The sequence below is a fragment of the Enhydra lutris genome, unplaced genomic scaffold (assembly GCF_002288905.1).
Source record: "Enhydra lutris kenyoni isolate GAN:26980312 unplaced genomic scaffold, ASM228890v2 scaffoldscaffold54, whole genome shotgun sequence".
In the NCBI taxonomy this organism is placed as follows: Eukaryota; Metazoa; Chordata; class Mammalia; order Carnivora; family Mustelidae; genus Enhydra; species Enhydra lutris.
Window position 1 is genome coordinate 8,131,967 of NW_019154138.1, and position 54,002 is coordinate 8,185,968.

Sequence of the window (54,002 nt, forward strand, 5' to 3'; positions counted from 1 at the left end):
CGCGGGCTTAATGCAATCGGCGCGTTACCTGGGGCGCAGGCTACATTACCAGCCCGGCCCCCGCCCGGCGCGGCCAGAACCAGCCAGCCCGCGCCCCGCCGGCCGCCCCGTGCCTCCCGCGCTACCCGGGCCGCGCCCGAGCGCCACGCGGCGGAGCCCAGCCCCGGCCCGCGCCCCACAGCCCGCGGCGGCCAGGCGGGGCACCCGGGATCGCGGCGCTGCCGGACACGTGAGTGAGCCCTGCGCGCCGCCCGGCCGAGGTGTTCCGGGGAGGCCCCGGCTGCGTGCGCAGAGCGAGAGCGCCCGCGAGTTTGACGTGCAGAAAGGTGAGTGTCCGGGGAGGCTCCTGGGGCTGCTGGAGGCGGCACCCTTCCGAGCTGGGGGACAGGGAGCAGCGAATGGCACTGGTAGGGTCCCCGCCCGTGGGAAACCTCAGCCTCCGCGTGTCCCAGCCCCACCATTTGGGGGCGAGAGGGAGCGGGCGAATGAGGGAAGCGCTGCGGGATCCTGCGCGGGACCCACGGGGCGGACAGGGTCAGTCTCCACCTCTCAGTACCGTCTCAGCTCCTCGCACCACTCCCACTGTTTCGATTTTTTCCCCAACAGACGCGCTCCCGTTTTGGAGAACCCCGCGTCCGCCCAGTGTGCTCTGGCCGCTGTGTCTCCGCGCTCCCGGGAGGTCTCAGGAGGCGCCAGCAGGGCGGGATGGCCTAGTGACCGCATCTTTTCCTTTCATCCGCGCAGAGCCTCGGCGTGCTCCCAGTACCGCTGACGTTCCCCTCGCCAACCGCACCCATGCTTTTGGCGCGGATGAAGCCGCAGGTGCAGCCCGAGAGCAGCGGGGCGGACCCGGGGTCGGAGCAGCCCATGCAAGCGCGCAAAGCCGCGGAGCTGCTGGTGGTGAAAGAGCGCAACGGCGTTCAGTGTCTCCTGGCGTCCCGCGCTGGCGACGAGCAGCCCCGGGAGACCTGGGGCAAGAAGATCGACTTCCTGCTGTCGGTGATAGGCTTCGCGGTGGACCTCGCCAACGTGTGGCGCTTCCCCTACCTCTGCTACAAGAACGGTGGTGGTGAGCCCCTTGATGGGCTGGGGGTGTTTACTTGGGAGGCTCCCTGTCCTCAGCGGTGGCTGGGAGAGGGGCTGGGATGGAGGAGCTGGGACGCGCACGGGAGTAGAGGAAGCACGCGAGCGAGCCTGGAGCGCAGCAAGGGTCTGGACAGGGCTCCTGGAAAAAGGAGTTCAGTTCCCCGTGGAAAAGGGAAGTGGAGGCTTGCTCCTGGACAGTAATAGATGCATGGGTGGAAGGACAGAATCTGGGGCCCTACGTTGGGTGAGAAGCATTGATCTTTTGATGGTTCACAGGAAGAGAGGCAGAGATCTGGAGAGCTCTGGAAGGGGCACCAGAAGTGCACAGAATGTGACAACCAGGCACACAGGGACCCTAACTCCAGCACTCTGAGCCTTGGGGCAGGGACCTCTGGGCCAAAAGGGAAGAGAGGATGTGGGCTCTCTGAAGGTCCCTGGGGGACCCTGCACTCCTGGGGACAAAGACTCTGGAACAGAGACACACATAGAGAAGCTAGTGTCAGAGGGAACTCCTCTCTCAGGATGGGTGTTGTGTTGCTGGAGGCACCAGAGTGCACAGACTAGGTAGTGTGGCCTGATCCTGGAGGCAGGACACCCCGCTGATTGGGATGAAACATTTACCTCCTTGAGTCCTGGCCATGATGCAGGGTGGAGTGGAAGAGGGGCCTGGAGAAAACTCCAGTGGAAGCAGCCAGGATCTCTCCCCATCCTGAGCCCAGTGACAGATAACCTACCTGCCTGGGATGCGAGTCGAGATGGCCCAGTCCAAGGGCAGAGCCCTGGAAAAGGGGGACTGGGGGACAGGACACAAGGTCTTAAGACCCCAGCTCCTTCTTGGTGCCCAAAACACCCCAGTCCTGTGTCCCTTCTAGAATGAGCTCAGGGGTTCCCTGGGAAAATGATAGGGAGGAAGAAGTTGGCAAAGAGGGTCCCGCTCTGGAAACTTCTCTCTATCCACATCATCCTGCCCCGCGGGGGCTCTAGCTCATGACTCTGAATGGTCAGAGGCAGGCAGGGGGAGGGTTTGGAACCAGGTAGAGGGAAAGCTCGCGACCGGTCCCATCGAGTCTGGGAGCCAGCTGTTGGCTTCAGCGTTTGCCTGGACCCTCGCTCTGGTGGAGACGTGGGAAATGGTAACGCTCTTCCATGGTTAGCTGCTGTAGCCTTTCCAGAGTCTCTGGTTGGCTAAGAGAATTCAGGCCCTTTGGACCCAGGGAGGGAGGAAAGGCAGATTCTGTGTGTTTTTAGTGGGTGGGGAGGTGACGAATGAAAGATGGACCCCGAGATGAACCATCCGGCATGTCCTCAGGGGCCGTCCAAGACTGTGTGTCCCTACACAGTAGGAGGCCCTCTCACGCATCAGCAATAATTCTTGGCTTCTTCCCGACGTGAGGCACAGTGCTCAGTTCCGTAGGAACCCCCTACGTGTATTCCTCACCACTTCTGCCTGCCAGGGGCTTTAGTCATCTAAAGTGTCACATCACTACACGCCATTTCCCATTATAAGTGTTGGTTGAAACTAAAAGCCCCCCAAATGGTCAGTTGGACACATTGGCTAGATGAATATTCTCGAACTCCCACTGACACTGCGCTCCCGCAGCCATTGCCACCAGCTATGAACGCCTGCTGCATGCACGGTGATACACGGGGAGGGGGGAGCGCACAAACTCAGCCACTTTGCCACAGGTTCCAATTTTTAGGCAAACTGGGTGGGAATCTCCCTCTCCTTGGTCCGCTAACCCTGCATATCACGCACCTGAGCTGTTCGGTTATTTATAGCTTTGTGTGGTCATCACCCAAACAGATGGGGGCAGGGCACACCGAGAGCATAGACTGGCTTTTTCCTGCTTCTATCCCAAAGGCTTAAAATAAGGTCCAGATCCTAGGAATGTGGTAGAAGGCATCCAACAGACTTCTACTGAATGAGTAAATGAATGGAATGATCAGACAGCGGGAACCCCCGGCAGTAACTGACCAAGACAGGGAGCTCACGCTGGTTGGATGGGGCCGGCAGGCTAGAGGTCCGGGGACCTTGGCTGTGGAGTCCGAGGTTCCAACTTCTGTCAGCCAGACTTGGGGTGACCTCTCCTGCCTCAGCGTCTTCATCTGTCAAGTGGAAAGAATGGTTTTCACCTCAGAGGGTGAGGATGGGATTGTGTGATATAAGGCTCGTGGAGAGCCAGACAGGGAGGATGGCCCCTAGCAAAGGGAGCTGCTTCTGTTCCTTAACCACAGTTTGATGATGTGGGAAACGGATGGGAGAGATGACAAGTGCTCTAAAGGCCTGAGGAGGGGCTGCTTGGGAAAGAAGGGGAGGTGGACAGTCCTCAGAGCTCAGCCCCTTGGGATGGGAAGTGCATGGATAAGCCTTGAGACAGTAGGAGGCATCCTTGTTGTTCAAGAATGCACGTGAGATCATCTCAGAGACCAGGAGTGCGGGCTGGCGGGAGGGCAAGCCAGCAGAGATAAGGGCAGAGAGGCATGCCAGGGCTCAGCCCTGGAGACCTTGAATGCCATATTAAGGGGTGGGAAAGTTGTACCAGTGAATTTCCATTACTGGTCACCATGTCCATGGTTGACCCAAGGAAGCCGTGCAGCCTCTCCCTCCATTTCAGACTCGAAGGCAGCTCCTCTTCTAAACTACCCCCTAGCCCTCTGGGGGAGCTCAGCTTGGCCCCTTTGGAGTTTCATCCCTGCTGAGCTCTCCTGGCTGCTCCTTGGGTATCCGTTCTTAACCATAATTCTAGAATCAGCCACTGAGATGGGCCAGCAGGTTGGCAGGTGGGTCTCCTGTAATTGTGGAAGCAGCCCAAAGACCCAAGTTTGAATCCCGGGTCTGTTTCTCTGGGTGTGGCCCAGCCCCTCTCTCAGCCCAAGTTCCCCATTACAGCAGGAGAGGAGCCTCGATGACCCCCCCCCGCCAAGACCTATCCTTCTGTGATGACCTGGCTCAGCATCACGCCCAAGCCAGGATGCCCCCTGCATCCTGTTATTTACTAGCCCGGGTGATCTTCTGGTGCCAGTCTAAACATGGTAACCTCCACATTTGGCTGTGCACGCTGGCATACACTGGAGCATATTGTGAAATGACAAAGGTCCGAATTGTTTCGGCCCCTGGCTAATACTTTCTGAATAAATTCCTGGGAACGATCAGCCTGTCTGAACATCTTCCCAGAGGCCAGCTGCAGGGATGCACACGTGTGGGAGGCTAGCAACAGGGGAAGCCAGTCTTGGAAATTCTCAAACAGAGAGACAGTGCAAGGACATGGGGGCTATTTTCAGGGGGCTAGAATCTCCCCTGCACCTGTGGTCCTGGGCCTGGCCTGGGCTGGTCCCCAGGGAGATGTGGGCAGACCACCTGGGTCTCCGCGCCAGCCTTCCCTGCCAGGAAAGGGGTCTTGCAAAGGCTGCTTCTGTTTGAGATGAGTCCTGTGCTGTCAGACACATGGTCTCTGGGCTCAGACACACCCAGGTTTGAATCTGAGCCCGACACTTCCTGGAAATGGAGCCCTGGACTCATCCTCTCCAGGCCTCAGTTTCCTTGTGCAGAGAAGGAGAAAGCGTCTACCTTCCGGCAGGATGATGATGTCCATGACATAAACAAAACTCTCAAAATAGTGTCTGGCAAATAGAAGGGGCCAGCAAATGGACTTCTTCCTGTTGTTGTTAGTGTTTGATGATTTTTAACTACAGGCTAGACCCGGGAGTACGGTACGGTCCTGAGTTTTGAGGGAACAGAATCCATTCTAGGAAGAGATTAAGGAAGGGGAGTCAGGCTGGACAGCAGGCACACCTCGGCCTGGGGAATCAAGAATCTGGGTTCTGAGAGTCTAACCTCCTCCCACTGCTCTTTGCTCACCTGGAAGATGGGGATTAACATTCCTGCACCAGACATGTTGTTCTGGTCCCGAATAGGGTTCTTCTCCATTCCTTAGTACGCTGAGGGTCTCAGGTACCCATAGCTTCTATGGGGGTGGGAACCCTCTTGGCCAAAATATCTGGGCTTCTGGAGGCTGAATGTGAAATGGTGGCTGGTGCTGAGGTCAGAGGTTTGTAAACTCGGTGCCCTCACATCCAGCCTGCCTACAGGAGGCCACCTACACCCTGGGCTTGCCAAGCCCGGTACGGATCGTTCAGCTCAAGTGCATGGGGCCCCCCAGAGATAAGTTTGCAGGAACTAGTTGGTGCTCATCAGAGACTAGAGCTGAGTCTGGAACCTGGAGTCATCAGCATGAATGAGGCTCTTCCCTGAGGCTCATTACTCTGATCTAGCCAAAAAGGTCTAAAGAAGCTGTTTCCAGCAAGACGGGATTTCACGGGGATAAATGTTACACCCTTTCCTGTGGTCCCAGACCCAACTGCCCAAGTAAGGATTAGGTCACAGTACAAGTGGAGGAGGGCCCTGGGGCTTTCATTAGCTGCACCCTCCACATGAGTCACCGCTGGGAGCCACTTTCTGCACAAGAAAGCATTTCCAACATGCCCACCTTATGCCAGGAACACAGAGATGGCTGAAAGGCAATTCCCCGTAGTCTAGGGCAGCTATCCTAGAAGTTAACGTCATCTTGGATTCTGTTATTGGAAGTCTTATATCCCAAATGAGGGAGAGGAGGTTCTACTGTTCTTTGTGGGCAGCATTTCCTTCCAGAATGTAGTTCTGAGCATCCAGGACACACTCTTATGTTCATTTTCAAGAGACCAGGACCAAGATTGGGAAACCCCAGCCTTCAAGGAGCTCTAGGGAAAGCCCAGCTTCATTAATAATAACCAGGTCAGATCCTGCAAAGGTGAATTTTCAGAAGGAGAATTTTCACATGGGGAGGAGTAACCCCAACTCCAGGTTTCCCGAATTGCACCCCCCAGGGCCCTCCTGAAAGGGGCTAGCGGTGTCCATCTATCAGGACGTGGGCATGTTTCCTCGCTGGGGGTGTCCCCTGATCTCAGAGCCAAGGTCAGCTCAGAGGTCAGCTGGAATGTGTAGATCACTCTGCGGGGAGTGTCTACAGGTGTGTGCACCCATGGTCCCGCCTGATCTCCGTGAAAGGCAGGAGTCCAGGGCTGCAAGACTCTACTGGGGGATCCAGAGGCCAGTGGGAAGGGGCCTACAGTGGTCCTTGAGGCCCTTAAAGAGAAGATAAGTCTGGGGGAGGAGGAACCACAAGGCGTCACCCCATGGTTCCAATACCCTACCCTGGACGGTGTCTGTGTTGACAAACTTGAAGATCTGGGCTCGGTTTAGTATAAGAACTGGAGTTTTTCCCTAGAGGAGTGGCCACACGAAGCCAGCTGTTTAGCTGGCAAAGGCTCAGAGGGGATGTTCAGGCTAACACCCAGTGCGCAAAGCATCGCTTTGGACAAGATCGATCTGTTTTGTTCTCCGCGGCTCTCAGGCCAGAAGGAAGGCGAAAGGGGAGGCTGTGGGGAAGGGATTGAGGGAAAGGGAAAAAGCAGTGCTGGCCAGATGGAGAGGTTGGCCACCAGGTTCAGCAAAGCCTCAGCTGACCGTGGGAACCTCGGAGACCAGGATGGCTCCCCCAGACTTGTCCTGAGTTGAGGTGAGGAGGCCAGGACTATGCCCCAATGACAGCTTGTTAGTGGATACAGGTGCTTTGGGAAGGGGACGTGGCCTTGGGTACAGTGGCTATCTTCAACTGAGGCAGTTGCCAGGGGCCTGATGCCTGAGGGCTGAGCAGTGCTCGCCATGGGGGAGCAGGTCCCTCATTCCTGAGGGCCTTCTGGGCAGCACTGTGGGAGCCCTTTGTGGTCATGGGCTGGCGGTGGCCTGGGAGAACCCTTGACCCCGTTCCTGCTTGTGGACCACACTCTTGTTTGGGTGCAGTGGAGTAGCCAGCCTCCCTTGGGACGGGGACACGAGGACCCAAGGGACTGCCTCAAAGTCCCTCCGTGCTGGGAAGCCTCCAGCAGGCATTCAAGGTTGTGCTCTGGGAAGGACCCTCAACTCCCACGGGTGATGGTCGACGCGATTTCCGGTTTGCAGAGGTGTGTTGTGCATGCGCGGCCCTGAGTGATGGCAGGACACAATTCGCATGCACAGAGCACCCCCTAAGTGCCAGGTACTTGCTTCTCCTCCATCATTGCCAGTTATCCCAGCAAACCGGTGACACGTAGCCTGTCCCCCGTGCTTTCCCATACGGGCCAGTGCTCCAACTCTCCAGACCCCAGCTGGGGGCCCACCTGGAGTTAGCAGACCCCCCGGGTTCAGGCTCAGTCCCGCAAGACCCCTCCCACTTCAGATGCCCGGCGAGGTGTCCCGCTGTCACCTGGTTCTCTCGTCAGGTGCAGTCATCGGCTACGGCAGCTCCTAGAACTCCGGGAAGCACTGACATACATTCTCCAGCCTGTTACAACGGGTATGCTAAAGGGTGCCAGGGAGAAGCACGATGAGGAGGTCCGAGGGGTGAGGTCTGGAAGATTTTCCAGGAGTTTCTGCCCTCCCAGAGTTGGGATGGGTCATCCTCCTGGCACGTGCGTGTGTTCACCAACCCGCAGGTTTTCCGAGTTCTGTAGCTCAGAGATCTTTATGGAAACTTCATCACATGGGTGTCACTGATACCCAGCTTCATCTCCAGCCCCGCTTTCTGTCCCAGAGGTTGGAAGCTGAGGGAGGCTGGAAGTTCCAAGCTTGTAATCAGGGTCTGGCCTTCCTGGGGACCAGGCCCCACCCAGGGGCTCCCCAAGAATTGTCTCACTAGAACAAAAGGTCCTCCTATCACCCGGAAAAATTCCAAGGGATTTAGGAGCTCTGTGTAAGACACTCTTGTCATCCTCCCACCACCACCACACCCACCCCACCCCCCGCAGAAAACTGAGAGGTTTTTAAAAGCTCTGTGTCAGGAACCTGGAGCAGAGACCAAATATCTTACGTCACAGGGGGTCTGCCCTGGGCCCTGTGCTTCAGAGAGCCCCATTTGGCCCTCCTCTCCTTCTCACTGAGGCCAGGGCTGAGAAATCCTTCCCCCATCCCACCACTCCAGGTACCCAGACCCTGGATTTCCCTGTGCAAACGCCCCAACCCCCTTCTGGGTCTGCGTGGACCTCCTACCTCCCACCTGTCATGTGGTCTTACTGGAGGGGCGCAGGGCCTGGGTTCCAGGGGAGGCTGGGGGACCCGTTGTCTGCAGGGGTGTGGACAGAGCTTAGACATGTGGATGCAGGAGTTCACATGTGTGTGCAAAAGGCCTTGCATGTCGTTGGACAGTGCTGAGGGGGAGAAGAAGCAGGGTGCGGGCAAATGCAGCTCCCCCTATGTTATCACGCGCCATGCAGAGCTATAGGAGGGCAGGGCAGCCTTGTAATAGAACCGTCATGAAAGTCTAGCTGTGGATACAGAGCATGTTTGATTTAAAAGACGTGGCCTGATGTGTCGTGTTGAAAATGTGGGGTATAGCTCCCCACGTGTACCCTTGCCCCCAACCCCACCCATGCACCAGCGGGGAGCAGCACGGTCTCCTACAGAAATCTCACCCTCTCTCACACCTTATGTTTGCTATGCCTTTGGGGCATTCGGGAAAGGGGCACAAATCTAAGTCTCGGCACGGACCAGGGTTTTCATGCAGATCTGGTGAGAGCCATAAGCAGTGACCATCCTTATCTGGGCTACAGGCACCCGGGAAATAGGTTTGTGGGTTTTCACTTCTTGGTATATCAAGGTGTGGCCAGAAGGCAGAGTTGGAGGAAAAAGTGGATTCAGCTAGGTCTCAGGGGGCCCTCCTCTCCTTCCTGCAGCCCCACCCTGATCACACTCTCCCCACCCCACTCCAAATCCCCAGCAAGCCTGAGCCCTCCCACCTCTACTGAGCCCCCTGTAGGCATTCTCTCCCCTTTCCTGAGTTCCTCCTCATTTGCCCTCCTCATCGGCCCCAGTGCTTCCCACTTGGAACTTAGTGACTGCGGGGCTTCCCTACCTGAGGACTTTTCATTGGCACAGAAGATTCCAGAGCCTCTCTGTGACCAGTAGGGTTTCCCATGTAGTGGTGGGGTGTCAGGGAGTGTGCACTGGGCTAGAGGTGATGGGGCAGATGTTTTCCTTATGAAATTCATCCGAAGGCCATTAGTCAGAGACCCTTTTATGGCTGACAGTTCTTTTCCCCATGTGTTTGTGGGTGTCAGTGCGAAGGAAGCTTGTGAGTGTGCACAGGTGTGCATCTGTGTCCATGCATAGGTGCTGAAGGCTCAGGAGGTATGCCCTGTAGGCATTTCTCCAGGTCTGCACACCAGCACCTGCAAAGAGCATTCCAGAATCAAGACAGGATTGTGGGCTTGTGGCCACTGAGGTTCTCTGCTCTTGGGGCCTCGTGCGAGGCTGTTTGCTGCGGGTAGTACCACACATGAATGTGTAGCAGGCCCGTGGGAGTGTGGTGGTATAGACCTTGCAGGACAGTAACTTCTAGAAAGCATGTAATCCAGCCTCAGTTTCCCAGGAGCTACTGCAGGCCTGTTTCTAAGAAAGGCCTCCTCAGTTGACCTCAGTCAACCTGGAAATCCCTTTCCCGCTCTTCAGCTCTGCCCCAGTTGCCTCCGGATCCTTCTGCAAAGGGGTTTGGGTCATCTAGCTGGTCAACGTCTTCTTGGAGAAGAAGGCACCAGCCACCGGGCAGCTTTCTGGGTTTTAGCCACACTCAGCTGTTCCATCATTCTGGAGTGTTCTTGGGCTGTTTGCTCCCAACTCAGTGGCTGGTCCACATCAGACACATTCAGAGAAGAGCCTCGGGCCCGTGCAGACCCATCATCTTCCCTCCTTCTCTCCCTTGCTGGACTCCCAGCCAAGCACAAGAGAAAACACATCCCAGCCTAGGCAATCTCATTGGCAGGTGCCACCCAGAGGTTTAAGAGTTGAGAAAACTCTCCCAGGTGAGACACCTGGTTATCTGGCTGACGTTGCTTGTTCCCTTTTGTTATAGAAAAGAAATGTCTTGTTGTCAGCAGTAAACCACAGGGCGGAGATCTAAGCCGTCATTCCCAGCTTTTTCCTTCCCCGCTGTCCCGTGGGCCACTGACTTCGGTCTTCTGACCTGTCCTGTTCAACTGTCAGATAGCTCTATTTCCCCTCCTCTCTGGCTGCGGTCTCCCAAGGGCAGTAGTGGGTGGCCACAGGCAGGGCGGGGCACAAAGAGATCCAGGTGGGAAGCCCAGCTGCCTATTTCCTAGTCTGGACAAGATACTGGTGACTCTTTCAATGATGGCTTTACGTGAATAATTAGTGTGTGGCTTACAGATGACAGGTGCTCGCCAGTGTCTGCCACCAGCCACCGCCATCAGCATTACCGCCCCCACTGGGATTGCTGTCCCACCGTGGACAGACGTGGGCTCAGGTGCTAGATCAGCCCTCTCTGTGTGGGAGAGGGGCAGGGGTGGAGTTTGACAGCAGGGACGGAGCAGGGGATGAGAGAGGTAGGCGTCTGGGCATTGCAGGGAAGTCAGGCGTGGAGCAGGGAATGGAGGGTGGGTGTGACCAACAGACTAGATGGTCTAAGCTGGCTCCAGACCCCCAGGGTCAGAACACAGAACACTCCCCTCTAAGACCCTGTTCAGTCTCACGTCTTCACTGAGGCTGGAATGTTCTGGAATCTGCAAAATATCTTGGGAATGGCTCTGGAGCTCTGAAGGCAGGCAGACCTTGGCCCAAACCCCAGATCCATCCCTGACTGGCTGGGTGACTTTGGTCAAGTCACTTGATTTCCCCAAGCCTTCATTCTCTCCTCTGAAAAATGGGTCTATCAGGTGCCACCTTAGATTTTTCTGGGTAAGGTAGATGGGATCCCAGATGTCCAGTGCCCAGTGCCGACTCAATACATAGGAGGTACTCACTTTCTGGCAGTTTCTTTCCTGTGCCCACCATGCTGGGCCATCTCTTGCTACAGCACTTCATGCTTTGTCCTCTAGAGCCCCGGGCTTCCTCAGGAGAAACCCTGGGAAGAAAGTGGAGATTGACTGTCTGAGTCGCTGGGCACGTTTGACCCGGGGTGCCATGTGACTTCGCCGTAATCCTCTGTAAAATCAAGATGGTGATCATCTCTGCAGCTTAACGCTGGTGTGAAGATGGAATGAGACCTTGCCTGGAAAGTGCTTGGAATGCAGCCCAGGACGTTCTAGTCCTCATGCTACCGTCAGGAAATATTTCCCAGTTTCTGCACTTTGCTGGTGTGGGTGGGCCAGAGAGCGTTTTGTTTCCAAGGTTACGGCATCTCGGCCAAAGGCCAGAGGCGGGGATGAGTGTGGATCTGGTCCGGCCACCTCCAGCTGCGTCAGGAAAAGGAGTTGGCATTTTGCTTCGGTACCACTTGTAGCCGGGGCTGACACGGCGCATATCCCAGTGAGTCACCTCACGGCGTCAGAGCCCCGTGAGCTCACCTCGGGGCTGCTGGGCATGCGGAGGGTCATCTCTGAAACTCAACCGTGGCTCATCCCACTGGGAACTCTCCCAGGGATGAGTCGCTGCCCCTTCCTTGGCAGGGGCCCCCCCTCTAGTTTCTGCTATGCCCCGGGTGTGCTCCTTCCCTGGTCAGAGACTTGCTCCGGGGTTTGGTTCCCCTCAGCTGCCTGTCACAGGGGGAGGGAGCCTCATGGGTCCGAAAGACCTGAATGCGAATCCTGCTTCTGTCACTGACCAACAGCGCCAACAAGACTGTTTCAACTCTGCCCTCAGTTTCCTCCGACAGAGTGACATAGTGACTCTGTCTGATGATGTCTCATAGTGAAACTAAGAATCCAGTGAGATTGTGTTTGGGAAAGCCCCCCGGGAACTGAAAATGAGACAAATTAGAAACTCAGTCATAGGTGGGCACGTCTCTCTCCCTCTCTGATCGCCATTTTCTGACCTCTCCCAGGAGGCTTTGGGGCGATTGGACTCCCCCAGAGCGTCGGTTCGGGCAAGGAAATGTTCTGCGGTTGCAGGAATTGGGTAAAGGCTGTACCTCTTAGCATCCTCATGGCACACTCTGTGCCTGGGTATCAAAGGCTGGAAGAATCCTGCAAGAAACAAGCCCGTTCCGCTCTGATGAAGCCAGATTTTACTGCTCGGCCCACAGAACCTCATTAGCGTGACTGATGGTTCTTCTTGGTGCACCCACAGTTGTCATCCGTGTAACGATGATCTGTATTCGTGGCTCTGTGTCACTGTATTTATGTGCCAAGCACCCCTGGGGAAGTGGCCAGGGACCCGGGAAACAAGGACCCTGAGGTTCTGGAAATGTGGATCCAGGCACCCTGAGGGGCAGGCGCAAGGCTGGGCAGGGCTCCGGGGAGGTCATATGCTGCCTCTCTGTCCTCCAGGTGCCTTTCTGATTCCATACACTCTGTTCCTCATCATCGCCGGGATGCCTCTGTTCTACATGGAACTGGCCCTGGGCCAGTACAACCGAGAAGGAGCGGCCACAGTGTGGAAGATATGCCCATTCTTCAAAGGTAAAGCATGGGTCTGGGGGAGTTCAAGACCATCCACAAGATTGCCCTGGGGGCCCTTGGAGAAACTGCTCCAGAGGTGGGATCTGAAGTAGAGCGGCTCTCTGAGGCCCGTAGCGGGGGAGGTCAAGAGCACCCACTGTTCAGTGTTAAGGGGAGAGCCCTGGGTGTGTCGGGAAGAGCTTAGCCTAGAAAGTCTAGACTCCTGGGGACCAGTTCCACTTTTACTGCTGAGTGAGCAGGGGTTGTCTGTTTTCCATGTGGGAAATTTTTATGGAAAGTCACAAATACCCAGCTCCTCTCCACTCATGCTCTCGTGGCAGAGATGTGGTGAGCTGCTCGTGGGCCTTTCCAGGCTCAGCTAGAAACCTGTCACACCATCTTGGATCCAGCAGCCACCACTGACTGATCACAGCTGGGAGAGGTGATGAGGCCTGCTTGCATTTGGGACTTGGAGCACATCTGGAGAAAGTAGCCATCGCAACTGGCCTTTCTTGGCTCCTGTACCTTGATGAGAAGGGCATGGAGTCAGAGCTAGCGCCTCCCAAGCACTGGTTAGTGACCAGGGCCCAGATGATACTGAGGGCCGGTATGATTCCCATGCACCTCTTCTCAGCTTATATGCGTCTCTAACCCCCTTCTCTGTACTCAGCCCTGTAGTAGACACAGGCTGGTACAAGAGGCTTGTAAGACATGTGTATTGGTTAGTATTGTTTAGTTTCCAGAAATCCCACTCAAAATGACTTTAATGTAGAAGAGAATTAATTGGCTTATGATACAGTAAAGTCCAAGAGTTTTGTGCCATCTTCAGGTGCAGCTTGATCCAAGTGCTTGAATAAGATTACCTGGAATTTCTCTCCACCTCAGTCCATCTGAAGTCAGCATTAGCATCCATCTCAGGCATATTCTTCTCAGGTACCATCAAAACTGGCCATCAGCAACAATATGACCTCCTACCAAGTTTAACAGTGACACAATACATCAAAAACACCTTCCATCATCTTCAAAGTTCCCAGAGAGGACTCTCATTGGTTTTACTTGAGTCATAGACCCATCTATCAACTGATCCTTGTGGCTCTGGGCTAGCAGAACTCTGAATGGCCACGTCTGAGGCATGTGCCTATAGCTAGGTCAAGGACGTGAGGGATTAGCCTTACCCAAACCTCACATACTAAGAATGCTTAAGGCAACTTCCTTAAAGCAATGCTGCACAGACAGAAAAAGAAATTCTACCCTAGGCAAAAGCCTAGAACTAGCTAGCCCACGGGGAGCTTCTGATACATTCAGGAGGGTGGCATTAGCACATACGCGAAGCAGATGGTTGAAAGTAGGGCCAGTGCTAATCAGGGAGTTTGTTTGGGGTTCCCCAGAAGCAGGTCCTGAGACAAGAATTTGTGTAGGGAGTTATTTTGGGAGGTGATTCTAGGAAGGACTGTCAGGGCACAGAGAAGGCGAGTCAGCCAATAAAGGGTGTGTCATCAAGCCCGTTCCACCGTGCACCAGCGGCTCACCCCACAGGGAGAGAGTATTAGTGGACCTCACTGTCACTGTTACTCCGCCCCAGGGGTGAGGGACCCGGGGTACTCACACTCCAATACCTTCGTCCACTCTAGTACTTACACTCTGGCTGCTCCCTGGGGGCAGTGAGGGCCTGGCACTCCTGGCCGGCCTGATGAGGAAGCCGAGGGGCCCCAGGGGCGCGAGAGAGCATTCGGGCGAAGGGCTGGTGGGTTCCCAGGGTGTATGGGTGGGGATGCCGAGGAGAGGCAGAGGGGTCGGGTCGTGCCGTGGTTGGAGCTGGCTCCCCGGGAGATGTGAGTGGCTCTGGGACGGGGCCAGGGGTAGCCCCCTCCTGACCTCGCTGTGGCCCCCACACAGGAGTGGGCTATGCCGTGATCCTCATCGCCATCTACGTTGGTTTCTACTACAACGTCATCATCGCTTGGTCACTCTACTACCTCTTCTCCTCCTTCACCCTCAAGCTGCCCTGGACTGACTGCGGTCATTCCTGGAACAGCCCTAACTGCACCGATCCCAAGCTCCTCAACGGCTCCGTGCTGGGCAACCACACCAAGTACTCCAAGTACAAGTTCACGCCCGCAGCAGAGTTCTATGAGTAAGTCATCGGGCGTGTGTCCTACTCACACGGGCACACCAACCCCTGTGTTGGGCCGGACCTGGGCCCAAGGCTAAGGAAATACCCCGAGAGAGGAGGGGACACCCCAGCCGTGGTATGTGGGATGTGTTGGGCAGCCAGCACCTGCTAGGAGCTGAGGATCCAGCCATGGATGGGACAGTGACAGACCCTGGGTTCTGGCAGGGGACAGCCGGGCTGGGGAGAAATGCCCAGGTCGGCAGACAGGAAAGCAAGAAAGTTTGAGAGAGTCGATGTGCCCTTCAGGAAATGAAACATATTTTCAGGAGTGTAAGTGCTCTTAAGGAACCAAAACCAGGTATGTGGTAGATAGAGATGGTTGGGGAGGTGAAGGGGCAGGAACATTTGCTCCCGTGGTCAGGGAGGGCTTCTCTGAGGAGGTGACAAGAGAACAGATGAAGCCAGCCAAGGGAACATCTAAAAAGGCTCAGCCGATGGCGCTGTAGCTTGAACCCCAGTGGAACGGATCCTGAAGCTGTCACCTGGGGATTCCGGTGGGGCAAGGAGCTGGAGCTGGTGTGTGAAATTTGAGAGGCGGGAGGGAGGCCAACCGTGGGCAGCTCGGGGGAAACATTTGGACCGTGTGTGCATGAGAGTCACTGACTGGTGATAGAAGACAGAACATCTTTTTTAAAAAGACACTTTAGATACTGACATCATTTTAGACACAGAAAGTTATAAATGTAACCCCTGGAACTCTTGTATGCTCTCCACCCACCTGACACCTTATAGAACCAGAATGCAGGGAGTGAAATCAGAAAGGGAATGTTCCTGTGCTGTTAATTAATCTGCTACAGAACCTTTTTTTTTTTTAATTCATCAGTTTTCCCACTCATGTCCTTTTCTGGCCCAGGATCTGCTTCCCCTTAGTCTCCAGACTGTGGGAATTCTTTGGTCCTTCCTTGAGTGTCATGACCATGACCCTTGTGAAGAGTAGTGGTCAGTGATTCTATAAAGGCACCCTCCATGTAGACTGGTTTGCTGTTTTCTCCTGGTTCAACTGAGCTTAGGCATTTTGGACGAGAATCCCGGAGGGAAGATGCTGCATCCTTCCCGGTGCTCCATGCTGGGGCGGCGTGGGGGTACGTGATGCCAGTCTCTCATTACCAGGAGCGTTAACCATGGTTGCTTGGCTAAGATGGGAGCAGCCAGCTCCCTTCTGGATGGAGACAGCATTATTTCTTTTGTCATTCACAAGTGTCTTCCCCAAGCCACTTGAGGTTATCCAGATATCTTGTTTCTCATCATCCTCTGACCCACAATTCTCGAGCACCCCTCAATGATCCTTGCAAGCAAAGATGATTGTGATAGCGTTGGTCTCATTGTGATTTTTCTATTCCCATCATTCCGTCTAGATTAATGGGTTGGAATTCTTCCGTAAGGAAGAGTTATCCCTTTCCCTCTCTGTATTCATTCATTAGATCACTCACAAATTCATTTTCTTGAGATACCATGAACATAAAACATAATGTGAATTTCAGGTGTATAGCGATTTGAAACACGTATACATTGCAAAACGATGACTACAGTAAGTTCAGTGGACATCCATCACCACACATAATTACAATTTTTTTTTCCTTTGTGATGAGAAACTTTTAAGATCTACTCTCTTGGCAACTTTCAAATTTATAGGACAATGTTGTTAACTGGATTCCCTACGCTGTGTGTGGCATCTGCAGGACTTACTTATTTTATTTATTTATTTTTAAAGATTTGATTTATTTATTTATTTACTTACTTATTTTTTTAATTAATTTATTTATTTATTTGACAGACAGAGATCACAAGTAGGCAGAGAAACAGGCAGAGAGAGAAAGAGGGGAAGCAGGCTCCCTGCTGAGCAGAGAGCCTGATGTGGGGCTCGGTCCCACGACCCTGGGATCATGACCTGAGCTGAAGGCAGAGGCTTTAACCCACTGAGCCACCCAGGCGCCCTTTATTTATTTATTTGTTAGAGAGAGCGCAAGCACAGAGTGATAGGCAGAGGCAGAGGGAGACGCAGGTTCCCTACAGAGCAAGGAGCCCGATGTGGGACTCGATCCCAGGATGCTGGGATCATGACCTGAGCCGAAGGCAGCCGCTTAACCAACTGAGCCACTGAGGCGTCCCAGGACTTACTTATTTTAGAGTTGGAACTTTGTCTCTTTTGACCCCCCCTCACCCTGTTTGCCCACCTCCACCCCTGCCTCTGGCAACTACCAGTTTATCTTATCTATGAGTTTGGGTTTGTTTTTGTTTTTTTTTTTTAAATGTAGGTTCCACATATAAGCAGGATCATATGGCATTTGTCTTTCTCTGCCTGACTTATTTCACTTAGCAGAATGCCCTCAAGGTCTGTCCACATTGTCCCAAATAGTAGGATTTCCTTCCTTTTCATGGCTGAATATTGTGTATAGAGATACCATAGTGTGTGTGTGTGTGTGTGTGTGTGTGTGTGTGACTTTCTCTCCCCACCCCCGCACATGGACACACACACACACACACACACTCCATCATTCTTACACATTCACATGTCCGTGGATGTCTTGTTTCCATGTCTTGACTCTCGTGAACAGAGCTGCAGTGAGCATAGGGGCGCAGGTATCTTTCTGATTTAGTGTTTCCACTGCCTCCAGATAAGTACCCAGCAGTGGAATTGCTGGGTCATAGGATAGTTCTATTTTTAGCTTTTTAAAAAAAAAGATTTTATTTATTTGACAGAGAGAGACAGAGCATGAGCAGAGGGAGGGTCAAAGGGAGACCATCCAGGACTCCAGAATCATGACCCGAGCCTAAGCCAGACGCTTCACCGACCGAGCCACCCAGGCACCCCTGTTTTTAACTTTTTGAGGAGTCTCCATACTGTTTCCCACAGTGGCTGCACCCGTTTGTGTCCCCTCCCACAGGGCACGAGGGCTTCCTTTTCTCCAGGCTCACCAGCTCTTGTAACGTCTTATTTTTTTTTTAAGATTTTATTTATTTATTTGACAGACAGAGATCACAAGTAGGCAGAGAAGCAGGCAGAGAGAGAGGGAGAAGCAGGCCTCTGGCTGAGCAGAGAGCCCGATGCGGGGCTCGATCCCAGGACCTGGGATCATGACCTGAGCTGAAGGCAGAGGCCCTAACCCACTGAGCCACCCAGGCACCCCGTAACGTCTTATTTTTTGATGGTAGTCACTCTAGCGGGAATGAAGTTCTGAGAGCTCGTGGTGGGTTGGATCTGCGTGTCCTCATTCACTCATTTCTGTCCGTATGGGCTCGTGGGTGGTTATTTTATTTTATTTTATTTTATATCCAGAACCGTCGACATTTATCTTGTGGTTCCCTTGAATCCTGTCATCCTCTCATCCATCCTTTTATGTCTTGAGGCCTGTCTTAGGCCACCCAGTGTAAAATGTTTGCACGGCGGGCTCTTAAGAATGGAGCACATGGACTGTGTTTATTCCTGGGCGGGAGGCTGGGAGGGAGGCCTGCTTTAGCAATCTCGACATGAAAGTCAGCAGGTAGGTGGGAAATCCTGTTACAAGCCATGGCGTGGGATAGGGAAATGCCACTGGGACCTCACTCTCAGGGTATATGTGGTCTGGAATAGGTGTGGCAAACTGTTCTATGAAAGACCAGATGGCAAATATTTGGGACTTTGAGGGCCTTCTATGTCTCTTGCCTATTCTGCTTTGCTTCCTTTTAGCCTTTCAAAAGATAAAAACCATTCTTAACTCGCAGGCCACAACCTGGATTTGGCTTGGAGGCTGTGGTTTGCTGACTCCTGGTCTAGAGAGTTTCTCTATCTGTGTAGTTCAGTGAAGGAGCCACGTGTGGCCAGTGGAGCAGTGGAAATGTGGCCAGTGTTACCGAAAAGTTACATTTTTAAATGCTATGTAATTTTCATCAACTTACCTTTAAAGAGCTGCATGAGGCCGGTGGCTATCACCTTGGGCAGTCGAGGTCCAGAGGATGAAAAAAGACAGATTCATAAAAAACAACACTAGGACCAGCATCTGTCAGTCTGACGGATTCTCTACCCCAAGAACCTGGGAGTGAGTCCCGGTTATCTGGAGACTGGGGTCCCTTTGGCCCAGTTTCCATCCCTGCCATCTCAGGACGGTGGAGCCAAGGAGATATGGTTTGGTTAAAAGGGGCCTCTGGAAAGTCTGCTACCTTCTGGGGCTCAGGAGAATTAGGGGCTCGGGACCCAAACTGACCCTCCGTGAGTCCTCACAGCAAATTTGCTAAGGGTCCGTGCCCTGCATGTCCCCCTCCCTCCCTCTGTGTTTCCTATGGATTTCCAGCTGGTACATGCACAACTATATAGGTTTCAGAATTTGGGGGGAGAGAGTCCATCATGGTCATCAGATTCAAAGCCTTGCTGCTACATCCTTCCTGTCTCCCTCAATGTCCCGTGAACAGCTCATTGCTCCCCACACACGTTCAGCTTTCTGCTGACTTCCTTGTATGCATGACTTCGGTGGAAGCCTCACACCCACCCCATGAGGTTTCTGTGAGTCTTCCCCTCAGTGCACACATGAAGGGGCTGTGAACAGTAGCTTCCTCTGCAGATCAGACCGTGAAGCGCTGGCCCACGCCCCCCACGGCCAGCGCTGTGCAGAACCCAGATTCGGGCCTGGGCCACCCGGGACCCAGGCCTCCATGAGGGAGCACCTGCTTCCACTTTGCCCCTAGGAGGTCCCCTCTCCTCACCCCAGCACCGACCTTGCCAGTCAGTGAAACCCAGGGCCCGCCGTTCTCCTCACCGCTGGCTTGTTCTGCATTCTCGCCATTATCAACGGTCATTTTCATTCCGAAACATTGTCCTAGTCACAGCTCACATTTGTCTGGCTTCAATTATGCCCCCGTTGTTGCATGCTGTGGCTTTTCATCCTGAGCACTGTGGTCTGGAATTGTTCTTGTTCTACGCATGAGGGAACGGGCCCACGCAGGAAATGACTTGGCCAGGGTCATGCACGTTACAGCTGGCGTCCGAAGTGGAAGGAAAGGCCAAGTTCCCCATCCAGGCCAGCGATTCAGAACCACGTGGAGAGCTTTAAAACACACAGATGCCTCAACCTTGCACCCAGAGGCCCTGATTTCGTGGGTCTGGGTGCAGCCAGGGCCTGGGGACTCTTATGAATAGCTCCTGCAGAGCCTCTGATATCAGAGCCACTCTGCCTTCCTGTCTCAGACAGCAAGATTCTTCCTGGTTCAGGCTGACATCCCAACAGTGTCCTATTGTGGGACATCAAGGACCTCCTTTGGACTTCTTCTAAAGAGTGGGGCTTCAGAAAATTCCAGAACCTTCCGGAAGCTTGCGGGTGGAGGTGTTAGGCATCTGTAGTTCATGAGTGCGGTTTGGACCAGGAGGCAGCTGAGAAGGATGGGCTGAGGGTGCCGCAGATACAGGCCACCAGCTCCTCACTTTGCCCATCGCCATCTCGCGCTAAAGGAAAGGCATGATTTTTCTTTTTGCTCTTGGCGACCCTTGTCCTTGTAAATTAAAATGGAAAACGGTAGTGTCGGTGGGCTCTAGTCTAGTCATTATTTGGTTCCTCTGCGGCGTGCGTCTAAGTGGCGAGCAGATCAGCCCCAGCGGAGACCTCACCCCCACCCTGGCAGGAGGGCAGAGAGACCAGTTGGGTTTTGAGACCCGGATCACTCCGACCACAGCCCTAGACTTCTTCCAGGCGTGGCTCAGCTGTGAGCAGGTTACCGTGGAGGAAGATGGTGTTCTTCCATGAGCGGGGCTTAAGGACAGGGGGCCTGCAGTGGGGAGCAGCCTCTGGGACTCTTTTGGCAGCTCTGTGCTCTGCAGGACTCACCCCCGGGTCCTACCCCTGCAAGCTTCCCAGCATGGTGCGTGCCGGTCACCACAGCTCTCTTCCCACCCAAGCCCCACTTGGTTTGCAGACATGGTGGAGGTGGAAATTATGCCTATCTCACAGATAAGAAGGTGGCGGGTCAGGTTTTTAGGGAAGCGGCAGAGCTGGGATCCCAGCCCATGGGGTCTGGGCCAAGGCTCTCCTGTCTTCCTCTTCCATCCGTTCAGGATGCGCGTGCGGGAGTCTCTCCAGACAGAACATGAGACAGTGGTGTCTAGAACTCAGGGAACTCAATATCTCAAGTTCCAAGGCTCACCTTTCTCACCTCGAGCTGCCTTCTGTGCGCCTCGAAGTCACTGAGGCAGGACCTGCTACTGGATTTTTTTTTTTTAATGGCACATGGCCCTTTTGTCTCAGTGTTTCTGCTTCGTAAGAATTGGCCCGTCTCAGTCTGGGGAGGCAGCGAGGAGGACTCCCAGTGCCAACCCTGAGGAGGCCAGGTCCTTTTTTTCTCTTTCCCCAGAGCCTACTGGCCGATTTGGTTTCCATCTTGCACTCATTTAGGCTGATGGATTGAAAACACCATCCAAGGGAACAAAACCGCTACTCTCCCCAGGTCCCAGGCCTGAAGCCAAGCGGCCGGCGGCTAAAAAGAAAGCCTGATGCTCTAACTTTTTCTGTAAAAGGGCACTCCTGGTGAACATGCTCGGGAGATAGAAAACGTCTACCCCCTGCCTGTCCCTGTGGGGCAGAGAAGTCTCCGTCAACCCCAGGACTAACCCTCTGGGCCCAAATGTCAAGGAAGAAACTGAGCCGGTTTGGCCCACTGACTTCGGAAAGCCTGGACCATATACTTTATGATGATTCATTTTCATTAAACTGCTGGAAAAGTACAACAAACCCCAGTTCCTTGTGCTAACCCCTGAGGCTTGGGCCTGCTGGGGAGAGCCTGGATTCACATTTCCTTTCCTGGGAATCAGCTCAAGAGTCTGGCCTTTTTCCTGGTGAATATCCAAACAAGCCCCAAAAACCTGAATGTGGACTTCACATGCACGTGGGGGCCTTCCGACTGGACACTGTCCCTCCAGCTGGACACTGGCATCATTTTAGCACATTTCAGGCCAAGTAGAGTTGGTCCAATCCCTTTTATCATCATTTTTTAAAAAAATATTTTATTTATTTATTTGACAGACAGAGATCACAAGTAGGCAGAGAGAGAGAGGAAGCAGGCTCCCCACTGAGCCAGGAGCCCAAAGCGGGGCTCGACCCCAGGACCCTGGGATCATGACCTGAGCCGAAGGCAGAATCTTTAAGCCACTGAGCCACCCAGGCACCCCTTTTTATCATCATTTTAATAGTCAAATGGGCCAAATGCTTGGTGCCACCATTCAACCCTCGGCCCATAAAACAATGAAAAAGCAGAATGAAGAGTTGGATGGGTTCATCACCTGATCTGGGTTCTCTGTCTTTTTGAATAGGCCCACCCTCTGTTCTCCTCCTCCTCCTTCTCTTCTCCCTCCTCCTCCCCCACCCCCAGCTCTTCCTCCTCCTCCCCCTCTCCCTGCTCCTCTCCTCCTCCTCCCCTTCCTTCTCCCCCTCCTCCTCTCCCCCCCATTCTATCTCTCTTTCTCTCAGAGCATAGGAGAAGAGCCTGTCAGGGCATCATTTTGAGCTTACACTAGCCAGGCAGACAAATTGGGTCAGGAAGTGTGTTCTAGATGGAAGGGAACAGAAAGTTCCAAGCCCCAGAGCAACAAGAGCTTCAGATGACGGAGAAATGACAGTGGCTGGCCATCGCCAAGAGCCCAGGGCAGGGTGTGGTGAGACCGGGGATGCGCTGGGCAGGGGACAATTAGGAAAGGCCTCAGGTTCTGGAAGGCTTATGTTTTTATCCTTTGGACCAGGATTTCATAACCTCCACAGTTTTAGCATTACGGGCTAGGAAATTCTCTGTTGGGGCAGAGCTGTCCTGTGCACTTGGGATGTTTGGTAACATCTCTGGCCTCTGCCCATGAGACAGGAGCAGCATCTCCCTCCACTCCAGATGGGACAACCCAGACATTGCCAAGCAGCCCTGGGGAGGCGGGGCCAAAACTGCCCCCAGCGAGGATAACCGCTGTTGGAGGTGATAGGGACTGTTTGAGGACTCAGGGGTTGGGAGAGTGACAGATTAGAAGGACATATCTGACCGATGGTTCTATAGCAGCCCAGACTGTATTAAGGAGTCGCAGAGAGACTGGGTAGTGGGGAGGCGGGGAGGCATCTGTACCAGTCCGGGGGGAAGAGAATGCGCGTCTGATCTGGCACACGGCTGCAGGGGTGGGGGTGTTGGTAACAGACCAGGAGGCGGGATTGGGGGGGGCATATACAGAAGCTGGTTGCACGGGGCAGCTGATATGGGGGAGTTCAAAGCCACAGTGTCTGGCCTGGGGGCCTCAGGGATGGGAGCCGTCTGGGGCGGGGGTACGTGGGCCTTTGTGGGTCACACAGCTGTGCTCACTCACTCACACTTGCTCGCCTGCAGACACATGTGCCCATCCATGTCCCCCTCTGTCCCTCTCTCCCTCTGCTGCAGCTCTGCCCCTCCTCTCAGCTCACCTGCTCCCCCACGCCCAGCAGAGAAGGTACCAGCCATGCCCGCAGCAGGGGGGAGTCCCCCTGCTGACTCCCTGGGGCTAGCTCCCTCAGCCAGTTTGGGGGCACCCCTTAGCTCCTTTGCCGCTCCTTGAAGGCTGGGACGGTCTCATGATAGTTATAATTACCATTCGTGGAGCATTTCCTGAGTTCCCTGAGTTCTGGACACCACTGTCTCATCTGTGATTTCATCCCCATGAGAAGCACTTTCCTGAGAAGGGAAAGGGCTCAAGGTGGGGAATGTTTGCACCAACTCCTGTGCCTACCTCCCAGCCCCACGGGAGCTCTATGTGGCGGGAGCCGACACCTGCTTGTCCACAGCCGTGTCCCCAGATCCCGACACTGCCTGCCTCACCGCAAATGTGCAGAATGAGTTTGCACAATCAGAGCATGGATTCGGGCCACCTGTCCCTGGTGGCAGGACCAGGGCGGGAGCCCAGGTCTCTCTGACCCCCGTTCTGGGCCTCAGTCTGTTTGCCTTCACATTCTTGCAAATAATAGACATCAGTTTGGAAGGGATGAATAAATGAACGCATGAGTTCACGCACAGGGACAGTGGTGGCCTCCTCAAATGCAGTCACCTGCCCAAGGAGAAGCTAATGAAGTTTCCAGACTCAGGTGCATTTTCCCCACAAGTGCAGCACCTTCAGGGTCTAATGCACTGGTCCCAGCGAGCCCAGCCATCTGCCTCTGCTTCTGTGGTCCCCTCTGACACTCAAGCATACCAAATATTCCAAGCTCACATTTTCTGAACTTCTCTGAGCCTTTTTTTTTCCCCCGTAGGCACAGAAAGCCAATTTTGTTTTGCCAGGAAAGTAAAGACAGTTTCTAGAAGACTCAAGCTTGCTCTAAAGAAAACCTATAATTTAGACAGACCTCTTTGCAGAGGGGCGGGGGGTGGTCTCAGCTTTGGCTGCCCAGGAGAATCTCCCGGGGAATTTAAAAGATGCTGGTGCCCAGGCCCTTTCCCCCATGGGTTCTAAGTTAATTGGTTGAGAGCAGGGCCCAGACATCAGGACTCGTTAAAAAGATCTCTGCCTGATTCAAATGTGCAGGGTAAGAATTTGCTAGGCCTCCAAGTGACATTCTCCATACCTTGAATTTCTCTTTTGGGGGGGAGTGGAGAGAGTGGAGGAGAAAGAGGAAGGAAGGAAGGAGGGGAGAGAGAGACAGAGATGCAGACAGGCAGAGAGACAATTGACAACCCCCGCCCCCCCATTTATCCACTGTGGTCGTGCAAACTTTTGCCATTAGTGTGTCCTCCTTTGTCCTCCTCTAGGGAAGGACAATATATCAAGATACTTTTAGCTTTAACACTAGTGGCCCTGGACAGTGTAAGGGACCTGGACAGAAGGGTGAGGACCCCTCCAGGGTGGGGAAGGAGCTGCTGAGAGAAGTGAGGGCCTTTGGGAGGCTGACCCTCTGGGCTCCCTGGCTCCTCTTGGGTAGGTCCTGGGTCTCATTTTTTAGAAGATGGGTTATTGGGTTTAGCAAGAAAGGTTGTAAGCAGTTGTTCTTGGTCCACTAATATTCTCTGAGTTAACAGTCTACCTGTGAGGCCCGGGTTTAGCACTGGGGACCCAGAGATGGCCCCTCCACCTCCTTACTCCAGGGAGAGCCTTGTAGGCAGCCAGCCCTCCTGTGGCAAGAGCAGGCATGGCTTGGGAAATGAGCCAAGAGCCATGGAACTGGAAGGATTGAAAGATCCATGCCAGGTGTTACCTCCCAGAGGAGGTAACATTGGAGAAGGCCTTGAAGGGTATCGGTAGTTTATAGTCTCTGAGTGTGGAGTGCAGTGGAGTGGAGGACAGCAGGGATGAGTTCTGGGTGCCCTTGAAGCTCTCTCAGCTCCCAACCCTGGTCATACTTTATTGTGACTGTGCTTGTAATCCTGTCACTGGTGCTAGAATGTAAGCCCCCCCACACACACACAAGGTATCGTGTGCTGGTGAGGCCCAGGATGAACCTGCTCCCAGAGGGCCCTCACTGAGGGACAAATGATCTGGGTGCAGGAAAAACATCTTCCCAAGCTGTCCCCTCTTCCATGGAAACAGTTCTGCCTTCTTTGTCTTGTAAGGATGTGGAATTGGGGGGCGGGGCACCTCCTTCCTCTGGGACCTGGTCTACTATTTTTTCATTTGGTCTAACTTGACCTTCAGGTAGATCCTAATGACTTAGATTAGATTCTAATTAGCAGTTGGTCATTTTCTGTGCAATTCTATTTATTGTTTCTTCACGGTAGATCGAATGAGGAATCCCAGTAGTCTCCAACCTCATTTTTCTTGTAGTTGTTTGTTTTCCTTACTTTCAAACACCTCACTTCTTATTGAAGGACACCACATTGTAAAGAAGTGCTTATCACTGAGGGGTGGTTCCAGAAGGCCGCAGATGGATCACAGCCATATTACCAGTGCCCAGATCTAGAAACATGACTGACTAGTGTCCCAGCAATTCCCATAGCATCCCTTCCCATTCTCCCCCACCTAGGGAGCACCTCCCTTTCCTGACTTCTAACTCCTGGGGTTAGTTTTGCCTGTTGTAGTTTATATGAGTGGCATTAGACAGAAGGTACCAACTTCTTCGGGTTTGGTTTTGAGTTCTCACAGAATTTTGTGTGAGCGGTCCATTCATAGAGAACTGGTTGCTTCATGATATCTCATTTTATGAATGTATCATGATTTATCCATTCTACTGTGGATGGGTATTTGAGTATTTTTTCAGTTTGAGGTGATTGTGATTCATGCTGCTATGAACATTCTAGATATGTGTTTTGGTGAGCATATGTACACATTCCTGTTAAGTGAATACCCAGGAATGGAGTGGCCAGGGCACAGGATATGCCTACCTTTAGCTTTCGTGGTTCTTCCCAAAGAGAAGGAACATTTGTTCTCATCTTCGTCCCTAGACAGGGATGTCTAAACTCAACAATGTGAACATTTGGGATTGGATGATTCCTTGCCCTTAGAGGCTGTTCTGTGCATTGTAGGACAATACCAGTCATAATCCTTCAGATGCCAGGAGCACATCATTGTTCCCCGGGATGGGGGAGTAGTTCAGAGTTACCCCATCGCTCCTATTGCGAGCCACTGCTCCAAGCTGTGAGTTCTTGAAAGGCTGGAACTTTCCTGTTATTTCCCACCATCTCCCCAGGACCAGCATGCTGGTGGCACTCAAGAGATTTGTGTTACTGTTTTGAAAACAGACGTGAGCGGGAAGAATTTGACAGATGATCTGTTGGCCCAGGGCAGGCCCATCCCCAGCACTGGTCACCGCTGTGCAGGACAGGCCCACACAATGCGGGGCAGTGACTGGTGCTGCCCAAGGCCAGTCTCCATCAGTGGGAGCTTGGGGAGACTGGCCGGTGGCGCCACAGCCTCAGTCATCCTGTCTGACGCCACTGTCTCCCCTGGCCCCTCCCCTCTCCTCTGGGCAGGCGTGGTGTCCTGCACCTGCATGAGAGCAGCGGGATCCATGACATTGGCCTCCCCCAGTGGCAGCTGTCGCTCTGTCTGATGGTCGTCGTGGTCATCCTGTTTTTCAGCCTCTGGAAAGGTGTGAAGACATCAGGAAAGGTAATATCTTTGTTTCTATTTAAGTTGGGACATTGGCCTGAAAAAGAAGTTCTTTTTTTGTCTGTCACTAGATAATTGGTAAAAAGCCAGGTTGGGAGTGGAGGTATAGAGCCTGGCTTTGCCTCATCCCCACCTCCCACCCCCAGCTTGGCCATTGGCTGACTGGGAGGACTGCAACAAGTCCCTTCCCTTCCCAAAGCCCAAGGCTCCCCAACATCGGGGGTAGGGGGTACAGCAGGGTTCCACACTTCTCTACCAAAGCTTGCAGGGATTGGGACATCCCAAGGGCTTGGGGAAAAGCTAAAGTGACTTATTGACATGTATTTGACAAATCACAAATTCTGGTCTAAAATTTGATGCCCGTTTGCATCCCTCTCTGGGATATAACCATTTCCTTCACTATCAAATCCGTGTGCTTCAGCTGGCACAGTTCTGAGTCTAGGTTTCCTGGGGGGAGGGGCACGGGGAGGGGAGGGGCGGGGCCGCCAGAGTCTGCATTCTGACCTGGGTGACACTTCCCCCTGCCCCTGGATTCGGTCCCTCAGGGGGGAGTATATGCATCTCATGACCCATATTGATTCTGAGCCCGGGAATGTCAGAACAACCCCATTTGGACCCTATGGAGTCCATGGGGGGCTTGATTGTCCTCAAGAGGCTGTAGTTGAGAAATGCTCTTTCAGTGCTGTGATTAGCTACTGCCGTGTAACAAAAGAGCCCAAGACATAGTGATATTAAAGAACCATTTTGTTACCTCTTGTGATGCTGGGGTTGACTGAGATCCAATAGACCTTCTGCTCCATGTGATGTGGCTTGGCTCCCTATCTGGGGGCTTGGCTGAGCTGGAATGTCCAAGATGGCTCACACTAAGGGATGGTAGTTGGTGCTGGCTGGGAGCCCAGCTGCAGCCGTCAACCAGAGCATCTTGGGTCGTTTCCACAAAACCTGTCCAAATGGCTTGGGCCTCTCACAGCATGGCGGCCAAGTTCCAAGAGCAGTTCCAAGCAGACAAGCCCCAGTGTGCAAGTAGCTCTTCCCATCTCTGCTTGTGTCATGCTTGCTGTTGGCCCAATGGCCAAGATAAATCTTGTGGTAAATCCCAGAGTCCATGTGGGTGGGGACTAACCCAGGTGCAGATTCACTGGGGGTCACGAGGCAACAGTCTACCATAATCAGGCAGGTGTGACTTTGTGAGAAGCCCCACTGGACAAACGATGGGGTAAGTGGCCTGTGTCAGGATGATCCCTGGTATTCCTAGAGTCCTTGGCCACGCCGTTGAGAACAAAGATAGTGACAGGAGACCATCAGCCAGTGGGGCTGACATATGTCAAGAAAGACTTGACATGGATCTTCCTCTTGGCATGATGAAGACACAGTGTCTGCCCCAAGGAGGACCCCCCCAAAAATTGCAGACCAGGGCTGTGAGCAATTCTGAGATAGGGCAAAACCAGGTGAGGACTGCTACCGTCCCAGCACCTTGCACGTAGTAGGTCTTCAGTAAGTATTTAGTGAAGGATTCATGAGAAAAGGAGGGAAGGTACAAAGAAAGGAAAGAGGTGCATGGATCATAAGTTGGGGAGCCTCCCTGAGTGTTCTTTTGAATTCAGTGCAACGCATTTAGTGTCTTATACACCTACTATGTGCAAGGCTTGATGCTAGTACTAGTGGCATAGGAATAGACGAGACAGGGTCCTTCCATCGCTTATCCTCTTCTGGGCATTACAGACAGGCATGGGTCACCCAGTGGGACTAGTTTCTTGAGTCTTCATCTAGAGACACGTGTGTCTCCCTCAACATAAACAGTGATGGTCACAAGCTATACACACACTAGTCTATGTCTTGTTGTTTTTTTTTTTTTTTAATTTTTTGACCTTCCCTTAGAGGTCGTTTCATATCAGGTACTCGGGTTGCATTTTAATTGAAGCACAAACTGGATGTTTCAACAGTCCTTAAATCAAGTTAGCCGATCGCCACCATTTTTTGACAATGAGACGGACTGGACACACCTAGTCAAGGCAGAGCTGGCTTGTGGAGTTTGGATTTTAGCTCTAGCAATCCGCGTGTTTGCATGTATTTTGTGTCATTGTGCAAGGAGTTTATTACCATGAGTTGTTGTGGTGAAAAAAGTGAGAGATCCTGCATCAGCATTCGCTCTTGGAGCTAAGGACCATGGAGAAGGTGGCATTTGGCCCAGGTCTCTAAGGACAGGAGCGTATATGGACAAGGCAGAGGGAGGGGGTTTTTGGTGGGAGGAATTGCCTAAGTAAAGCCGCAGAGGAGCCGAAGCCCCGGGCCAGCCTAGTCCAGCCCCTCTGCGCCTTTCCTGGGTATCAGGAGCAGGTGGCAGAATTGCAGAAGGGCTTCTGGCCTGGGCATGAGGCCCCCACAGCTCCTGATACTCTGTTTCAAGATGAAATGCCCTGTAGCCATCGCCAGAGTTGGTACAGCCGGTCCCACCTACCGTAGCCCGTCCTCGGGAGCAGAGCCGGAGTTCTCTGCTGGGAGACGATGATAAGAAGGCACAGGGCTGAGCATGCTCAGCTCCTCTGCGCAAATGCACCTTCAGGGAGTCACGCCCTCCTCTTCGGAGTGTAAGGAGGGGCAGGTGGCGGGAAGGTTGCCCTGGGAACCCCCCCCCCAGGTGGAAACGCGTCAAACTGCAGCCACAGCCTACATTTCCCGTAAAACCCCCCAAAGGAAGCCACGTTCCACATTTTGCATAAATCTCCCAGCGTTCTGGCGGCTGAACAGGGAAGGGCCCCTGGCATCCCCTGTGGAAGGAGCTTTCCAGAATGTGGGGCCTCACTCAGGACATTCCGCTGCCCTGTCTTGAATTGTTTTCATAAACTGGCTCACGAGAAACTCGAGAGCGTTGCTTCTTTCTGCCCAGGCTGTATCTGGAACCGGACAGAGTTTTTCTTAGCTGGCTTCCACAGCCTCCTTGGAGCAGCCCGAAATGAATTGCAAATGTTCACACTTCCAATCTTGGAAAGTGGAGGCTCCGTGCCTGGGAGGAGATGTGACTCCACCACGGCAGCTGGGAGGGTGGGGGTGGGGCACAGTCTGAATCAGGGAAAGGGGTGACCCCACACCGCACACTCTGACCTCGGCCCACTGACCACCTCAGGACTGAGGGCAGAGGTCTGAGTGGGGAGTTACCCCCAGGGAGTCCGTTGGAGTCAGCACGCACACTGAGGCTTGCAATCCTGGAGTCCTGTCTGCCTCCCCCGTCTCCGGAGTCCTTGGCTGAACTTGGCCCTTGGATGATAAACCCAGTCACCGAGCCCCTAAATGTCAGACTGGAAGGCACACAGAGGCCATCTATTCCACGTGGCTTGTACACACCAGGAGGCCGAGGCCTGGAGGGGCACAGGGTGTCACCAGTCTTGAGCATGGCCAGGACTTGGCCTTGGCTCCCAGATCTACAGTGGAATGAGTGATTAAGAACATGGCTTTGTGGGGCGCCTGGGTGGCTCAGTGGGTTAAAGCCTCTGCCTTCGGCTCAGGTCATGATCTCAGGGTCCTGGGATCGAGCCCCGCATCGCATCGGGCTCTCTGCTCAGCAGGGAGCCTGCTTCCCTTCCTCTCTCTCTGCCTGCCTCTCTGCCTACTTGTGATCTCTGTCTGTCAAATAAATAAAATCTTTAAAAAAAAAAAAAAAAAAAAGAACATGGCTTTGTGGCCAGACACCTGGGTTGGAGTCCAGGCACCACTCTTTCCTGCTGAATAACCTTGGAACTAAGGCTGCTCCCTACTAAGGGCTGTTAATAATTATGGCCACTGGCAGGATGGAGGAGCGGTCCTTGGTGCAGGGCTGGCAGGTGGAAATTGCTCAATATAGGATCCTCATCCTGCCTTTGACTCCTCCTGTGGCCCCCACTTCCAGGGCTCCGCCCCGCCTCAGAAGTTTGCAGACTCTGCTTCCCGCTCTGTGTAACTGGGGGAGGGGTGGGCCCGGGCTCCTACCTGCTCTGTTTACATATTGGACTAAATTTTCAGAAATCTTGAGCTCCCCTCTGCCTGCAGATAAATCAAGACAACAGAACTGGCTGGGAGCTGGGCCACCGTGTTCTGCCCGTGGCACAGCCAGGCTCTGGGCTGTTTGGGGGATGGGACAAGCCAGAACATCCCTCAGATTTTGGCAAAGAGGGGTGGGGTTAGGGAGAAAGCTGGACCAATTAAAAAAAAAAAACCCAAGTTTTAGAATTTTTAAATAGAAAGGTCATTTTTTTCCTTGTGAGTTTCAAGTCGTAATTCTATCCAAGTCTTCCCCCTGATGGCTCCATGTGAGCCGGTCTGCCTGTCTTTAATGACTGAATCAGACCCAGTTATGGTGAAGCGTATCATCTGCTTATGAGCAGCGAAGAGGCTAAAATATTTATAGCTTGGTGGGTTTTTTTTTTAATGTAACCTCCGTACATACCCCTCACACCACAAATCTTATATGTCTTCATTATTTATGCAGATGTCCCTAAAACCCAGTTTGGAGGATCACACATTCTGAATCATTAAAGGTTAAATCAATGCAGTTTTGAAGGGATAAAGCACGGACATTTTTCATGCCTGTGTCAGAGGAGACCTTAGTGGTGACCCCAAGCAGTGTTTCTCAACCTTTAACACACATGAAAATCACAGGGAGGGCTTGTCAAAACTCAAGATTGCTACGTCTCACCGTGATAGTCCGATTCCGTAGGTAGGGGTGGAGTGGGAGTTTGCCTTTCTGACAGGCTCCTAGGTGATGCTGATGTCTCTGGTCCATGGGCCTCCCCTAGATCTGGGCAATCCTTTGCCTAATGAATGGATCTCTGGCAATATTTGCACACCTTCAGTGACGGGGACCTCACCATCTCCCCATCTCCCTGGGGAGCTCATTCTGTCTTCAGAGAGCTCTGTTCATTAGAAAGTTCTAATGAAGATCTTCTTTGTTGTGATTATCAGCCATTGGTTTGAGTTTGACACCCTGGAACCAAGCACATCTTAGCCCTTTATCCATAGAAACAGGAAGTGGGTGAGAAGTTGGATTTGAGGTGATGGAAAGCACTGGCCTCCCTTAGGGACTGAGGACACGTGACTAAACAATGGGCTGCTCGTCCCTCCTTTTATGTCCTGCTCAGAGACTGGCCAAGTCTGGCTTCTTGTGGCCAGAGATGCAATGAAATTTAAAATTTTGAGAGCAGAAAAGCCTGGGGTGGAGATGACAAGAGCCCAAGTGTCCCTTCTTTTTGTCCAGTGTGCATACTGGGCACACGTTCGTAGGAGCTAGTGACTGGCCAAGGATCCAGGGGCCTTCTTTTTTGCACAAGATTTTAGGCAGCTGAACTCACTTCTGCCAACAATTCTGAGAACTTTCCATAAGACCCAGATGGTTTCACTTTCAGTACATGTGCGTAGACAAGACAAGCTCCCCTTTCTTGATGCTTTGCTGCCTTCAGGGTCAACTCAGTCATGTCCTGATCTTTCTTGTGTCCTGATATGTTCCCAGTTAAATCCATGTTCGAGCCTCAGACATGACTAATGAGTGCCTTGGGAGATTCTTTGGAGTCAGACCTGAGGATGCTTTTTGATGGGTGGAGTATGGTCTCACCTGGCCTGTGGGGCTGGCCATGGGGCCTGCAGCTGGTGCCAGGAGTTGCAGGGGAACACAGCAGTTAGGACCCAGTGCAAAGGTACATGAGGGCTCCTCCCATGCCTGTCATCAAGGAGTTAGACCTATTGGTCCCAGTTTAGGAGAATAAATCCAGGATTAATGTGAGGCCAATCAACCAGATGCAATGGCTTTGCTTTTCAAGGCATGCTTTCCCCCTTACTTGTTTTTGACAGTTTGTCCTTCCGTTCCTGCACTTCTGAAAGAAAACAGACCCACAAAGCCTCCACCCCTTCCCGCATAGAGCAGGGGAACGAAGGAGGAACAACTGGATAACATGAAACAGAGGAACCTGATTCCTCTTCTGGTTCCCTCAGAAGACCTGAGCAACCACTGACACATTTAATTATTCCCTGACTCATTTGCTCATTCATTCACTTGCTCATTCTTTCATTTGTTCTTGGACTAACATGGTTATCCACTAACCCTCAGAATATCACTGACTTGCTTATGTGTCTACCCATCCATATACTCAACAATTTACTTACCCAACCATCCATCTACCATTTAACTATCTACCCAACTGTATATCTAGCCATCCAATCATCCATCCATCCAATCATTTATCTATACAACTGTTCAATCATCCATCCATCCATCCATCTACTCAATCATTCATCTGTGTAACTGTCCAAACATTCATCCATCCATCTACCCATCCAACCATCCATCCAATCATTCATCTATACAACTGTCCAGTCATCCATCCATCCATCCATCCATCCATCCATCCCTCCATCCATCTATCCAATCATTCATCTGTGTAACTGTCCAATCATCCATCCATCCATCTACCCGTCCAACCATTCATCCAATCATTCATCTATACAACTGTCCAGTCATCCATCCATCCATCCAACCATCCAGTCATTCATCTATGCAGCTGTCCAATCATCTAGCCCTCTATCTAACAAATGTTTTATAAACACTCATGTATGTCATGTGCATGATACAAGTTTGAAAAATATTGAGATATTGCTTCCAAGGAGCCCTTGGTTTAATGGGAAAGACAGACAATGAGGATAATCCCAGTCCTTCCATGTAAATATGGAAAACAGAACTTTGTTTTTCACATTTCATTTTTTGTACTGAGCCCATATTTTCTGGCCCAGGAAAGAATTTTACTCTTGGTCATGTTTCAGGGCTTCCATATTCTCCCCAGGGATGTGTGAAGATTCTAGAGGCTGCCTAGTGCCAGGGCTTTGAGAAGAGGGACCCTCTGGTCCTTAAGTCCTGTGTCCTTTTCTGTTTTAGCTGAGTCTTCTTCAGTCTGGCTAACCCAGCCCTGAGCAGATTTTTTGCTGGAGGCGCAGCCTCCTTTCCACAAGGCTCTCCAGGGCTACAGCTGCCTAGAGCAGTGATGTTTGACCTTGACCTTGACCAGCTGCATCACCAGGGAAGGGGGAAGCTTTCAAAACCTACCAAAGTACAGGCCTCACTACAGACCGATTAAATTAGAAACCCAGAGACTAGGAGCTGAACTTTGACATTTTAAACTATAAATTTGCCCAGAGTACTCTAATGTGTAGTCAGGAGTGAGCAGGGACAGCGACGAAGCCCATACAACCTTCCTCTCTCCCTCCTTTTGGTCTCTGTTCTTCCACCTTCGGCAAGGGGGTAAGAAAAATGTCGCTTTTAAGTCTGGGGCTAATCTCTTTCTGTATGGGTTTCTGGAAGAGACGGTCTGTCTTTGTCCTAAATCCGACCTAAGATAAAGAACAGAGACTCTGCTTCCTGCCCCACCACAGCCCTTCTTGGACAACGAATCCCTTCTTGGGCAATGAGCTGGGAGGATATGTATGAATGAAGGTACAGGAGGTGGAGAGAGGAGTGGGGGGAGGAAGTGCGGGTGGAGAAATAAAGGTGGGCGTGCTTAGATCTGCCTGGGGCAACCTGAGGGTGTCAGTAGGGGCAGCTCAGAGAAGAGGAGGGGTTGGGAGCCGTGAGAACCTCGTCCCTGTCCTGGCTGCCCTTCACTTCTGGAGCAGGGCCACCTGCGTGTGCGGACTCCCACCTGTTCTGGGCTGCCCGAGGGAGTGGCCTGGCCGAGAGATGGAGCCTGGGGCGTGCACACGGGGTGAAGGAAAGTTTGGGGAGGGCACGCCTGGCTCCCTGGGCAAGGACTTGACCCCACGGCCCCGCCCTCTGTCCACTGCCAGGTGGTGTGGATCACAGCCACGCTGCCCTACCTAGTGCTCTTCGTGCTCCTGGTCCACGGCATCACGCTGCCTGGCGCCTCCAACGGCATCAACGCCTACCTGCACATCGACTTCTACCGCCTGAAAGAGGCCACGGTCAGTGCCTGGGACCACCGGCCTTCAGACCGGGGTTGGGGAGGGTTCTTGGGGCAAGCGATGGCAGGAAATCTGATCCCAGATCGGCCACAAATCTGTGATAGAGCCTGGGACAGAGGACAGAGTGTTCCCTCTCTGGGCTACAACTTCACAGTCTGACCGATGCCGTTTGATTTGCACCTGATGGTGTCCCAACTCAGATGAACCAGGACTCTATGGCCCCGCGTGGTGTCCTTTGCAGACCCCTCTTTCCAAGGGGAGCAGCACTCTGTCCTGGGTCCTGATGCCTGCCATGGCCTCTCAGTTCCCCCCACCCCAGCCACCCCAACCCTAATTCCACGATCTGGTCCGCCATGACCTCCTAGCTGCCCCCACCCCAGCCACCCCAGCCCTAATTCCACATCTGGTCCCCGACTCCGTCCTCTACTGCCATCCCATGATGCGGGCAGAAGCAGCAGCACCCGCCACAGGGCGATCTGGACCCTGCTGACTGCCCCGTGCTGCCCCAGCCTCCTCCAGCCCACTGTCCTGTGAGAGACACAGACGAAGTGCAGGTGGGGTGAATGTGGAGCAGAGCCCAAGGCAGTGGGATGAGGTTGGGATCAGAGACAGCCGTGGAGGTACCCGGTGCCTTGAGCATCTTCCAGCCGTGGCCGAGGTCATCCTCCCTGAAGCCTGCATCCCTGACGACAGCTCAGCATTTCCCCTCACTCTTCCCAAAGGCTTCTTCACACTCTCTGAACCCACAGCAATCCCGGCAGCGGGAACAATATGGGCTTAGGAGGGAGGGTCCCCGTACACATCTCCCATAGCTACGATGTCCCAACACACTGCAGTGTTTTCATCCAATAACTGAGGGGAAAACCTGTTTCCTTAGGAACTGTCAGAAAGATAACGGAGCTCAGGACTCACACAGTCTTGTAAATCGTGAAACAGGTCGGAGTTCTATTTGTTCCCCACCTGTTCAAACACCCTGTCTTTCGGATGAGTAGAAATTGAGCCCACATGATGCCTCAGGGAGCAGACCCCTCCTCCCCCATTGGATTGCTTCTTTTTTTCCACCTTCTGCTCGCAGAGTAGGGAAGCCTAGGATAACATGAGCCAGGTGATGCAAAGCTCGAAAATTCAACTCTGTCCAAGTGGGCGGGGTATAACTGTGCCCCCCTCGCAGATGTGCACACACGTGAAATTGACCAGGGCTAGGAATGGGGTGGGGGCAGTGCTCAGAGCTCTGGGCCTCAGACGTGTGCCTTCATCACCCAGAAGATGGAATAAGTAACCCCTGTGCCCTCCCTCCTCCCCCGAGGAGTCAGCACTGTGGGCTGGTGGAAGCTGCTGGGAATCCTCATCCCTTTTCTGAAGCTGCAGTCTGTGTAACTCTGGAGATGGTCCTACCCTTTGCCCTCACTCCACCCACATCCTAGCCTAGCACCGCGAGTTTCGTAACTTTCATTGAAAATCTGGACATCAGACTGAGCTTGCGAGTTTGTCCAGGCTGAGCTCATTCCTGGTCACCAAAGCCAGGGGCTTCTAGATGGGCCCCGGTCTCTCTCCACCAAAGCTTTGAGCAGGCTTCTGGGGAGGGACAGTGTGGCTGCCCATCGCCTGTTCGGACCTCACTTCCTCAGATCTCAGACATCCCCGGGACTCCCCTTCCTTCCTGGAGCAGCCTTCCCGACCTCTAGGAACCAGAGAGTGATGGCCCTTGTGTGCCCATTTCAGGTCTGGATTGATGCGGCAACCCAGATATTTTTTTCCTTGGGGGCTGGATTTGGAGTCCTGATTGCCTTTGCCAGTTACAACAAATTTGACAACAACTGCTACAGGTAAGATCCTTGTCAGGGCTCTGGAAAGCTCTGGATCCTGGGGCCTGACCCCTGGGGAGTGGGAGAGTGGGTTCTCGTCTGGAGCAAGTCAACCCCTCTTGGCTTTCTTCTTCTGTGAAATGAGGCAGAGCGGACCTTCTGTGAACTCCAGAGGGGGTGTTCTGTGAACTCTGACGTGACCTCTAGGGGGGCGGAGGGGTCCTAACCAATGTATCTCAGTGCAGGACAGCCCTTAAACATGCGAGGTCCTGACCTGGAAAGGTCGAGGCCACTGGAGGTGGCTGGGAGGTCATGGGGACGGGCTACTGGTGCAAAGGAGGGCTGTGTGGCTTTCGAGAGCAGACAGCACTGTCTGTCTGTCTGTCTGATGTCCGACAGGCAAAGGCTGGTCGCACGAGAAGTGAGGGCCTGGCAGGGTCAGAGGGGAGACCGCAGGGTGAGCCAAGGGGTCTGCACAGGGCAGCAGAGCCAGAAGATCACGTTGTAGCTCAGGTCTCACTCAGCACGTGACACTGCCCCCCTGTGGGCCCTGCGCTGTGCAGCCGTCAGACGGGGTCACACCTGCGGCCCACTCCCTCCGAAGCTTCAGGCAGAATCACGCCACCTCTAGAGCGAGACAGACGGGCAGGGACACATGCCGGGGGCCAGGCTGGAGAAGCTGGGTGATCAGCCAGCGGCAGGGGCTCAGCAGAAGCAGGGAGGGGAGTTTAGGGAGAGCCTCAGAGGATCGCTGGGAGTGGGATGGGTGGACCCGGGGCAGCCAGCACGCGTGGCAGGGAGAAGTCTGAGAGGAGCCAGGGAGGTGGGCCTTTGGTGGGCCGGCAAGCTAACCGATCTGGAATGTCCCAACACTGCGTGTTGGGGAGTCATGGAAAGGAAGCCAGGAAGGAAGGTTGGATCATCTCAACAAAGCTCCTGAAGGCCAGGTTGAGATGCCAAGAAGTGCTAGGGAGCTACGGGCAGTTTGCTGAAGAAGGAGGCCGGTCGTGTGATTCCCCAACAAGAGCTGGACACCAGCCCCTGATCTCCAAGTGGTCCCGACCCAGTGGGGCGCTGGGGTCCCTGCGGCAGAAGGAGGGGCTGGTGTTGGAGGTGGCTGTCCCATAGACGGTGCAAGGGCTCGGGGAGCAGGGCGGGGGAGTCTGGCCACTTGACCCCACGGTGCTCCTCTCCCCCAGGGATGCCCTGCTCACCAGCACCATCAACTGTGTCACCAGCTTTGTCTCTGGGTTCGCCATCTTCTCCATCCTCGGTTACATGGCCCACGAACACAAGGTCAACATTGAGGACGTGGCCACTGAAGGTGGGTGGGCAGACATGGGAGGGGCTGAGAAAGCCATTGTGCCCTTGGCCAGCGGCTTTCCTGTGGGTGGCTGAGGGAACAAGAGGGCTGGGCCTGGAACCTTCCACATGATCCGTGTCATGGGCTTTCTCTGTGGCCGTGAGTGGGCGTTCCTGGCCCTTCTGGCTTCTGCCTGTGCCGCAGAACCTTCCCGTGGGTCAGCCTAGGTGGGACCGATTGTGAACCCCTATGCTGAGCCGTTGACATGCCCTCATTAGTTCTCATGGGACTGCGAGACAAAGGGTAACTGACCCACTTTACAGGTGAGAAAGCAGAGATTCGGGCCATGGGAGTGGTCCAGGGTCACCTAGCTCGTGAGCTGCGGTGCCAGCATTCAAAGCCTGAGCAGCCTGACCTTGACCCTCCCCTCCCCTACTGCTGCTCCTGTTCTGGCCAGGAGCTGGGGCCTGGGAGGGAACTCGCATGGGCCCTGAGGACCACGGACTTTTGAGAGTAAGAGGTTCTCTGAGGGCGTGTGAGGCGTGGGATCTGCAGCCTGTGGCCTACTGCTGTCCGGGCTGGAGGTCTGCCCCCTCAGAGCATAACGGACGGCGAGCTGGGGCCAGCATCACCTGTCATCACAGAACCTGGGATTGCTTGGCCCCAGGTGACCAGCCAAATATTGCAGCGGGGTCGGCCGGGCGAATGGGGCCTCGGCCACTCTTCCGCCATCCGCCTCTCAGACAGCTGGCCCAGCCCTTGAGGACGTCCTCCCTGCTTCTTACAGGAGCTGGCCTGGTTTTCATCTTGTACCCAGAAGCCATTTCCACCCTGTCAGGATCAACATTCTGGGCGGTCGTGTTCTTCATCATGCTCCTGGCTCTGGGAATTGACAGCTCAGTGAGTGACCCTGCTCGGGAGACCGCGCCGCACACACGGGGGAGGAGGGCGGGGGACACCCTGGGCCTGACCTTCCCCACCCCCCAACGACTCAGCCTGAAGTGCCCACCTGATCGCTAGTCATTTCCAGGAAGTCCTAATTAAAGGCGGACCAGGAAGTGAGCTCCTCTAGGCCCAGGCTAAGGACCAGTAGAAACCCCAGGGGCATCACAGAAATCCACAAACACTCAGGGTCCCGTTGGTTTCTTAGAACTTTTTACTTTACGTAGACCACATTAGATTTACCGACCTCTAGGTCTGCTCCCACCTCTGGCCTGTCACTTCCGCAAGTTTGCCAGAGTCTCAGGGTAGGGCTGGTGAAGGAGGGTCCCCTCGCTGCCTCTTCCTTTCAGTCGGTAGGTCTGCTGGGGGCACTGTGTTAAGAAGGATTCTGAGGCCACTTTTGGGCTCACAGGAAGGAATCCCAGTCGTGGTTAACACGGTCTGCCGGGGGCCCAGGGGGGTATAGAGGAAGAGAGGGAGGGCATGTGTGCTTCTCACCTGCCATCCCAGGCTTGGGGTGTCCCTTAAGTAAGCACATGATTAGTACTCACGGGAGAGCCTTTCAGACTCTGAGAGGGGGCGTGCAAGGTGACCCCTTGCCTGACAGTTGGAAAGGCAGCCAGAAATCCTTGTCACAAACCACTGCCTCAAGTTCCAACCGCTGGCAGCTCTGCTCTGAGAGTCGCTTCCAGAAAGACTCTTACTTCTACACAAATAGGCGACATGCGTGAGCAGTTTGGCGTTTCATCGCTGCACCCTCCTGGGCTCCTGAGCCCCGCTCAGGCGAGTGTGTGGGACAACAGATGGAGACCTGCTGACCAGAGGGAGACGGGAGTTTTCTCTTCAGCTTCTCCCCCATAGTTCCGAGTTCTGAGCCGGGTTGAGAGCAGGGCAGAGCCGGGTGGGCGGGCCGTCCCTCCTACCTGCTTCTCACTCCACCTGGCTCTGTGCAGATGGGAGGCATGGAGGCCGTCATCACGGGCCTGGCGGACGACTTCCAGGTCCTGAAGAGACACCGGAAACTCTTCACGTTTGGGGTCACCTTTGGAACCTTCCTTCTGGCCCTGTTTTGCATCACCAAGGTGAGGAGTGGCTGGGCTCTGGGTCACCTGGAGCTCTGGAGGCTGCATTTCAATCCAGTCCAGTCAGGAATTCCCAGCCGTGGAGGTGGGGTGGGGTGGGGATGGAGGGGTGCCGGGGTGAGCTCAGGGGAACCACAGTGGGACAGGCATCAGCCCTGCAGCCTAATCTCCCCAGGGCGACACCCCAGTGTCTTCAGTCTCCCACCTCTGAGCCTGAGGGATTCCAGGCGACTTTTTCAAACTGCTGATTTGTTTGAGGGGAAGCCAAAGTCCCTTTGGAAGCCAGCTCACTTGTTACTGGCTCGAACACCCACCCTCGGCCCTCTGGGAGAGCACAAATATGCGACATTAAGACAGTAAGCCCAGGACACTGACACCTGCCTTCGCAAACAGGGTTCTGAGCCAGTGCGACAGGGAACGGAGGGCTGGGATGGATGTGATAGTCAGTGGCCGTTTCTGGGCAGGATGGCCTCAGACTTTCTCCCTCCACGCCCAGGGCGGGATGTATGTGCTGACCCTGCTGGACACCTTCGCGGCGGGGACGTCCATTCTGTTTGCTGTGCTCATGGAAGCCATCGGCGTCTCCTGGTTCTATGGTATGTCGGGGGGCCCAGAGCACATGGGAAAGCCTCGGGCACCACCCAGACACGCAAGGGGCTCTCCATTTCCAGGACAGCCGCTGCTGATTCTAGAGCAGAGCAGACGGCTTCTTAGGCACAGCCCCCCCAACCCCCGTCCTGCCAGTTCATTTTTGCCTCTGCACAGGAAGCTGCAAGGACCCCCCAGGGCCGCCCAGCGCCAGCTTTTACCGGGGAACGCAGATTCCCCCAAGCCATAAAATTCCTTCCAGAGTAAGGTGGCCACATTTAGCAAACAGAATACAAGACACCCAGTTACACTTGAACCTCAGATAAATGATGAGTAACTGTTTTAGTAAAAGTACATCCCAAATGCGGGATGCAGTTGTAGTTCAACTAAAATCACTTCTGTTGTGTCTCTGAAACCCAGATGGAACCGGGCAGCTCACGTTCTCTCTGACAGCCTTATTCTGGAGCTGAACGGGGAGAAGGTGTCACAAATTGTCACATATGTTCCAACTGCTCCTTTCTTTCCCCACGAGTCACATCAAAGAGTCGATCAGTGTGAGGCTGGGCTCTTCCGCACAGTGACATCACTGTTCTAGGAACCCGGCTGCCTGGCTGTGTCACTCAGGGCTGGTCCCCTCCACTCCTGGAGCATGGCTTTCCCTCTACAAAAATAAATCGGAGTGGCACATAAGGCAATACTATATATTTTTTTTAATTTTTTCATTGACAAGTAGTTGACATGCAGTGTTGTTTTAGCTTCAGGTGTATAACATAGCGTTGGGACACTCTGTACCTTCCTTGGTGCTCGCCACCACGGTGTCATCACCACGGGTCCCTGAACACTGTTCCTACAGTATTATTCCCTATCCTCCTTGGGCTCTAAGACCTATTTACTTACAAGCTGGAAGCGTGTACCTCTTGCCCTCCTTTCTCAGTCTCGCGCACCCCCCCCACCCCCACCCGGGCCCACTCTGGCCACCGCCAGTGTGTTCTGTGTCTCGAAGTGTCTGGTTTTTCGCTTGTCTCTTTTTTGCTTTGTTCCTTTGGTTTGTTTTTTGAGATCCGGCTGATGAGCAAAGTGATATTGGTATCTCTGAGACTGCCTGACTTCACTGAGCACAGTGCCCTCTGGGGCCACCCGTGTCATCACACACAGCACCTACTGGGCGTGTCTTCGGCACCAACTAAGTGCCCGCGCCCGGATCTCCCAAGTGCCACAGTGCCCGCGTATTGCCTCACTGCCTGGCACCCCCCACCACCCCTCCCGGGGTCTGACGCTCAGGGGTGGACTGCGAGGGGCGGCCAGGGGCTCTTCGGTGGCGGGTAGTGTGACCGGCCTGCCTTGTGTGTGCCCAGGTGTGGACAGGTTCAGCAACGACATCCAACAGATGATGGGGTTCAAGCCGGGCCTCTACTGGAGACTGTGCTGGAAGTTTGTCAGCCCCGCCTTCCTCCTGGTGTGTACAGGGTGTCTGTCCCGGGCTTCCGGGGCCCAGGGGACTGGGTCCGGGCAGGGGGGCCTGGGCTCAAGCAGACCGGATGCTAGGATGCCCAGCTCTGTTCAGAGCACGGGAGGCTTCCATGCTGGCGGGTCTCCAGCTGAGGCTGGGTCCCCAGGGGAATGTGTGTCACCTTCCCATGCCTCTTCTGTGTCTTTTGCTCCGTCTCCTTTCTTGTCATCGTTTGCTTCTTGAATACTTCCTGCCTCTCAACCTCCTCTTCTCTTTTTTTCTCTCCTGCCGCTGCCTCCCTCCCACCTGCTCCCCTCCGTCCCTCACTGGTGTCCCCGTAGTTTGTGGTGGTGGTGAGTGTCATCAACTTCAAGCCGCTCAACTACGACGACTACGTCTTCCCGCTCTGGGCCAACTGGGTCGGGTGGGGAATCGCGCTCTCCTCCATGGTGCTCGTGCCGGCCTACAGCGTGTACAAGTTCTTCAGCATACGGGGCTCCCTTCGGGAGGTGAGGTCGGGGTGCGGGTCGGGCGGGACCAGCGGGGTGGGGGGAAGCAGGGATGGCGGGGATATCTCCAGGCATCCCTGATGGGCCGAAAGAGGGCCGACACGAGGGCGCGGACACCAGAGCCACCGCGATGGCCCAGTCATGACCACGCCCCAGCCCGAGTTTTCACTCTCAGCAATACGGACCTTGGAAAGGTAAAAGTAGCGCTTAGCACGGTGCCCGGCCCCGAGGAGGCGGTCCGCGCGCGCCCCCTGCGGTCAGGTTCTGTGCGGCAGGCGTCTCCGCTCCAGCGGGCGTCCCTGCGGTTATTAACATGACCCTGGTGTCCCCTTCTGAGTTCTGTCCTGCCCCGGATGTCCCCATCTTCCAGTCTGCGCTCACCATGACCTAGCCACCTCAGCTTTTACCTGCCTCTTTCCCGAACCCGACACCCACCAGCCAAAATCAGAGATTTCCAGAATACATCTTCTTTTACCGGTGTGCATTGTATGTGCAGATACCCAGAGAAGGGTTTAGAAAATAGGGCCTTTCCTCTCAGATAAGGTCTATCCTCACTGGTTATTAAAAAAGCGCTTTCTTTTATGTATCATGGTGACAGCCTCTGCCTCATGTCCTTACTTTGCAAGATGAAGCTTCCATTCCTTCATCCCCTCATGGCCTCGCTTCCCTGTCGTGAGGCTGCTTGGCCCCGGCAGGCTGCTGGCACTAGATGGAACTCCCCAGAGCTCACGTTCTAAGCCGGGGACAGACAGACAGATGAGGGTGGCAGGAAGTGAGCCATATGAGGGCTTAGGGAACAGGGTCCCAGGCTGGTCTGTGTCCCCCCCACCCCCACCCCAGGTCCTTGTGACTCATTTCCTGTCCTTGAAATCCCACATCCCAGAGCCTCTGGGTCACTGGGAGGACCTGTGTTTGGTGAGCTCAACCTGGATCTGCTTGGAGCTTTTCATGTTTCACACTTAGGGAGCAGCGAGGGCTCCCCACCATGCAGTGACCCATCATGGACCCCAGTGAGCGCCCCCCCAAGTCCCCGCCCTGTGTCTGCACCCCAGGGGGCCTCCCCAGTGTCTGACCACAGTAGGCAGCCCAGATAACTCAAAGTGAACAGACCCACTCCATAAACAAGGACAGGGGGTGTCTTGTATGGACCTCCCACGCCGTTTCTGTGGGACTTCGGAGCCAACCAGGAGGTGGCCTGTGACTGGGGATGGCTGCTGGGCTGCTGGGCTGGTGTCCCTCGATCTGGCTGAAACACACACACACACACACACCCCACCCCACACCCCCCCACACCCCACCCCACACCCCCCCACATCCTGTGTCTGTCTTCTCACAGAGACTGGCCTACGGCATCACCCCGGAGAACGAGCACCACCTGGTGGCCCAGAGGGACGTCAGGCAGTTCCAAGTAGGTACAGGCTGGAATGTTCCGGGCGGGGGCCAGGCCCTAGCTGCTCCCCACATGCTGGCTGTATGCCCACATACCACAAAGCCCCAGGCAGCTGTGGGCTGGAGTCCCAGGGCTATGGTGTCAGGAAGGGAGGAGAGGGGCCTCTCCTCTGCGTCTGCCAGCTTCTGCCTGGCCTTCTGCTCCTCCGTCCTGGGAAGCCAAATGTCCAGTCTTCCCTAAGCTCTAGTCTCTCTCTCTCTGAGGGGTCATCACACCAGGCTGGGGATCTCATCTTGGAGGAAGAGCGGCAGGTGCATCAACACCACGTTGACCTAAGTCCTTTTCCCTGAAAATCCTTGGGTTGGGGTATAGGAGAGGGCCCTGGTGGGCCCCCTGTTTTCAGACTTGCTGTGTGACTTTGGGAAGCTTCTTCACCTTTTCTGGGCCTAACTGCCAAGCAGGTAATCAGCCTGCCTGTTCTCCGGGGTCTTTGGAGGGAGGGGTGTGTTCTCTGCACCCCCCCACCCCGCCCCGTGCTTCCTGCTGCCCTTCCCGACTGGCCCTTGGTGCTCTCCATCCGCGCCCGCCTCCGGCCCGGCGTAAACACCTGCTGTCTTCCTCCGCAGCTGCAGCACTGGCTGGCCATCTGACCGCAGCCCCAGGGAGGAGCCCTGCCGCACTCACGTCCAGGTCCAAGCCTTCGCTACCACCCCAGACACAGTCTTGAAAATCCTCTCCTGAAAGATATGTCTTTCCGTCCCTCGTCCTCTTTTCCCAGTTACAAATGGTTTAGCGACCTGGTTTTTACTCACCTTCTGTCCATCTGGCCCTGGGGTGGGGGGGGGGGGGGCTTTGAGTTTGGATTGGAAAGCGACGAGGGACAAGAGGAGGGGAGGGAACAGGAAGAATGACTTCTGTTGAACCTCTTTTGTTTAAGGAAGGTCTCACGCAGCTTGGGATCTGGCCCAAGCCGAGCTCCGTGGCTCGGGCAGAATTCCCCAAAAAGCTTGCTTGTAGTTTGGGTCTCAGAAGAAATCCTGTCGGCCAAATCAGAGAGGGGATGTTCCTTTTGGTCAGACGCCATAAAACAAAACCCAAACAAAAAGTCCGCCTGGGTCTGGGGCGGGGATCCTCTTGCCACCCGGTCAGCGCTGTGGTATCTGAACCTTGGTGGGGGAGCTTGGGTTGATTTGTCTCTGTCTTGGGTCTGCGGATAGAGGCTTTGGGGGATCGTGAGCAGAAACCATCACAGTTTTCACTCTGGCTACATTGAGTCAGATGTGTGTGTGTTCTGGAACATTCTTCCTGGGGAATCCCACCCAAGCAGGGTCCTAGGGCTCTTCAAGTGGTGGGGGGGTTGGCCCCGAAAACCCCCTCTGTCTCTCTTCATGGTCTGGACTTGGCACCTGAGGGTAAAGTGGGACCAAGTACAGAGCAACCTAGTCACTCCAGTCGAAGGGAGAATATTCTGAGTTGACGGAGCCCTTGGCGGTTTTAGAGAATGTCCTGCTTGAGTTCTGTTACACGTTCGCGCGTGGCGCCCCCTGGTGGTGATGGTTAGTTCCAGCTCCTTCAGAGAACCGATTCGTAGTTTGGTTAAGTTGGTGGCATCTGTTTGGGGTTTCTGTTTATGGTTTGAGTCTCTTCTTATGCCCTCGCTGGAATTCGAGATTCAGAAGTTCTTGTTGTGACTGTGGAAGCCCCTGTTGAAGAATCTTGGGCCAGAAGTCAATAAATACAGGAGCCACTCATCCTGGGAGTGTAGGAAGACACACATCCGGAAGGCGCTTTGCATAAAACTGGGGTGTCCCCTGAGCCTGACAGTGGATCATGCAGTTTGTGGAAGATGGTTCTGTGGGGGCCTGCTGGGCGCAGCGAGGTGGTTTTCTCTCTCAGGGTCCTGAGATTTCCCTGCTAGGTCAGTGTCCGTGGGTCATTTTTTAGAGGCAGGAGGGAAAATCAGAAGCCCTTTGATCTTTCCGGTAAAAAGTCTGGCTCAAAGTGTAGGACAGCCCAGGTGGCAGGTGTCTTGAACCACTGTGGAAGGCGGGGCCTGGGAGCGGAGCATCCAACGGAGTAGAACAGTAAGGTGGGGGTCTGGGAGATGAGGGCGGGATGACCTGTTACGGGTGGGATCTGGTCCCATGAAGGGTAATTCCTCGCTCAGGCTTATGCTCGTTCTCCACAGAGTGCATGCGTCCCTGTCACCTCCTGTCCTCCCAGCTTGGACCACAGGGCCGGTTTCTGTCCCCATGTCCCAGATGGGAACACGAAGGCCCAGCATTTTGGGCACTCTGGTTCAAGTGTCAGCTACCGAGGGACCCAGTCAGACCCTCAGGTCAGATCACCTGACTCTCAGCCCAGAGCTCTCCTAAATGCCCTGTACACTAGGGTCTCCCCCACCCAGGGCTGTCATGAAAAATAAACAAAACCCAGTCGAGCGGCCAGGGAGGGTCTCTTAGCAAAAGAACAGTGTGTTGGAAGAAGGGAAAGGGGAGAGGATGTCACCTGTTCTCAACTAGCTGGTTGGCAGAGGGGATCGTGGAGCGGTGCCCTTCCTGATGAACACGGTCGCCTTGGGGAACAGCGAGGGGTGACAGCTGAGTCCAGCTGGCTGAAATGAGGGTGAGCAGGAGAGCCTGTGCATATCAGAACAGGGACAACCTACAGAGGGAACCTGCCAGCTGCATGTGGCCCTTCTGCCTCCAGACATTTGTCTCAAGGGTGAGTCGGAGATGTGGTGCTAGCTGACCCGTTGCCAGACCAAAGCCATGGTGCAGCCTTGTGGCGGGACAGGGCTGCTGAGTCTGGGTGAGGGGTGAGGGAGGGGGGCAAGCCCGGGGACCCCCCTCCCTCCCCGGGGTGGGGTGGTGGGGGTGGGCGGGGAACCCTGGAAGCCCTTGGAAGTTCTCGTGGAGGTGCCGGCAGAACTCTGGGCTCACCTCCCACCCACACTTAAGGGGAGTATGTCTTTTCTCCTGAGTCACGTTTGACTTCTTTTTCGTGGCCTTTTTTTGATAGCAGAGGTTCCCCAATGTGAGGGTGCTCCTGTGTACTGTATAGGACGCTTTTGCCTTTTCCCAGATTTTTAAAGGATTATTATTGTCCATGAAATGTACACTATCTGTTTAAGACCCGCCCCCCCGCCCCGCGTTAACATCTGCTCGGAGTCCAGTGGTTCCGTGTCCTCCTATGGGGGGACGGGGGTCCTCATTCTAGGTGCAAGGGAGACAAAGGAGAAAGGGGAGCTGCCAATTCTTGCCAAATGTTCTGCTGAAGGCAAGTCCCCAAAGCTGCCTTAATTCTCAGCCGGCAGCCCCGCCCAGGGGGTGGGGGGTGCTTGGCTGTCTTGTGGTGTAGGACCCATTTCGCAGCCATGGTGATGTGCGACAGAAACATGCTCACCAAAGAGGTCATTTCTTAGTAGAGAAGCCCGCTGAGCTCATTTCACTTATTTCTTTTGGAAGCCAGGGGATGGGGAAGAACAGAGAAAAGCATGCGCCATTCAGCATTTCCAGTCGCAGGGACCTGGGTCTATGGCCGCCTCACCGGGCTCCTGGGGACAGGAGAGATTTTTCTCTCTGGGTTTCAGGGCTCTGTGTTTGCAAGCAAGGGTTGGATCCCATAATCAAAGGTCCCGTCCAGTTAAAAAATGTTCCTGTCTCCATGAGGATATTCTTGTGCTAGATGTACCGTGAGGGAAGCACACTGTTTCCTGTAGGACTTTCCAGAACCATCCAGCGACTTGTAACCTGTGGAGTAGAGTCATGTCTGATGTCTGGCCTCCAGAACTTGGATTTTTCTGGACATTCGGTAGTTCCTCCTTTTCTGGTATGTCTTCAACAGATGCCGGAAACGCTGGGTATTAAAAAAAAAAAAAATCCAACCCTTTTGTTTTGAGGATGTCAAGGGTGACGTGTCACACCCTTGTGAGCCCCGGGATCCACAGCTGTGCAGGCATTGGCGTCCTTACTGCCACCAAAGACACTGGTGAATGTGAAGTTGCTTTTGGGGTACCCGCCCTCATCCCTCTGCTTCTCTACTTCTGTGTAAATAAGGATTGTTCCAGTGGTGCCCTCTCTGTGTCATGGACTGTTCCAATGTCATGCAGGTTTCTCTGTCTGGTGTGGATTTATTTCCAAAGCTGTTCTCTTCATGGAAAAATAAGTGTGCAGAGTAATAAAGGATATTTCCTGTGCCACGTATCTGGTAGTTGGGTTCTTTCTCTCATGAAAGTAAATATGCTACAAATAATGTAAGGCAAAGGAGGGTGACTGCAATCAACCTCCAGCTGGTGAAGAAAAGCTTCTGGTCATAGTGGTCCACCTCTCACCCAAATAACTCTTTGTATAACCCATGGAACAGGAGAGTGGAAGGGGTGAAATCTGTAATCCCAGCTCTAAGAATGACACACTTTAAAAAAATTTTTGTTTGTTAATTTTTGACATTCAAGCTACTTACTAAAATAGCTACATTGGTTTTATTTCTTAAGACGTATTTTTATTTAAATAGAAAATGGATACCAAGTAACACGAAGTTAGGTATCTAGCTTTGCTTTTTCATTTCTGGGGCTGAAGTTCAAGGGAATCAGAATCTTCAGTTGGGAAAAAAAAAGAACCTTCAGTTGGGTTACATTCAGTGCACAATTAGTTAATTGTGTGTTAATGCATTTGTGCATTTTTCTGGGGAGAGGAGGATACATTAACACAAAGCCCTTGTGGCTAAGTACTAATGTTATTTCTTTTAATAATTATTGTTATTATTTTTATTGTTATTAGTTTTAATTTTTCATTATTTTTAAAGTGACATCAGTATAAACAAGGTATTGCTATCAGGGACTGGGTGGTGAACCCAAAGGCTGAATTGAAACCAATAATGGGAAGTCCAAGAAGAGAGCTTACAAGATTAGACCAGAACAGAGAATAGGCTAGAAGTGGTGAGCTTCCCATCACTGGTGATATGCAAGCAGTTAGCCCACAGTTAGTCTCTTGGGTAGGTTATGGAGGGGACTCAGTGCCCTACAGGGGTGGGGGAGAGAGGTTGCACAAGCTCTGAAGTCCTTCCCATGAAGCTCCTTTGCGGAGAGTCATGAGCCCAAACACTTGCAGCAGCCTCGGGAGAAGCAGATACACTCGTGCCAACGATCTTGAGGTGCGGAGTGATGTGGCCTGTCGAGCTGCCATTGGGCAGACATCCCGGGGAGGGGATTAGGATTCCAATCGTTCTGTTTGAAGTCCAGAATTGGAGTTAGGGTTTATTATAATGGATCAAAAGAAAGGCAGCCCCTTCCAGCCGTTTCCAGCCTTCCCTTTGTGTGTGCTGACATTTAATGAGTAAACCGCCCGGCAGGTGTAGAGGAGGGAGGCTGGGCCAGAAGCAGAAAGGGCAGCAATTCTGGGGACCATGGGGTGCCCCGCAACCCTGGCTGCCGCCCTGTGCCCTCAGCTGACAAATGTGGCAGGAGAAGCCCGCACAGGTGAGCCTTGCTTGAGGTGACCAGCAAGTTTTTCCCTGTTCCCGCACTGAATCACACCCCTGGCCTATTTGTGGAGAACTATAGCTTCCTTTCTGTCCCCTTCCACAGGCGCCGATAGGTGTGAGGCGCTCTCCTTGGGCCTCAATTTATTCATCTGTATAATGGGTCAGGGGTTGTGAAAACTATTTATGGATGGACTTCAAAAACTTCTAGATCCTTCTGAATTTTGGCTTTGATGAGTTTGTGTCTACTTCCGTGGGAGAGAGAATGCACATGTTCATCAGATTCTCAGATGTTTGAGACTCATGGAGATATACACCCACACACACACTCACACGCGCACACACACACACACACACACAGCCTTTGGGGGCCTCTCTCTGCAAGTGATACATGGTGTCGGTCTCTGTTCTCCAGCCCCAACGAAACGAGGATGACAACAGAGCTTATTTCTGAATGTCTGTCACCCCATTCATGCTGAGTTTCCATTGAATCCATCCCACATCCAACATGTCCTTGGTTTTCCCGACAGCGACCCCTCTAGGTAGGCGGCGATAACCACAGTGTGCCCACTGGACAGACGAGGAAGTTGAGGGCTGGGATTGACAGGTGACCCACTCAAGGACACCTAGTCGCTGAAGGACGAGTGCTGGGGCTGTGGGGAGGACTAAATGCTCACATCGTGTTCAGAGCAGTGCCTGTTCCGCCCGAGTTCGTTGTTACATGTTTAGAGCAGGTCAGCTCCGCGACGAATGTCCATCTCCTCCCCCTCCCCCTCCCCCTCCTCTGCCCATTTCAAAGGCAGCCCGGTCATTGCTGTGTTTTCCTGCAGCCGAAACAGTGTCTCTGTTCCTTTGTCCCCTCCTTCAGCTGGTGCCGCTGAGGTTTGAATTGGGGTCTGGGTAGCCACATCCCAGTCTCCCTGTGCCCCAGTGCACGTGACCACCTGGGCAGGGAGTTTAAGCTTCAGGAAATACCAGGGCCCATGTGCTTTGCCAGGCAACAGCCAGCCTTCTGCTGGACCGGCCTGCCCCACAAGCCCTCCGCTGTCAGCCCCCATTAGGCTGCGGTATGGGAGAGGCTCCCCCAGCTGGGCAGCGACTCAGGCAGGACTTGACCTCAGCTCCAGGCAGAGGAGGAGCAGACAGGGGTGTGGCAACTGGAGACTCCCGGATGATCTGGCCACTAAGTGGCTTAGCAGCTGGTGGCCGTGTCTGCCTCAGGCCTGGGAGGGGCTGAGCTGGGCCCGACCAGCAGGGCCAGAAGGCTCCAGGAAATCAAGGAAGACCATCTCTGTCTCCAGAGGAGGCCCAAGCCAAGTCCATTGCCTGGACATACCCAGGAGCCGTAAAAGGATTGTTGGTGAGCCGAGCAAATCTTCCTAGGAGGGACAGCTCCCACCCCCTACCCACCCACCCCCCCGTAGCTTCAGGCCCCGGTCCAGGGGAACAGTTGAGGATGGGCAGACTCAGAATCAGAAGAGGCAGGGCCTGAAGCAAGCCCAGCCCCTGGCCACAGGAAGTCGGATGCCGACCTGGAGGCCATGGTCAGCCCAATATCGCGGCCCCTACCTGCTGCCCACCTGACCTATTCCCAGGTCCCTGCTAAGTTTCTGTTCTTGCATGACAGGCCCCCAGACTCCCCTGACCCCCATCTCCAGCCACACGCAGTAATACCTTATCAGTAGAGAAGAGTAAGGGGGTGGGGCAGTATCTGAGGCCTTCCCACTTCCCAGGTAAGGACAGGCAAGGCAACTCTGACATGTCAAATAAGCCATAGAGTCAGATCAGGGAGCATGGGAGCCAAGATTAGAACTGTTGACTAGACTATTACGCTTAGAGAGGCCCCCACTGGAGGTTTGGAATGAGAAGGGAAACATAAGGGGTTCCTGGCTTTCTCAAAGAGAGAATGGGGACTTTTCAGTCTCAACAGCCATGGATTCCCAGGGGAACTGAGACCTTAGGAGCATAAGCATCTTGGACAAGGCCAGATGCACTGAGCTGACACTTAATGAGCCAATGCACTGGCTTACCCAGTGCCAGTTACTGTTCCAAGTGCTTTGCAAATTTCATTTCACTGAATTCTCCTGATGAGACCATGAGGCAGTGTTATTATCCCCCATGCACAAATGGAGGACACTGAGACACAGAGAGTTGAAATAATGTACCAGTTGGTCACACTGGGGTTTGAACCCAGGGAGTCTGTGTTCTTAAGCGCTCTGATCTGCCATCATCCCTGGTCCCTGGCCATGCAGGCATAACTCTGTCCAGCTGGTAGGATCGTGGGTCCTCAACTAGTTCCAACACACTCATCATCACAAACAATCTGTAATCCGTACACACATAGATAATTTACATATATGTGTTACATATGTTTGTATACAAACTAACATACTTAAATATGTATGCATTTAAATGCATACATATTTAAGTGCCTCCAGTGTGCTCAGAAGCAAATGACTTGCACTAGGACACCACCATGAGAGAGTTCACCTTGAAGAGAGGTTCCCTGTCTCCCAGAGAAGCTAGCTATACCCTAACCTCATGCTCTCTGTTTCTTTATGTCGGATACAGGTTCCCTTGGGCTCCCTATCCATCTCCTCTAAAGGTTAGGATAACAAGTGTAACAGGCATCTAACTATGGTCCCTGAACAAATGAGGTTTTCTCATTCTCTTATGTCAAGTAGGCAATGGGCCAGGGAGAGGTGTGCTCCTCAGCAGGAAGAAGACGAGAAGCATCTTTCGTCGCAGAGAAGAACTTCTCTGCGGGTCTCTGCCTGGACGTGCCCAGAAGCCTGCGGTAGCTCTGCAGACACTTAAGAAAGCCATCAAGGATTTGGACTGCTTCTAGTTTTCTATTCCACCATCCATAGCGTATGGTTCTCATGCTCCTGGAGAGAGAGAGAGAGAGAGAGAGAGAGAAAAGAAAGCTAATCCACCTGCATTTGCCTATCTTTCAGGCAGGAAGAAGGGAAACACAGAGAAAGGACAAAAGGCAGAGGCCAACTGCGTCCGCAACCCTTTACTCTGGAGAAGAGCGGGTCTCGCGGATCCCTGCCCGGATGTCAGTCTGTGTCTCACTGGCCAGACCCATGTATCAGGGCAACTTCTAGCTGTCAGGGGAATGGAATTTGTCGCTGGGTACATTGCGGCCCCGCACAAAATCAGGGTTCTTTTAGGAGGAGGGCAAGAAGGATATTAGGACGACCCTGATCACTGCCTCTGGCTCCTTCCCCCAGGATTCCACCGTCTGCTGAGAACGGCGGGGGCCCTTGTGGAAAGCACCCTGATCGGAGCAGCCATCGAGAAGGGCTTCTTCGTCCCATAGGCTGAGATCAGTTCCTATCCTGGGTGGGGACGGTGGGACTCAGGGCTCAGGTCTTGCAGGGTGAGGACAGGCAGACCTCGATTGGCATCCACAGAGACCCCTTGAAGCTGGCCGAGCGAGTGGGGATGTATATCTGCTGAGCTGAGCTGTTTCTGCCCGCTCCAGCTTCCCTCTCACTTTCTCTGACCTGAGGGCACCTTAGCAACGGAAGAAGCTGATTAACGCCGAATCTGGCCGTGGCCACCAGATGGCGCCAACGCACACTTCTGTTGCGGCACAGAGGCGGAGGAAGGGGGCGGGAGGAACCAGGGGTCTTTGTTCTCCTGACCCTCCTCAGAGCCTGTAGGAACCTCCTCAACACCTCCCCGAACCAGGGGAGTGAAAGGTCATTCTTGTCTGGATGAAAAGATCCATTTGGTTTGTTTTGTTATATGTTGGGTGGATGTATTTACTCATTAACTCGTTCATTCTTTGATGAGAACCATATCTAGTCCTAGTACATACCAGAAAGGAACTGGGGTGGACAAAGAAGGAGTAACTCTTGTCCCTGACGAACTCTTAGTCTAATGGAGGACGCAGATGGTATGTTGACAAGGAAACATATATTGAGCACTTACTGAATGCTTATTTGTAACCCACGGATGTCTCCCCAAGACCTTCAAAGTAAATCAAGACTCCTTCTTCATTTCATACCCCCTCTCTGCTCCAGTCATGCCATACTAGCTGCAGATGTGTCCCCAAGGACACCCCGTGCCCCTGGGCCTTGCCCCCTGGGCCTCATCCCTTGGCCTTTCCCCATCTCTCTGAAACCGGCTGACTCTTATCTGTCCCTCATGTCCCCCTAAAAGATAATAATAATAAAAAGCCTTTCCTAACCTACCCATCTCACCAAACTTGCCACAATTTGTTGAAATGATCTTTCAGGGGACCAGTGGCCTGGGGACAGAAGGCAGCCACCACTTCTATTTCTCTCTCCTGTGTCTAGATGAGTTTCTGGCACATGGCTGGTCCTCAGTAGATGGTTGCATTTACAGAGGGGAGTGAGACAAGGCCATCTCAGAACCTGGCAGAGAAATCATGCATGGAACCCCACCTGGGAGATCGGAGAGGGGTGCCCATGAGAGGCGGTGCCTGAGCTGAGTCAGGAAAATTCCAGGTCATGAGACTAGCAAAAGTGACAGCGTGGACGCATGGAAAACTCCAGAGATATGCAGTAGATCCATGTGGAAGGGCCGCTGCAAAAAGTAAAATACAGATGACGAGGACCCTCCCAAGCTGGAGAGGGAGATGGAACTTTTTCCAGAGGGCAATGAGGAGCCATTAAAAAGGTTTAAGTCTGTGGAGTAATGCGATCATACTTGGGTGTTACGTGTTGTATCTGGAGGTGATCGCTAGGTGACAAACCACCCACAAAATGTAAAACAATAGCCATGTATCTGGTTGATGAGTCTGTGGACCACCTGGGAAGTCCCGCCGACCTGGGCGGCCTCAGCTGAGCTTGATCCGGCTCACCCAAGTGTTGGCAACTGAGGGTC

The 54,002-nt window shown here is 53.7% G+C and overlaps 1 protein-coding gene across 1 annotated transcript; it reads left to right on the forward strand.

Moving 5' to 3' along the window:
* The first annotated feature begins 795 nt into the window (after positions 1-795).
* On the forward strand, positions 796-44,355 carry LOC111157387 (solute carrier family 6 member 2). Its single transcript, XM_022518751.1, has 14 exons — positions 796-1,069; positions 12,379-12,510; positions 14,386-14,623; positions 26,522-26,660; positions 34,461-34,595; positions 36,318-36,421; positions 37,600-37,724; positions 38,491-38,603; positions 39,599-39,727; positions 40,224-40,323; positions 41,671-41,771; positions 42,107-42,274; positions 43,611-43,682; positions 44,291-44,355. The coding sequence occupies exons 1-14, from the start codon at positions 796-798 to the stop codon at positions 44,312-44,314; spliced, it is 1,854 nt and encodes a 617-aa protein (XP_022374459.1). The 3' UTR covers positions 44,315-44,355.
* The last annotated feature ends 9,647 nt before the right edge of the window (positions 44,356-54,002 follow it).

Bases quoted from the DNA above. Each gene is read 5' to 3' on its own strand.
- LOC111157387 (XM_022518751.1), top strand. From the start codon at position 796: ATGCTTTTGGCGCGGATGAAGCCGCAGGTGCAGCCCGAGAGCAGCGGG. The intron at 38,604-39,598 runs GTGAGTGACCCT...GGCTCTGTGCAG, and splicing joins CTCTGGGAATTGACAGCTCA to ATGGGAGGCATGGAGGCCGT. The intron at 43,683-44,290 runs GTAGGTACAGGC...CTTCCTCCGCAG, and splicing joins GGGACGTCAGGCAGTTCCAA to CTGCAGCACTGGCTGGCCAT.